The sequence below is a fragment of the Gopherus flavomarginatus genome, chromosome 1, assembly GCF_025201925.1.
Source record: "Gopherus flavomarginatus isolate rGopFla2 chromosome 1, rGopFla2.mat.asm, whole genome shotgun sequence".
Lineage (NCBI taxonomy): Eukaryota > Metazoa > Chordata > Testudines > Testudinidae > Gopherus > Gopherus flavomarginatus.
The window spans coordinates 379,150,945-379,222,865 of record NC_066617.1 but is presented as its reverse complement, the minus strand read 5'-3'; the positions used below and the strand labels follow the sequence as shown (position 1 = coordinate 379,222,865).

Below are 71,921 nucleotides of genomic sequence, written 5' to 3'. Positions count from 1 at the left end.
GTAAGTGGGGAACAAGACCTGGGAGATGGGTTGGAAACAGGAGGGAGCATGGGCTATAATGGCAGAGAGGAAGGAGGGTCAGGGCAAAGCTGGGAGGCAAGATCAAACCAGTATCTTAGATGCCTATATACAAATGCAAGAAGTATGGGTAATAAGCAGGAAGAACTGGAAGTGCTAATAAATAAATACAACTATGATATTATTGGCATTACTGAAACTTGGTGGGATAATACACACGACTGGAATGTTGGTGTGGATGGGTATAGTTTGCTCAGGAAGGATAGACAGGGGAAAAAGGGAGGAGGTGTTGCCTTATATGTTAAAAATGTACACACTTGGACTGAGGTGGAGATGGACATAGAAGACGGAAGTGTTGAGAGTCTCTGGGTTAGGCTAAAAGGGGTAAAAAACACGGGTGATGTCGTGCTGGGAGTCTACTACAGGCCACCTAATCAGGCGGAAGAGGTGGATGAGGCTTTTTTCAAACAACTAACAAAATCATCCAAAGCCCAAGATTTGGTGGTGATGGGGGACTTCAACTATCCAGATATATGTTGGGAAAATAACACCGCGGGGCACAGACTATCCAATAAGGTCCTGGACTGCATTGCAGACAACTTTTTATTTCAGAAAGTTGAAAAAGCTACTAAGGGGGAAGCTGTTCTAGACTTGATTTTAACAAATAGGGAGGAACTTGTTGAGAATTTGAAAGTAGAAGGAAGCTTGGGTGAAAGTGATCATGATATCATAGAGTTTGCAATTCTAAGGAAGGGTAGAAGGGAGTACAGCAGAATAGAGACAATGGATTTCAGGAAGGCGGATTTTGGTAAGCTCAGAGAGCTGATAGGCAAGGTCCCATGGGAATTAAGACTGAGGGGAAAAACAACTGAGGAGAGTTGGCAGTTTTTCAAAGGGTCGCTATTAAGGGCCCAAAAGCAAGTTATTCCGATGGTTAGGAAAGATAGAAAATGTGGCAAAAGACCACCTTGGCTTACCCTTGAGATCTTGCATGACCTACAAAATAAAAAGGCGTCATATAAAAAATGGAAACTAGGTCAGATCACGAAGGATGAATATAGGCAAATAACACAGGAATGCAGAGGCAAGATTAGAAAAGCAAAGGCACAAAATGAACTCAAACTAGCTATGGGAATAAAGGGAAACAAGAAGACTTTTTATCAATACATTAGAAGCAAGAGGAAGACTAAGGACAGGGTAGGCCCACTGCTCAATGAGGAGGGGGAAACAGTAACGGGAGACTTGGAAATGGCAGAGATGCTTAATGACTTCTTTGTTTCGGTCTTCACTGAGAAGTCTGAAGGAATGTCTAGTATAGTGAATGCTTACGGGAAGAGGGTAGGTTTAGAAGAGAAAATAAGGAAAGAGCAAGTAAAAAATCACTTAGAAAAGTTAGATGCCTGCAAGTCACCAGGGCCTGATGAAATGCATCCTAGAATACTCAAGGAGTTAATAGAAGAGGTATCTGAGCCTCTAGCTATTATCTTTGGGAAATCATGGGAGACGGGGGAGATTCCAGAAGACTGGAAGGGGGCAAATATAGTGCCCATCTATAAAAAGGGAAATAAAAACAACCCAGGAAACTTCAGACCAGTTAGTTTAACTTCTGTGCCAGGGAAGATAATGGAGCAGGTAATCAAAGAAATCATCTGCAAACACTTGGAAGGTGGTAAGGTGATAGGGAATAGCCAGCATGGATTTGTAAAGAACAAATCGTGTCAAACTAATCTGATAGCGTTCTTTGATAGGATAACGAGCCTTGTGGATAAGGGAGAAGCAGTGGATGTGATATACCTAGACTTTAGTAAGGCATTTGATACAGTCTTGCATGATATTCTTATAGATAAACTAGGAAAGTACAATTTAGATGGGGCTACTATAAGTGGGGTGCATAACTAGCTGGATAACCGTACTCAGAGAGTAGTTGTTAGTGGCTCCCAATCCTGCTGGAAAGGTATAACAAGTGGGATTCCGCAGGGGACTGTTTTGGGACCGGTTCTGTTCAATATCTTCATCAACGATTTAGATGTTGGCATAGAAAGTACGCTTATTAAGTTTGCGGACGATACCAAACTGGGAGGGATTGCAACTGCTTTGGAGGACAGGGTCAAAATTCAAAATGATCTGGACAAATTGGAGAAATGGTCTGAGGTAAACAGGATGAAGGTCAATAAAGATAAATGCAAAGTTCTCCACTTAGGAAGGAACAATCAGTTTCACACATACAGAATGGGAAGAGACTGTCTAGGAAGGAGTATGGCAGAAAGAGATCTAGGGGTCATAGTAGACCACAAGCTTAATGTGAGTCAACAGTGTGATACTGCTGCAAAAAAAGCAAACATGATTCTGGGATGCATTAACAGGTGTGTTGTAAACAAGATACGAGAAATGAGAAGTCATTCTTCCGCTCTACTCTGCGCTGGTTAGGCCTCAACTGGAGTATTGTGTCCAGTTCTGGGCACCGCATTTCAAGAAAGATGTGGAGAAATTGGAGAGGGTCCAGAGAAGAGCAACAAGAATGATTAAAGGTCTTGAGAACATGACCTATGAAGGAAGGCTGAAGGAATTGGGTTTGTTTAGTTTGGAAAAGAGAAGACTGAAAGGGGACATGATAGCAGTTTTCAGGTATCTAAAAGGGTGTCATCAGGAGGAGGGAGAAAACTTGTTCACCTTAGCCTCCAATGATAGAACAAGAAGCAATGGGCTTAAACTGCAGCAAGGGAGATTTAGGTTGGACATTAGGAAAAAGTTCCTAACTGTCAGGGTAGTTAAACACTGGAATAGATTGCCTAGGGAAGTTGTGGAATCTCCATCTCTGGAGATATTTAAGAGTAGGTTAGATAAATGTCTATTAGGGATGGTCTAGACAGTATTTGGTCCTGCCATGAGGGCAGGGGACTGGACTCGATGACCTCTCAAGGTCCCTTCCAGTCCTAGAGTCTATGAGTCTATGAGTCATGGTCACTGCCCCCACCAGCTCCTCCACAACCACTACCACCCCTGTAACTTACCCAAATATCAGCAATCCCATATATTCAGATGGGACTCAATGGCCAAGGCCTTCATACCTTAGTGATTTATTTAAATATTGTTTGGAAAATTTATTTTTTTAAGATTCAGAATATCTCATGCAAGCGAAAGATTGAGTGGAAAACAGATGGGTCAGCAGAGATAGAAGTGTATGAGATCACTACAAACAGCTTCAAGAATCCATCATTGAGATTGGTGGGTTTCATAACTGGGTTGCCATGATGGCCATTCCCAGAGCCTGCAATATATTGGAAGGAAGGGGTCCTCATTGTTATTTGCTTACCCAAGTAGTAAATGATTAAGCTCACACTCCGAAAGTGTGTTCCACTGATGGCAATTTTACCTGCACTGAAGTAATCCCGATAACCAGTAACTTAACCTGCACCCTACTGCAGTATTCCCCTGCCGATGCCCTTAATGGTGAAGCTTCTCGGAGCTATATGAGAATTGTTAACCAAGAAAGGTGGTATGACACTGTACCAAAGAGAGATGTGCTAGGGTATCGATGGACACTAGTTAATGCCACACTAGGGATTGTAACATTCACACTGCCATTATCCAGTTTTCAGGTCACCTCTGTATACCCGAATTGCTCCAAGGGGGCTGCCATTTGGTTAGCAGAGCAAAGGGCATGGATCGTCTCAAGAAGGAAAAGAGATTTGAATGCCAATAGTGCAGCAGCAATTTGGACTCTTTACAAAGGCCAACAGCACGAGGAAAAACTAGGGCAGCTGGAGAGAGACACGGGACTTATTACTGGAGCACACGTACAGGCTGGAATTGCCAAACTGCATGTTATCTCCACCCTCAGCTCCATAACCCAGGATTTGCTAACAAGGATTGTATTTAACATCATTGAGGCAGGGAAGATATTGAAGTGGGATTTGGCCTGCTCAGAGATTCAGGATTTCCTGAATGACCAGCTGATGGCCATTCGGAGTGATCTTGAGCATCAGACTTGGCCCAGTGCCCTTACAAATGCCTCGGGGATGCCATCTGAATTGTGGCCTTGGAGACATACTTGGAGGGTTTCAGGGTAGAAATGCAGACACTCGCAGTGCTGCTTCAAAGCGCACGGGCTGGTTGGAGGGATGTGGGCTCCGAAATACCGAATCCTGCTGGGTCCGTGGGGAGGATGCATGTGGGATTGGGCAATTCACCGCGATGTTTGGGAAATTAAACACCCTGGTGAGCCTAGCCAATTTATACTCGGTGCTCCTGGAATAACACCCGATATTTGGATAGGGATAGGAAGTCAATGGACACTCTGATCACTAGAACCCCCACAGCTTCAGTGTGAACAAAAATTGAAACAAGGAGAGGTTGTCCTGGTTCATGACAATGTTTGTTGGGAAGATATAGGACTAGGAACTACCCTGGCAGGGCAGCCAATCTTTCAGGCTAATGATAGATAGAATTCTAATATATTAGTAAGACACAATTTCCATTTACAGAAACCATGTTGACCTTTGCCGAACAATTTATGTTCTTCTATGTGTCTGACAATGTTATTTTTTACTATTGTTTCAACTAATTTGCCTAGTACTGATGTTAAACTTACACATCTGTAATTGCTGGGATCACCTCTAGAGCCTTTTTTAAATATTGGTGTCACATTACCTATCTTCTTGTCATTGGGTACAGAAGCTGATTTAAAGGATAGGTTACGAACCATAGTTGGTAGTTCTGCAAGTGGCCCCGCCCTGAATGTTTGTTTAAATCACTTAGTGGTGGCAGCAATACCGTCCAAGGTCAAGGAGAGGAATTTGCACTTTGGGGAAGTTTTTAACCTAATATGGTGGAATATAAGCTCAGGGGGTCTTTCATGTGGGTCCCAACATCTGTACCCCAGAGTTCAGAGTGAGGAGGGAACCCTGACAATACCCTACATCACAAAGGAAGGAGAGCACCTTGCAACATGGAGAACCACCCTAGAGCCTCTGGGGTTCAATGTTGAAAGATGGTTGGCTTCATTCTGAGGGCTGAGGAGCATCCTCATGGGCAGGAGAATCCCCAGCCGGCCTTGAAACAATCGCTGACCAACCTGAAAAGTTTGTTACAGAAGTTGCGGGCCCACCGGTAGACCAGGACGTCCAGCTTCCGGTTCCCCTCCACTCCTCCAAAACAGACCTTGTGGCCGAGAAGAGGAGATAGAAGTCTCCTCAGTGCTGTAGAAGGAATTTCACCTTACTCGTGAAATCACACGTGTCCACCAGACACTGTCATGCTCATCCCACAGCAAGTGGGAGACAGTGTTGTGGACTTCTGATGATTTTCTGGCTGGGTCCCTGTTATGACCCTGCAGCCCATGGAGATGGGCAAAGAGAGATTTGACCACCGGTTTGGCGACGATACCCATGGTGCTGCAGAAAGGGAAAGGGAGCTGGAGGGAAGAGAGCAGCCCCTAAAGGGTCAGGGAGGGGACACAAAAAAAACCTCCCCCTGAGGTTCGTCCAAAGATAGGGAAAAAGGAATCAACCCCTGGACGGCACGAGTATGGAAGATGGAGAAGACAAAAATGAGTAGCGCTTGTCTCCTCATTCCCCCAACAGCTCCTGCCTCCACTCTGTGACTGTGTCTAGGGCTTGGGGCAGCCTGAACTGGGGCCTCTTCTGCTGCTGCAGCCAGGGCCCTTCCCTTCCCCCTGATGACTTCTGCTATGGTTGGAGGCTTGAACCCTGCTAGATGAAGCTGAGGCAGTCTCTGCTCAGGGCTTCTGCCTGCTTCTGCCAAGCTGCTCCACATGAATCACAGGCTGATTCCCGTGTTCTGTTCATTTGCTCTGAAGCACCTGGCACTGGGCACTGTTAGGAAACAGGCTACTGGGCTACATGGACGATTGGTTTTATCCAGTATGGCAATTCTGATCTTCTTCTTTAGAGCTCAGACGTATCTGCCTCCTGTTGGAACCCACAATACCTCACCCCCCTCCCAGATCTCAGATAGATCCCAGGAGTCTACCTCTGCATAGAGTTAGTAACAAAGTAATAATAAACATTGAAATGTTAAAACTAACCAGTCCCTCTTAAGTGACTTGCCACAAGATGTGAGAATATATTGGTTTTAGAGATGACTGGGTCGCAGCTGAGAAGGGGAGGGGAAGACAGGAGCAAGTGACAGGGATAGGACCTTGGGGAGAAGACACACAGGAGGGTCGAGGCTTGACAGAAGAGATGGGGCAAGATAGTAATTCCAGAGATCCATCTGCCAGTAATTAGAAAGGTGGCAACTCAGTGTAGTGTGCATAGACCGACGCCGCAGTTCATCACATTAACATGGCACAGTAAGGACAGGACAGGGCTTAACGTCTCTCTGTCTGTCCAGGAAGTGATTCAGGGAAGAAGACCCAGCATTATACACCAGCCAGCTCTACACGGAGCTCAATCTGAAAGCCAGAGCACAAGGAGGAAAAATTTAGGTCTCTTTATGAGTAAAGAGCTGGAGCACCCTGCCCCGGATATGCTTGGTCCTCACTCCATAAATGATGGGGTGTATAATGGGGGGCACCAGCTGGTACACACTGGTAATAAGAATGAGGAAATGTAGTGACACATTGTGACCAAACCGCTGAATAAGAGAAGAGAATAAATCTGGGATGTATAAAGCTGAGATGGCACAAAGATGAGAGATGCAGGTCCCAAAAGTTTTGAGCTGAGCATCCTTTGTGGGGAGGCGGAAGATGGCCCGGAGGATCTGAGTATAGGACACGGTGATAAAAAACACATCCATTCCGATCACAGAGAGAAGATGAAACAGCCCATAGTAACTACTGATGCGGATGTCAGCGCAGGCCAGCTTCACCACAGCTATATGCCCACAATAATAGTGGGGGATTATGTTGGTTCTGCAATTTGGCCACCACCTGACCAATAAGGGATAGGGCAATGCGAGTATGCCACTACGCAGCACCACAGCCAGGACTATCTTAGCCACAACAGAGTTTGTCAGGATGGTGGAATGTCTCAGGGGATGGCAGATGGCCACATAGCGATCAAAAGCCATGGCCACGAGGACTCCAGACTCCATTGATGAGAAGCAGTGAACGAAGTACATCTGAGTGAGGCAGGCACTGAAACTGATCTCCCTGGAATTGAACCAGAAAATGCTCAGCATTTTCGGTAGGGTGGATGTGGACATGACCAGGTCAGTGATGGCCAGCATGGAGAGGAAATAGAACATGGGCCCATGGAGGCTCGGCTCCTTCTTCACGATGAACAGGATAGTGAAGTTCCCCAACACAGCTATGGTGTACATAGCAAAAAAGGGAATGGAGATCCAGATATGGGCTGCCTCTAGGCCAGGAATGCCAAGTAGGATGAAGGTGGAGGGGTTGGTGAAGTCGGTTGTGTTCGAATCTGACATGGTGTAGGGGAGAAAGTGTCCAACTCTGAGGAACAAGGATGTCTCCTGCATTTACCATATGGTCTCCTGAATTTCTGTATGTTCCCAGAACCTTGGATGATGGTTGCAGTAGAAATGCCTGAATGGAGAGATAACGTTAATATGAGACACTACATGCACTAGTGGAGGCTGTTGTCATGGGAGAAGAAGATTGAACTCTCTTCCCACACTGAAAAATGACATTTTCATTATTTAGAGAAAATAACTATGAACAATGACCCTACTAAATCCAATTCCATATTTTCTTGTGTTCCCTGAATTAATAATTCCTAAACTTTGTGGTGGGGGAACCTTAAGAGGCACCAGCAGGAAACACAAGTCTGGATAGTGGTTATCTATCATTGTGTCTTAATGCAATGACAGCCGGGACAGGGAGTCCATACTGAAGGGAGATCTCCATTCATCCAGTTGCTCGAAATCTGAGAGGGGGAAAAAATAAACTTTTACAAGGGCATGTGCTGAAAGAAACATCCAAATTAGAACATACCTCAAGGGAAAGACCTGGATGCCATTGACAGCAGCTCAAGAGAAACACCTGCTCATTCGCAGCAGTGGACAAGACAAAACAATGTTCAGATCCGCAAGATACGGGATGAAGCATAACGTGTTTGGGAATGTGCTCAGTTTTGGTCACCCAGTCTCTATTAAGGATAGAAAAGTCTGGGACTCTTTAGTTTATATAAGGGACAAAGATTAGCGCACATGATATAGGAGAGGGAAATAAAAAAGGAAACTGATTTATATTCAGATAGACAGTGCCCAACTGATACTATGAGACAAAGATGAGGACATATTTTATAGGAGAGGAAAATAAAAAAAATGAAACTGATTTACATTCAAATGGACAGTTCTCAACCAGTACTGTCGACAGACACTTAGTGCTCCAAGAAGACTAATTCCCTAAAGATGAGGGAAATTGTCAGCAAAATTAATTAGGAGAAAAAATTTAGACAGAAAAATATGAATGAATATTGGTATTTCTTTGATTACAGCTCATTAAATAGTGGAAAACTCATGATTCCACAGTCAACAAAGTGAAAAACTTTGGGTAAAAACTCAGTTTAGTGGTAAAGTGAATTCAGTAACTAGGGGGAGGGAAGCAATATGTAACAAAGAGGAAAAAGGGAAAATAGCTGGCCAAGAATAGAAATCGGAAGTTAAGAAAATTGATAAAGAATGTTAACATGTCTGGGAAAACTCCATGTGTGGCAGTGCTATGAATCACAAAAAGGAAGTTATTAATTATATTAAGAACAAATGAAATCCTAGAAAAGATTTATGTCAATTCCTGTGTTATATATAAAGTATTAAAAAGGGTTTTTTTTATAAAAGAGTTGACCAGGTTAAGAAACAATGGAAAAGCTAGTATGAGATTAGTTCAAAAAAAAAGTCTAGAAATGTAAGTATTGCCAGTCACCAGCTTAAACAGAGTTTGTCAAATAAAGCTGATTTCAATCTTCTATGAGCGTACACATGCTTGATGAAGGGAACAAGGCTGGTGCAACGAACCTTGGTTTCTCAGAGGCCTTTGATTTAGTAGTGGATAATACTGAGTTGGTGAGTTGGAGAAGGGGAAGGATTTAACCTCTGCACATGGGATTGGAGAAATAAACTGCATCCAGTTCTGGGGCCCACATTTGAAAAAAGATGTTGAAAACTTGGAGACAGTGCAGAAAAGAGCCACAAAAATGATTGGAGGATAGAGAAAAGGCCGGATCGTTAGACTTGAACGTGTATATCTCTTTAACTTATCAAAAAGATGATCAAGCAGAGACTTTAATTTGGAGAAAATCATGGGCAATAATGTGCTCTGTAATCTGCCAGAGAAAGGCTGAGTAGGGCTGGAAGCTGAAGCCAGGCAAATTCCAGCTCAAAATTAGGGCCAAATATTTAGCAGTGAGGGTGATTAACCATTGTTTGTTTTGGTTTTCACCAGGATGGTGGGTGGTGTTTGGACACCTGGAATAGAGAAGGCCAGTGAAAACGGGGTAGATTCATCTGCTAAAATAGGGAAAGAACAAGTTAAAAGTCACTTGGACAAGTTAGATGTTTTCAAGTCACCAGGGCCTGACAAAATGCACCCTAGAATACTGTGAGGGAACTGACTGAGGAGATATCTGAGCCACTAGTTACTGTCTTTGAAAAGTCTTGGGAGACAGTGGTGATTCTGGAAGACGGGAAAAGAGCATCTATAGTGCCTGTCTATAAAGAGAGAAACAAGGGAAACCCAGGCTATTACAGACCAGTCAGCTTAACTTCTGTACTAGGTAATATAATGGAACAAATAATCATGGAATCAATTTGCAAACAAATAGAAGATAATGAACTGATGAGTGACAGTCAGCATGGATTCATTAAGAACAAATCATGTCAAACCAACCTGATAGCTTTCTCTGACAGGGTAACAGGCCCCGTGGATGTAGGGAAGCAGTAGCTGTGGTATATCCAGACATTAGTACAGCTTTCGATACAGTTTCTCATGAACTTCTCATTAACAAACTAGGGGAATACAACCTAGATGGACCTACAATAAGGTGTGTGCATACCTGGTTGAAAAGGAATGCTCCAAGTCAGGCTCATTAATGATTTAGATCATGGCATAGAGTGTAAACTTGTTAAATTTGCAGATGATTCTAAGTTGGGAGGGGTTGCAAGTCTTTGGAGAATCAGATAAACATTCAAATGGATCTGGAAAAAGTGGAGAAAAGGATGATTAGGAGTCTTGAAAATACCACCTATGAGGGACGACTGGAAGATCTAGGTTTGTTTAGTCTGAATAAGAGAAGAGTGCCAGGGGAAAGGATAACGGTTTTCAAATACCTAAAAGGTTGTTACAAGGAGAGAGAAAAAATGTTCTCCTTAGCCTCTGAAGAGAAGACAAGAAACAATGGACTTAAATTGCAGCAAGTGTGGTTTAGGTTTGACATTAGGAAAAATGTTTCAAAAAATGCAAATACTATGTTTTGTTATATTAGCAGAATTATAACATGCAACATGATAGTATGTCTCTACTAGGTGTGGGCTAGGTGTGAAGAGCCATCAGTCTTAGATGACTAAGACAAAAGAATCCTGTATCTTGTCAGAGGATAGATTAGCTGTCCTTCGTGATTCCTTATAACTCTATGGCTCTATCATTCTATGATGTAAAATCCTAGTGTAGACCCGGCCTTAGTCATACACACGTCTTTTGGCCCAATCCAGAGGTAACTGCTTGAAATTTAATGGGCTTGTGTTTTACAGGAGGTCAGACTGGATGATCAAAAGGTCCCTTCTGACCTTAAACCCTATGGATCTATTGATAAAGAAAGTATCAGAGGGGTAGCCGTGTTAGTCTGGATCTGTAAAAGCAGCAAAGAATCCTGTGGCACCTTATAGACTAACAGACGTTTTGGAGCATGAGCTTTCGTGGGTGAATATCCACTTCGTCAGATGCATGTAGTCTACATGCATCTGACGAAGTGGATATTCACCCAAGAAAGCTCATGCTCCAAAACGTCTGTTAGTCTATAAGGTGCCACAGGATTCTTTGCTGCTTTTGATAAAGAAAGTAGATCAGGCATTTATATTTAATGTGTCTCATAATATGAACAAGGGAACATTTAGTTAAATTGAAAGTCTGAACATATAACATTGAGAAAAGGTAAGTGCTGCCATAATTCCTATTTGGCCTATAGAACTCCTTGCTACCAACATTATTGGAGCGAAGAGCATAGAAGAATGGCATTCACAAATGGATTGGCCATTGCAGGTGGTGCTGGTGGCATAACCTGTAGTTAAGGCTGTCTGACACCTTCCATTAGAAGACCTCATTTCCAGTTGCTTATAAATTTGCCAAATTGTTGATGTTTGGACTGAATTTTCTTATGCTGAGTGTCTGCATGAAGCAGAGTTGTTATATTTGAAAGTTTCAGGCCTAACAATTGAGCTGAGTTCTCAAATTAAGCTAGAAGAAAGTATATGTTACCCATGTTGAAAAATTCTCATTATTGTTCTAGTGAGGACCCCTAGCACCACCAAGATTTGCAGCAGATAAAAGTCAGATAACAGTCCCTGTCCCTCTGCCCCATTAATAAACAGAACCATGAAATGCAAGAGGAGGGAGTGACAGTGTCTGTGCATTAATACACAGTTGGCTCTGACATCTATACTCAGTTCTTGCTTCAAGGGGAGTTTTTCCTCACTGGGGCCTGAGAAAAGCATGGGCCGTAGTCTCAGAATTTGGCCTTTTACTACACATCTACTAACATTTTTCATTCTGAAGGACTCACTGTGCCACTGAAATGCACCAGGCTCGGGCTGGAGTCTAGAAGGTGGAATGAGCAGGGATGTACAGAAAAGAGAGACATTTTGGCCAGTGATTCTTTAGCAAACTTATTACTTATGGCAAGGGCCTTGGCATGCGTCATGATTGTGCAGAGTGGATAAGACCACAGACATCCTCTTTATCCCACCACACCCATGTTTCAGAGGATTTGCCAATCAGGTGAGCTTCTCAGCAAGAGATGGGTACCTGTGAATCCTGAGACGGAAGTGTCCTCCCTAGGAATCCCACTCAGGTATCCATGTCCCACAGCTCTCTGAACCCAGCATCTGCAGCAGCATCCCAGGCCGAGAGCCAACAAATGGTGTGCACAGTTTCTAATATAGCTCTGTGTAATCCTAGTGGAGTTGGCTCAGCCTCTAGAGGAGAAGGGAGGATCTGAGTGTAAACAGGCTGTAGACAAGCAACTCTGCACTTCCATGCTAATTATCCAGCTTTAGGAGTAAACAGCAATTAAGGAACCTTCCCAAGGGGGGACGGGATCTCGTGGGTTCTGCACTGAGTCATAGAGGAGTTGGCTACTCTGTACGTTTGTGTGTATGTATTTAAAAATTATAGTTGATGAGAAAGAAAATTAGGGATAATGCCTAATTCTCAGGAAAGATGGGTAGATAGTAGACAGAGAGATCCAGAGTAAGATGAATAAGAGGAGACACAAGCACTTACAGCAAACACATGGGGCAGTCGCTAAGGGATCGGAGATCAGTACTTCTCATCAGTAACTATCATTATATTGTGTAGCGGCTTTCATTGATGTATCTTCAAAACACCTAGCAAAGAAAAGTCACTATGAACCATCCCCATTTCACCGATCTGTAAACTGAGGCACGGGGGGAGTGTTGGTTCTGTTCACCCCAGCATGGCCAGTGGGATGATCATGGGCTAAGCTTAAAAGCTTCCCCCGGTACTTAGTTGGAACCACCAACTGTTTTTGCGGCTGCCATTCTTCCCGGTGTCCACCAGAAAGAGTCTCCTTGTATAAAAGTCCTTGGTCTATAACAAACCGGGATCGATTAGAAGAGCTGAGAGGCGGTGGGGTGCTCCATGCCGCCACCCAAGCTTTCTGAAGGCTGTCATCTGCTTCCTGCTCAGTCTGGAACTGTTCCCTTGAGGCTGGGGTCACCAGTTCTTCCTCAGACTGGGGACTTGGGCTTGGCCCCTCTGGAAGCGATGTAGATGATGGGGTTGTTTTAGTTGCTGGTGAACCGCTCTCCGCTGGTGCACCTGAGGGTATTTCAGGCTCTGGCTGAGCCTTTTGGGTATGGCTGTCTTTGGCTTCTGCCAGTTCTGGCTCGCTGGCGCCCTCTGGCGTTGAGTTTGAAGATGTGGTTATAATTGCTGGTGCTGGTTGCTGTTCCAGTTCCGGGCCTGGGACTGGAGGTGCTGTGGCTGTTTCAGTGGTTGGCATGGAATCCGGGTCCACTACCTCTGTCTGGGTCTCTGGTAACACAGACGGGGCATCTGTGGACGGCTCAGGAACAGGAATGGGTTGGGTCTGGAAGCTTGCCTGGTTTGGCTACGTGTAACCATTCCCACTCTCTTGTCCCGCTTCACCTGGTTGGCCAAGTCTTCCCCCAGTAGCATGGGGATAGGATAATTGTCATAGACTGCAAAAGTCCACATTCCTGACCAGCCTTTGTACTGGACAGGCAGTTCAGCTGTAGGCAAGTCTACAGCTTGTGACATGAAGGGGTAAATTGTCACTTGGGCCTTTGGGTTGATGAATTTGGGGTCTATGAAGGATTGGTGGATAGCTGACACTTGTGGCCCCGTGTGTCTCCACGCAGTAACCTTCTTTCCGCCCACTCTCAAATTTTCCCTTCGCTCCAAGGGTATTTGAGAGGCATCTGGGCCTGGGGATCTTTAGTGTGATGGTGGTGTAATGAATTGCACTCGGTTGGTGGTCTTTGGGCAGTTGGCCTTGATATGTCCCAGTTCATTACACTTAAAGCATCTTGCATCTGATGGGTCACTGGGTCGAGGTGAGTTACTGGAGACTGGTGAGGTGGAAGAATAGTGTGCCTGTGGCTTTACTTGGGTTGTAGGTGGGGTCTTTGGCTGTCCTCGGTTGTAGGGTTTATGGTCGGTGTGCCCCCTGGGGTATTCGTTCCCCTTGACAGTAGCTTTCTTGCTTTCTGCCACTTCCATCCATCTGGCTCCAATCTCCCCCACCTCAGTGAGATTTTTGGGTTTTCCATCTTGTATGTACCGTGTTATGTCCTCAGGAACACCATCCAATAACTGCTCCATTTGTATGAGGAGGTGCAGTTCTTCCAAGGGTTTAACATTGTGTCCTGATATCCAGGCCTCATAATTTTTCCCAACGTAGTAGGCGTGTTTGGGAAATGATACATCTGGTTTCCACTTTTCGGTTGTGAAATGCTGACGGGCATGATCCGGGGTTATCCCCATTCTGTATCTGGCCTTGGTTTGAAAAAGTTTATAGTAATTCATGTTCTTCTTAGGCATTTCAGCTGCCACCTCTGCTAAAGGTCCACTGAGCTGTGGCCTCAATTCTACCATGTACTGGTCTTCAGGGATGCTGTACCCAAGACAGGCTCTTTCAAAATTTTCCAAGAAGGTCTCGGTGTCATCACCTGCCTTGTAGGTGGGAAATTTCCTGTGATGTGGAACCATAATTGGCGAAGGATTGTTAGGATTGGCTGGTGCATGCTGCCCAGCCTGCGCTAAGTCCAGTTCATGTTTTCTCTGTTTTTCCTTCTCTTCACTTTCTTTTTGTTGTTTTTCCATGTCTCGGCGGTGGGCCACCTCTTCTTCTTCTAGTTTTCTCTGGTGAGCTGCATTTTTGGCTTCTTGTTCTCTTTTATGGGTTGCCTGTTTGATCTGTTCTTCTCTTTCTTTCATCTCCATCTCTTTTTGTTTTATTTCTAGCTCCTGTATTTTTTTTCCATCTATCGCCTGTGCTCGGCGTCTTTGATTTGTCCTTCAGCCTTCATTTTTGTCTTGGTAGGCATGGTTCCTGTTTTCTTGTGTCGGGGTGCCCTCCGGTGTTTATCTTCTGAACTGCAGGTTCTCTGTTGCCTCCTGTGGTCTGCCTAGCAACAGTGCCTTTTTCCCTTTCTTCCTCTAGCTAATCTTTTCAGTGTAAAGTAAACCAGAAAAACCACTTTATTTGCATGTGTATTGCTGGATACTGACTCTCAATGGGAGTGCTATTGTCACAAAAGACCCTTAACAGCTCCTTAATGGTTCCTTGCTTAATATGCAAGCCACAACTGCCAGAGAGCAGAAAAAAAATTGTCTCTGCTTAAAAGCCCTAGCAGAGAAAAAGAAAATAATATTTCTACTGGCTTCTGGTTTCTATCTTTCCCACAACGCTGCACACTATGTCAATAACCTAATCCCAGATTTGGACCTTAGCGTCCAAAATATGGGGGTTAGCATGAAAACCTCCAAGCTTAGTTACCAGCGTGGACCTGGTAAAGCTGCCACCACCCAAAAAATTAGAGTGTTTTGGGGCACTCTGGTCCCTCCAAAAACCTTCCCTGGGGACCCCAAGACCCAAATTCCTTGAGTCTCACAACAAAGGGGAATAAACCATTTCCCTTCCCCCCTCCAGGTGTTTCCTCCCTGGGTTCCTGGAGAGATACACGGAAGCAAGCTCTGTGAATCTAAACAGAGGGACTCCACCCTCCCTATTTCCAGTCCTGGAAACACAAGGAGAGAGAGCCAATCTCTCCCCTACCCCGCTCCTTCACCCAGAGGGAATGCAAAGTCAGGCTAGTAAATCTAACACACAGATTTCCCCCTGACTCCTTCCTCCCACCAATTCCCTGGTGAGCACAGACTCAATTCCCTGGAGTTTCCCACTAAAGAAAAACTCCAACAGGTCTTAAAAAGAAAGCTTTATATAAAAAGAAAGAAAAATACATAAAAATGGTCTCTCTGTATTAAGGTGACAAATACAGGGTCATTTGCTTAAAAGAAATATGAATAAACAGCCTTATCCAAAAAGAATACAATTTAACACATTCCAGCAACTATACGCATGTAAATACAAAAGAAAACAATACAAACCTATGGTCTTCCTATCTTTGTACTTACAACTTGGAAACAGAAGATTAGAAAGCCAGGAGATAGAAAAATCACTCTCAGAGCCGAGAGGGAGTACAGGCAGAAGAAAAAAACAAAGGACTCACACACAAACTTCCCTCCACCCAGATTTGAAAAAGTCTTGTTTCCTGATTGGTCCTCTGGTCAGGTGTTTCAGGTTACTCCTTTCCAAGTAAAAGAACATTAACCCTTAGCTATCTGTTTATGACAGGGAGACATGACTTTTCCAAGGTCACACAGACACTGACTGATAGAACTCAAGTGTCCTGACTTCCCTTCCATAACCAGGGTGTCTCTGTCAGTAAGTGACCACATGACAACAGGAAAATGGACTCCCAGTTTTGCAGGGCCTGTTCACTGTGGGGGAGGAAGGAATTCCTTCGGGACAGCCGAGCCCTCTGGCATGTCAGTCTGGGCCCCCTCTCACACTGCAAGGCTGTGACAAGCTGCAATCCTCTCCAGTCTTGCACTTACACAGCTATACACAGACAGGGACACACCCAGCTGCAGTTACATGAATGCTTTCACTAGCCAGTCATGAACCAACAATAGAGACACTCCAGCCAACTCCCCTCAGCTCTCCAAGAGCTGTACTGTCTTGCCCTGGCCAAAAGCCTGACCGGTATAAATTTATTTCCCAGTCTGCTCCTCCCTTAGCGTGGAGAGGACAATACATCAGCCTGAGCAGATTTCCTTTTTTGCGTTTCAAACAACATCCTGTACTAAGGAAAACAATATAAACCAGATTTATTAATTACAGGAAGATCGATTGTTTAAGTGATTATAAGTAAAAGTCTAAAGAACAAAGTTGAAATCTGGGAAATAAACAACATCACAATCTAAGTTCCATACACTAGACAGGCCTTGAATCAAACAGTGTGTGACCCTGATGGTACAAACAATCCACCAATCTTCCATACACAGGCTAGAAATCCCTTCAGCCTGGGACCACAGCCCCAGTTCAGTCCCAGATTCTAACATCTTTCATGTTTTTTTGTTTGGGGAGTGAGGCCAAGTGATGATGTCACTTCCACATTTTATAGCTTCTGCCGTGTAGAGGGAGCTTCATTTTTCCAAGCAAAAGCCCCCAGCACAGTTAGTAGAAAAGTACAGGCACCAGATGGAGTCCAGAGTACAGGAGCTGTCACATGTATCTTTCAACACTTTGTAGATGAGCCTAGTGATATCAGAAGTTGGCCAGGGTACTTTCTGTGTAGCGTTGTTAATCATTGTGATTTTCCAACTAGTTGTAAGTCAGTACATGGATTCATCAATACCATCAGGTGCTGTGTCTCAGTTTCCCGCTCCAGACAGCAGATCAGGTATATTATCATTTCTCTCCTATGAGAAGCTTCGAGCCTGTGAACAGGAGTTAGCTGACAAGCAATAGTCGTGTACAGCGTCTTGTTGATTACTCCTAGTATGTCCAAAAGCTTTCCCCAAAAATCATGCCTGCTTCACCTTTTCATAGGTTTACCATCCGTAGGGGACCATGGAAGACTTTGTCACGGCTTAGTTAGGGCTTTGCGCTTTCTCAAGGATAGGTTATTACCGGACACAGTATGCTAGCAGATGCTGCTTTTAACCGGTTTGAACTGCCCTGTGGGGGAAGCCCCGGTGTTTATGAGGAACTGCAGAAAGCCCCTGGCCATAGGCCAAGGGGGGCGGCCATTGCTGATGGAAAGCCCCAAATTGCATATGTATGTGCTGCTTTGCATGGCATTAGCATGATGTTATAATTGCTGGGGGCCATTGGTTGCGCAGTTGGACTCCGTACCAGGCCGAGCTTTTCCGTGCGCTGGGTTCCCCATCCCAGTGACAGCAATGCTTGGAGTCCCCATTGCGGGTGTGTCGCTTTACCTTCATTAAAGCCAATTAAATCACTGTGTGTGTGGGCCTCGTCCTTGTAGAGCATCCAGGCACGCAGCACCATCAGTACTAAATTTTTTTGTCATAAGATTTATCCTTAGCAACTAACTTTCCATCATGATATTTAGCAATAACATCAAATCTTTTATTACAGCTAGGTGTTTCCAGGTATATTTATTACACCACAGTGTGGTTTGTTGAAATTACGTTTTGGCTTTCAACTACTTCCTGAACCTTAACATCCGGTTAGTTACGGGCTTTCCTTACTCTTCAGTGTCCCCTTCAGTAGGGATCTCAGTTCAAGGTCATCACTGAGTACTTGGTATTCAAGGGTCTGATCATTTCACGATGTAAGAGCACTTTGCATGTTGTCCAGCCCTCAGTGAACCTACCTTCCAGCCCAGGGTTATGCCCTGGTCACCCCCCTGGTGGGGTTTTCCTGTGATCCCCACTGCAAACACTTTTCCTAGAGGGTTGTGATGGTGATCTGTGCTCTCTGGGCAAAGTATTGTGTCTTCTCCCAGCAGCTCTTTCACGGCCCCTTCCTGTGTCTTACCTGCCCAGAGAATTTCCTCCTCCCCTCTGTCAGAAGGATGATTAGCATTTTCACAGACAACTGTTTATTTAGCCAGATCTACATCTTCTCTTAAAGCTCGGGCGAGAGGTAGCTATGCTGGGGGGTAGGGATATGATCCAGAGTGACCTAGAGAAATTGGAGGATTGGACCAGAAGAAATCTGATGAGGTTCAACAAGGACAAATGCAGAGTCCTGCCATTAGAATGGAAGATTCTCATGCACTGCCAGGGCAGGCTCTAGGTTTTTTGCTGCCACAAGCAAAAAAAATATTTGTCTGTCCCCCATCCCAGCCCTGGGCTCACTCTGCACCCACCTGCTGCCCCAGCCCTCGGCTCTTCCCCCCTCACTCATACCCCATGCCTCCCCAATGCTGGGCTTCCCCCTTTCCTCCCCACCAGTGCCCTCTCCCCACTTCTCTGCTGCCCCAGCTCTGGGCTCTCCCCTTCCCCCCCTCCAGTGCCCCCCCACACCTCCTGCCGCCCCAGCTCTGGGCTCTGTCCCCACCCCCACCTGCACTCTCCTTCCGCCACAGCCCTGGGTCACTGGTAACTCGCTCCCAGGGCGGGTCGTTCAGCAGGAATTTTGGATGTGCACAGAACACAGACAGGATTGGTTCCCATATGGTTACAGAGCTGCAGTAAAGTGGAACAATTTTCAGCTTGTGTGACTGGAGGATCTCTGGATACGTATTATAAGACTGTCCTCCAGAAATGAGGAAAAGCTGAGGTGCCTTTATTATTCTTTTGTTCCACTCTTTCTTTGTACGGGGAATTTGCCAGTGCAGCATCACTGTCTTCCTTTTGAACAAAGAAACTAACAAAAGGCAATGGCTGGTGAAAATAGCAATTCCAGTCCTAATAACCACTGGGAAGCATTTCTTGCTCAATTTTATCCTACTTTTCCTACAGCAGGTCGCAGTGGATCAGTATATTTGATTGGGGAGAAATGAAGAACCAGCTGCCCAAACGGAGCTTGAGCGCTCCTGAATGTTGAGGTGTTCAAATCTGGAAGGCAGGTGCTGGGAGTGGGGGGAGGAGGGGGTTGTGGGCTCCGTGGGGGAACACGGCAGCATGTATGCAGCAGCGTGTCTGGAGCTGTGCAGAGCCAGACACGCTGGTCTGAGTGGCACAGTAAGGGGGCTGGGGATTGGAGAAGGGGTAGAGGGTTCGGGGGGAGCAGTCAAGGGACAGGGAGCAGGGGGGGTTGGATGGATCTGGGGTTCAGGGGGGCAGTCAGGGGCAGGGAGAAGGGGGGGTTGGATGGATCAGGGGTTCAGGGGGGAAGTCAAGGGACAGGCAGCAGTTGGATAGACATGGGAGCCCCAGGGGGTTGTCAGGGGACAGGTAGGTAGTAGGATCCTAGGGGGGAAGTTTGGGGGGGTTCTCAGGAGGGGGCAGCTGGGGACAAGGAGAAGGGAGGCTTATATAGGGGATGGGGTCCTGGGGGGCAGTTAGGGGCAGGGGTCCCGGAAGGGGGCAATCAGAGCAGTGATGCTTAGATGGGGGTGGGGTCCTGGGGTGCAGTTAGGGGCAGGGGTTCCGGGAGGGATGATCAGGGGACAGGGAGCGGGGGGGGAGGGGTTGGATGGCTGAGCAGCAAAGAAATAGTTATTATCCCCAAGTCCTCAGACAGGGTGGACAGCAAAAAATCTATGGCTCAGGCCTGTACTCTGGGCAGAGCAGAAAGAGGGTTGGCCATTCTATCTCTGTTGGAGGGTCAACAATTGCAGGCTCATTAGCCTAGAGAGGGGGGACACCACTCCAGCGGTGCAGTGGCAGGGGTAGGGGGATGCGGGTTTTCCTGACTCCATTGCGTCCCAGCCTTAATGGTGGTGTAGAATTCCACCACTGGGTCAGCTGGGACCCAGATGCAGTCCCAATGGCAGCCAGTAAGTATACCGCAAGAGGTACTTTTCAATGGTGCTGCAAGCACCGGTGGATCACAAGGGACGTTTCACCAACATCAACGTGGGATGGCCAGGAAAGGTGCATGACGCTTGCATCTTCGGGAACTCTGGTCTGTTTTAACAGCTGCAGGAAGGAACTAACTTCCCAGACCAGAAAATTAATGTTGGGATGTTGAAATGCCTATCCCTGGGGACTCAGCCTACCCCTTAATGCCCTGGCTCATGAAGCCGTACACAGGCACCCTGGACAGTTGTAAGGAGCAGTTCAGCTATAGGATGAGCAAGTGAAGAATGATGGTAGAATGTGCATTTGGAGGTTTAAAATCTCGCTGGCACAGTTTACTGACTAGTTTAAACCTCAGCGAAACCAATATTCCTATCTGACGAAGTGGGTATTCACCCACGAAAGCTCATGCTCCAAAACGTCTGTTAGTCTATAAGGTGCCACAGGACTCTTTGCTCCTTTAATATTCCCATTAATTGATTAGAAGAGCACAGCAGAGCATGTTGCGCATCAGAGAAGCTTTGAAAACGAGTTTCATGACTGGCCAGGCTACGGTGTGACAGTTCTCTTTGTTTCTCCTTGATGGAGGTTAAGGATAATCTAGGCATAGCCCAATATCTAAACAAATACTTTGCCTCAGTCTTTAATGAGGCTAATGAGGAGCTTAAGGATAATGGTAGGATGACAAATGGGAATAAGGATATGGAGGTAGATATTACCACATCCGAGGTAGAAGCCAAACTCTAACAACTTAATGGGGCGGAATCGGACTGCCCAGATAATCTTCATCCAAGAATATTAAAGGAACTGGCATGTGAAATTGCAAGCCCATTAGCAAGAATTTTTAATGAATCAGTAAACTCAGGGGTTGTACTGTACGACTGAAGAATTGCTAACATAGCTCCTAGTTTTAAGAAAGGGAAAAAATGTGATCCGAGTAATTATAAGCCTGTTAGTTTGACACCTGTAGTATGTAAGGTCTTGAAAAAAAAATTTGAAAGAGAAAGTAGTTAAGAACATTGAGGTCAATGGTAATTGGGACAAAATACAACATGGTTTTACAAAAGGTAGATAGTGCCAAACCAACCTGATCTCTTTCTTTGAGAAGATAACAGATTTTTTAGACAAAGGAAACACAGTGAATCTAATTGACCTCGATTTCAATAAGGCATTTGACACAGTTCCACATAGGGAATTATTAGTTAAATTGGAAAAGATGGGGATCAGTATGAAAACTGAAAGGTGGATAAGGAACTGGTTAAATGGGAGACTACAATGGGTCATACTGAAAGGTGAACTGTCAGGCTGGAAGGAGGTTACTAGTGGAGTTCCTCAGGGATCGATTTTTGGACCAATCTTATTTAATCTTTTTATTACTGACCTTGGCACAAAAAGTGGGAATGTTTGCAAATGACACAAAGCTGGGAGGTATTGCTAACACAGAGAAGGACTGGGATATCATATAGGAAGATCTGGATGATCTTGTAAACTGGAGTAATAGTTATAGGATGAAATTTAATAGTGAAAAGTGCACGGTTATGCGTTTAGGGATTAATAACAAGAATTTTGGTTATAAATTGGGGACACATCAGTTGGAAGTAACAGAGGAGGAGAAGGACTTCAGAGTATTGGTTGATCACAAGATGACTGTGAGCCACCAATGTGATATGGCTGTGAAAAAAGCTAATGCTGTTTTAAGATGCATCAGGCGAGGTATTTCCAGCAAAGATAAGGAGGTGTTAGTACTGTTATACAAGGAACTGGGGAGAGCTCATCTGGAATACTGTGTGCAGTTCTGGTCTCCCATGTTTAAGAAGGATGAATTCAAACTGGAACAGGTACAGAGAAGGGCTACTAGGATGATCCGAGGAATGGAAAACCTGCCTTATGAAAGGAGACTCAAAGAGCTTGGCTTGTTTAGCCTAACCAAAAGAAGGTTGAGGGGGGATATGATTGCTCTTTATAAATATATCAGAGGGATAAATACCAGGGAGGGAGAGGAATTATTTAAGCTCTGTACCAATATGGACACAAGAACAAATGGATATAAACTGGACGCTATGAAGTTTAGACTTGAAATTAGACAAAGGTTTCTAACGATTAGAGGAGTGAAGTTCTGGAACAGACTTCCAAGGGGATTAGTGGGGGAAAAAGACATATCTGGCTTTAAGACTAAGCTTGATAAGTTTATGGAAGGGATGGTATGATTGGCAACTAATCTTTGATTATTAGCAGGTAAGTATGCCCAGTGGTCTGTGATGGGATGTTAGATGGGGTGGGATCTGAGTTACTACAGGTAATTCTTTCCTGGGTGCTGACTGGTGAGTCTTGCCCACATGCTCAGGGTTTAACTGATTGCCATATTTGGGGTTGGGAAGGAATTTTCCTCCAGGGAAGACTGGAGGAAGCCCTGGAAGTTTTTCGCCTTCCTCTGCAGCGCGGGGCACGGGTCACTTGCTGGAGGATTCTCTGCAGCTTGAGGTCTTCAAACCACAATTTGAGGACTTCAATAACTCAGACATAGGTTAGGGGTTTGTTACAGGAGTGGATGGGTGAGATTCTGTGGCCTGCTTTGTGCAGGAGGTCAGACTAGATGATCATAATGATCCCTTCTGACCTTAAAGTCTATGAGTCTATGGAAACTTGCCCTCTTGGTTGACTCTACTTCTGTGTAAGCCAACTGACCTCCCACCTTCGATCACTACTTTCAGAGGCAATAAAGTCATTGTTGTTTCCAAATTATGCATTTTTTATTAATTCATCACACAAATTGGGGGAAAACTCACAAGGTTGCCAGGGACGGGTGGGTGAGCAGGGAAGCACTGAGTGGGGTGGTGGATGAGGGGCGGAGAGAAGGACAAGGCCACACTACAGTTTAAAACTTACTGAATGCCAGCTCTCTGTTGCTTGGGAGTCCTCTGGGGTAGAGTGTCTAAGTGCCTGTAGCCGTCCTCCCCCAGCCCTGTCCCTGTTCTTGGGCATCTGGGTGAGGAGGCTATGGAACTTGGGGAGGAGGTCAGATGGTTACACAGGGGGTGCAGTGGCAGTCTGTGCTCCTGCTGCCTTTCCTGCAGCTCCACCAGATGCCTAAACATGTCAGTTTTCTCCCCCATTAGCCTCAGCGCTGCATCCTGCCTCCTCTCAGCGTGCTCCTCCCTCCTCTCATCATGTTCATTTAACGCTTTCCTGGAGTCGGCCATTGTGTGCCTCCCCGCATTCTGCAGAGCTCGTTCCGTGTGGGAGCACTTCGTGAGCACTGAGAACACCTTGTTACAAGTGCATTTTTTTTGCCTTCTAATCTGCACTAGCCTCCGGGACGGAGATGATAGGGGGAGCGTAGAAACATTTGCAGCTGCGGGAGGAAGAAAAGGAAGAGTAGTATTTAAAAAGATACATTTTAGAGAACAAAGGGAAGACTAATTTCACACTGAATCAAGTGATTCACGTTACATAGCACATGTGCTTTTGCTACAAGGTCGCATTTTGACTCATATTGGGTGCCTGCTGGTTTGGTGTGAGACATCACATACGTTCAGCTGGGCAACAGAATTCGTCTTAGCTATGGTACGGGAAAGGGTTTGGGCTTCTTCAACCTTCATAACATTGAGGGCTGAGGAAGATCCTCGTGAACATGGAATCCCCAGCCGGCCTTGCAACAATCACTGACCAACCTGAAAGGCTTGTCACAGAAGTAGCGAGACCACTGGTAGACCAGGATGTCCTACCTCCTGGTTCCTCTCCACTCCTCCAAAACAGCCCTCATGACCAAGAGGACAAGGTAGAAGTCTCCCCAATGCAGGAGAGAGAACTTCACTTTACCCTTGAAATCGCAGGTGTCCACCAGAAAACGGTGAAGCTCATCCCGCAGCACAGTGGGGGGCGGTGTCCTGTACCTATGATGATCCTCTGGGCAAAGAGGGAGAAGACCAGCATTGCAGTGACTATACTAGTGAAGCTGAGCAACACATCTCTATCTCTAGAAACGGAAAGGGAGATGGAAGGAAGAGATCAGCCCCTAAATGGTGAAGGAGGGGAGGCAAAACCCCCACCACATAAAGTTCATCTAAGGACAGGGGAAAGGAGACAACCCCTGGGTGGGAGCAGTATGGAAGGTGGAGCGGACACAAATGAGAAGGACTTCTTCCCTCCACAGCACCTGTCTCTGCTCTGTGGCTGCGGCAAGGGCTCGGGGCAGCCTGAACCGAGGGCTTCTCCTGCCGTTCCACCCAGGCAGCCTGGGCTCTTCCCCTCCCCCAGCAGTGCCTACTGGGGCTGGAGGCTTGAACTCCTGTCAGATAAATCTGAGATAGCCCAGACTCAGGGCTTCTGCCCCTTCTGCTGAGCTGCTCCACACGAATCACAGGCTGATTCCCACATTCTGTTCATTCCCTCTGAAGCACCTGGCACTGAGCACTGTCAGAAGACAGGCTACTGGGCTACTTGGACCATTGGTTTTACCCAGTGTGGCCATTCTGATCTTCTTAATTATACCCCAGATGTATTTGCCTCCTGCTGCAATCCACTATACCCCACCCCCCTCCCAGAGCTGAGATAGATCCCAGGAGACCTGATGGGGTCTTTCTCTCTATACAGAGTTAATGACAAGAGCAGGGCATTGGGGAGAAGACACACAGCAGGGTCGAGGCTTGAAAGAAGAGATGGGGCAAGAATGTAATTTCAGGCATTCAGCTAACAGCAATTAGAAACCCAGTGTAGTGTACATAATCTGACTCCCCAGTTCATCACATTGACACAGGACAGTTAGGACAGGACAGGATTTAATCTCTCTGTCTGTCCAGTAAGTGATTCAGGGAAGAGGCCCCAACATCATGCACCAGCCAACTCTGCATGGAGCTCAATCTGAGAGCCAGAGCACAAGGAGGAAACATTTAGGTCTCTTTATAAGTAAAGAGCTTAAGCAGCCTGCCCTGGATCTGTTTGGTCCTCACCCCATAGATGATGGGGTGTAGCATGGGGGGCACCAGCAGGTACGCACTGGCAATGAGAACGAGGAAGTGCCGGGGCACATTGTGGCCAAACCGGTGGGTGAGAGAGGAGAGGAAATCTGGTATGTACAAAGCTAAGATGGCACAAAAATGAGAGATGCAAGTCCCAAAAGTCTTGAGCTGGGCATCTTTTGTGAGGAGGCAGAAGATGACCTGGAGGATCAGAGTATAAGACACAGTGATAAAAAACACATCCATTCTGATCACAGAGAGAAGATCAAACAGGCCATAGTAACTACTGATGCTGAAGTCAGCACAGGCCAGCTTCATCACAGCTATGTGCCCACAACAAAAGTGGGGGATGATATTGGTTCTGCAATATGGCCACCACGTCGTCAGGAAGGGATAGGGAATGTGATTATGCCACTGCGCAGCACCATGGCCAGGCCGATCTTGGCCACCACAGAGTTTGTCAGGATGGTGGAATGTCTCAGGGGATGGCAGATGGCCATTTGGCGATCAAAAGCCATGGCCACGAGGATTCCAGACCCCATCCCTGAGAAGGAGTGAACGAAGTACATCTGGGTGAGGCAGGCACTGAAATCGATCTCCCTGGAATTGAACCAGAAGATGCTCAGCGTTTTGGACAGGGTGGATGTGGACATGACCAGATCGGTGACAGCCAGCATGCAGAGGAAATAGTACATAGGGCCATGGAGGCTCGGCTCCATCTTCACAATGAACAGGATGGTGAAGTTCCCCAACACGGCTATGGCGTACATAGCACAGAAGGGAATGGAGATCCAGACATGGGCATCCTCCCGGCCAGGAATGCCAAGTAGAATGAAAGTGGAGGGGTTGGTGAAGTTGGTTGTGTTGGAATCTGACATGGAGTAGGGGAGAAAGTGTCCAACTTTGAGGCATAAGGGTGCCTTCTGCATTTAGCGTATGCTCCCCTGACTTTCTGTGTGTTCCCAGGATCTCAGGTGATGGTCACAGTAGAAATGCCTGCATGGAGAGACAACGTTAATATGAGACACTGCATGCAGTAGTGGAGGCTGTTCTCATGGAAGAAGCAGAGTCACATTAGCTATCCTCCAGACATAGAATCATAGAAATATAGACTATTAGGGTTGGAAGAAACCTTAGGAGGTCATCTAGTTCAACCCCCTGCTCAAAGCAGGACCAATCCCCAACTAAATCATCCCAGCCAGGGTTTTGTCAAGCCTGACCTTAAAAACCTCTAAGGATGGAGATTCTACCACCTCCCTATGTAACCCATTCCAGTGCTTCACCACCCTACTACTGAAATAGCATTTTCTAACATCCAACCTAAACCTCCCCACTGCAACCTGAGACCATTGCTCCTTGTTCTGTCATCTGCCAGCACTCGGAACAGCCTAGCTCCATCGTCTTGGGAATCCTCTTCAGGTAGCTGAAGGCTTCTATCAGATCCAAACTCACTCTTCTCTTCTGCAGACTAAATAATCCCAGTTCCCTCAGCCTCTCCTCATAAGTCATGTGCCCCAGCCCCCTGGTCATTTTCATTACCCTCTGCTGGACTCCCTCCAATTTGTCCACATCCCCTCTGTAGTCGGGGGACCAAAACTGGATGCAATACTCCAGGTATGCTCTCACTAGTGTCTAATAGAGGGGAATAATCACTTCCCTCAATCTGCTGGCAATGCTCCTACTAACACAGCTAAATATGCCATTGGCCTTCTTGGCAACAAGGGCACACTGCTGATTCATATCTAGCTTCTCGTCCATTGTAATCCCCAGGTCCTTTTTTGCAGAACTGCTGTTTAGTCATTTGGTCTCTAGCCTGTAGCAGTGCATGTGATTCTTCTGTCCAAAGTGCAGGACTCTGCACTTGTCCTTGTTGAACCTCATCAGATTTCTTTTGGCCCAGTCCTCCAATTTGTCTATGTCACTCTGGACCCTATCCCTACCCTCCAGCATACCGACCTATCCCCCCATCTTAGTGTCATCTGCAAACTTGCTGAGGGTGCAATTAATCCCATCCTCCAGATCATTAATGAAGAGATTGAATAAAGCTAGCTCCAGGAACGACCCCTGGGGCACTCCACTAGATACTGGATGCCAACTAGCCATCTAACCATTGATGACTAGCCATGGAGCCTGACAATCTAGCCACCTTACCGTCCATTCCTCCAACCCAAACCTTTTAACTTGCTGGCAAGAAAACAAAGAAGACAAACCCTGAGTTGAATGACAGTAAAGACGTCCATTCCCTCAAGCCCTGCACTGCTCTGCTGGTCTCCTTTCTCAGCAAACCCAGCGTCTTCAATAGATACATCTCAAAACTCTGCCTCAACCTCTTCCCGGAGTCTGCTGCATTGCCCGAGAGTTTCAACTCCCTGGGGGCTTCCAGTTCTTCCATCTCCAGGGTGACTCCTTCCCCACAGCCCTGTTACCTCTGCCCTCTCCTCTGCTCTCCCCTCTGGCACCAGGGGTTGTCCTGGGAATTCATGAGAAGGAGGCTCAGTCTGCACTCAACAGAGGGAGGTGTGATTGGAACTTAAGTAGGTTAAAAAGCTAACGGAGAGTCACGCGCTCCCTGCTGTGTGTCTGCTGCAGCTGCCACTCAATGGCCTGTTCTCGATCGCCCCAGTCTAGTTCCCCGAACACGTGATCTGCTCTTAACGGCCCAGGACACACTTCCAGCAGCCAGGGCAGGGCTGTGCATTTCCGCTGTCTCACACCCACCCAGCAGCCTATGTAACCACCCGTTCTTAGTGCTGCTCCTCCCCCATCTCCCACCTGCCCCCTCTCTGGTGTGTTACACACAGTAGCTGGGTCTTGTCTGAATGTGATTTCTAAGCTCATTGGGGCACAGACGGTTTCTGCTTCCGGGTTTGTGAAGGGCCCAGCACAAGGGGCCCTGAACTGGAGCTGGGCCTCTGCAGACTTCCACAAGTCAGACAATAATACTAAATGATAGATACAGTGATCCAGCCAAATCAAGGCCTAGCCCCTTCCCCCACTTTGCCTGATTGGTTTGCAAAGTCTTATTCTGCATGGAACATTCGATTTCAATTTCCCCTGGGAGAGACTGGGAGGAAATGAACCGAGAGGGAGAGAACAAACCCAGTGCAAACACTGATCCAGTCTCTATCCTTCCCATAGAGCCACCTTTTGTTCCACAGCAGCATTTTTGGGGGTGGAGAGGGAGGCATCTGTGCCCAGGACAGGCCCCCGGCTGCCCTCCGTCCATGGGAACATTCTGTTGGTGTTGGTTTTATAAGTCTGTTCCCCTGAAGTGACCCCATTGACTATGATGCGCTGGCAGGTTTCTGAGGGGCAGCGGAAGTGCAGTCCCAGAATTCACACCTCACAGGAGCAGGGAACTTACAAATTCCAGCTAGCTCTGAAAACTTCAGATTCACCTTCAGAGGATGGCGAAGGCTCAGGATCCCCCTGTCAGACTTTCGTCTGTGTCCCACGCAATGAACAGCCCCTGCCAGAGCAGGAAGCCGTTTCCCTCTTGGTGTAACAGAGAGACCGTGGTTATGGCAGGGAAGTCAGGACTCCTGGGTTCTGTCTGTCATCCTGCCACTCAATCTCTCTGATACCTTGGCCAAGTCACCTCTTGCTGTGCCTCACTTTCATATCTGTATAATGGAGATATGTTCATAGTGACTTTCCTGTGTTAGTTATTTTGAAGATCCTTCAGAGAATGGTGCTGCACAGTTTGATGATCATTACTGATGAGAATTATTGATCTCTGATCTCTTAGCAACAGTCCAGTATGGAGAAAGTGTATCTTCCCTAAGTCATCTGTCTCCAGATCTGTCTGTCTACTACCTACCCATCCCTCCTGGGCATTTACAGGGTTTCAGACCCTATGGAAACTGAGACGCTATCCCTAATTTTCTTCCTAATTGACTAGAATTTTTAAATATACACAAATACACAGAGCAGCCAATTCCTCTTGGCCTCAGCACAGAGCCCCAGAGTTCTCATCTCCCTTAGGGAAGGTCTCTTAATTGCTATTTACTCCTAAAGCTGGATAAAGAGCACAGCACAGAACTATATTATATATGCTGCACACCTCTGTGTCAGCTCTCGGAGTGGGATGCTGCTGCAGATGCTGCGGTGAGAGAGGAGTGGGACACGGACACCTGAGAGGGATTCTCAGGGAAGACACTTCCATCTCAGGATTCACAGGTACCCATCTCTTGCTCAGGAGCTCTCCTGGTCTACAAACCCTGTACAACGTGGGTGTGATGGGACAGAGAATAAGTCTGGGGTCCTTTCAGATCTGCACAGCAGTTAAACAACCCAGGGCCCTTGCCAGAGGTGATGCATTTTGTTTTCCTGGGTCCAGCTCATCAAATGCTCAAGACCAATCGATATGCCTGCCCTGACTTCTGCATTGTAACCATTTTGCCAGTCTTTGGGCCATCCACAAATTTGATCTGCACTGATTTTATATTTCCTTCCATATCTGGATGACTGGAAAAAGGCTACTGCAGTGCTCATATTTTAAAAAGGGAAGGAGGAGAATCCGGGGAACTACAGGCCAGTCAGCCTCACCTCAGTCCCTGGAAAAATCATGGAGCAGATCCTCAAGGAATCAATTATGAGCCACTTGGAGGACAGGAAAGTGGTCAGGAACAGTCAGCATGGATTCACCAAGGGCAAGTCATGCCTGACTAACCTAATTGCCTTCTATGAGGAGATAACTGGCTCTGTGGATGAGGGGAAAGCAGTGGATGTGTTCCTTGACTTTAGCAAAGCTTTTGATACGGTCTCCCACAGTGTTTTTACCAGCAAGTTAAAGAAGTATGGGCTGGATGAATGGACTATAAGGTGGATAGAAAGCTGTCTAGATTGTCAGGCTCAATGGGTAGTGATCAACGGCTCCATGCCTAGTTGGCAGCCAGTTTCAAGTGGAGTGCTCCAAGGGTTGGTCCTGGGGCCGGTTTTGTTCAATATCTTCATTAATGATCTTGAGGATGAGTGGACTGCACTCTCAGCAAGTTTGCAGAGGACACTAAATTGGGAGGAGTGGTAGATATGCTGGCAGGTAGGGATAGGTTACAGAGGGACCTAGACAAATTAGAGGATTGGGACAAAAGAAACCTGATGAGGTTCAACAAAGACAAGTGCAGAGTCCTGCACTTAGAATGGAAGAATTCCATGCACTGTTACAGACTGGAGACCGAATGGTTAGGAAGCAGTTTTGCAGAAAGGACCTAGGGGTTACAGTGGACAAGAAGCTAGATATGAGTCAACAGTGTGTGCTTGTTGCAAAGAATGCTAATAGCATTTTGGGCTGTATAAGTAGGGGCATTGCCAGCAGATCAAGAGATGTTATCATTCCCCATTATTTGACATTGGTGAGGCCTCATCTGGAGTACTCTGTCCAGTTTTGGGCCCCACATTACAAGAAGGATGTGGAAAAACTGGAGAGAGTCCAGCGGAGGGCAACAAAAATGATTAGGGGGCTGGAGCACATGACTTATTAGGAGAGGCTGAGGGAACTGGGATTGTTTAGTCTGCAGAAGAGAAGAAGGAGGGTGGGATTTGATAGCTGCTTTCAACTACCTGAATGGGGGTTCCAAAGAGGATAGATCTAGACTGTTTTCAGTGGTACCAGATGACAGAACAAGGAGTAATGGTCTCAAGTTGCAGTTGGGGAGGTTTAGGTTGGCTATTAGGAAAAGCTTTTCCAGTAGGAGGGTGGTGAAGCACTGGAATGGGTTCCCTAGGGAGGTTGTGGAATCTCCTTCCTTAGAGGTTTTTAAAGTCAGGCTTGACAAAGCCCTGGCTAGGATGATTTACTTGGGGACTGGTCCTGCTTTGAGCAGGAGGTTGGACTAGATGACCTCCTGAGGTCCCTTCCAACCCTGTTACTCTATGATTCTATGATCACTGATGAAAATATTGAATAGCATCAAACCTAGAACTGATCCCTGCAGATCCCAACTAGGAACAGCCCCATTCACTGACAATGGCCCATTGACAACTGCTTTCTTAGATATAGCAGCTAAGAGTCCTGTGGCACCTTATAGACTAACAGACGTATTGGAGCATGAGATTTTGTGGGAGAATACCCACTTCATCAGACGACATGCATCCGACGAAGTGAGTGATCATCTCCAAAAGCTCATGCTCCAATACGTCTGTTAGTCTATAAGGTGCCATAGGACTCTTTGCTGCTTTTACAGATCCAGACTAACACGGCTAGCACCCTGATACTTGTTTCTTAGATATGTCAGTTAGTCAGTTTTTAGTCCATTTTACGTGTGCTATACTGATATTGTAGAGTGTTTATATTTTTATCTGAATGTTTTCTCCTACTAAATCAAATGCCTCCAAGAAATCAAAAACTATTGCATCTCCATGGTTCCCTTGTTCAGACAAACGTTTATTCTCATTAAAGGCTGAAATCAATTTTATTTGACAAGATCTGTTTTCCCTAAACCATATTATTGACTGCCATTAATTATATTCCTAGATTTTCTTTAAATTAATCCCATTCCAGCTTTTCCATTGTTTCCTAATGTGTAAAATCTATTTTTAAATTTTCCCTTTTTTATAAATACTTTTTTTTTTGGTTCGGCTACAGTCTGATTGAGTACTTCTGGTCAGGGGCAGCTCTAGGCATTTTGCCACCCCAAGCACGGAGGGTCCACTGGTCCCATGGCTTTGGGACCAGCGGACCCTCTGCAGGCATGCCGCCGAAGGCACCCTGCCTGCTGCCCTAGCAGCGACCGGCAGAGCGCCCCCCTTGGCTTGCCGCCCCAGGCATGCACTTGGAGCGCTGCTGCCTGGAGCCGCCCCTGCTTCTGGTTCCAGTGAGATGTGGTCAGTTTGTCATTGGTGTTCGTAACTCTAAGGTTCTCCTGTTGGTGCTGTTTAACGTCCTCCTTGACTGCTAATGGGCTAGAAAATATTTCATCATCACATGTGATATGAGTACCTATTATTGCTTCTTTCGGAATGCAGAACAAAACTATTTTGTGAACCTTTTCTTTCCAAATGCAGTAAAAAAATGTTTCTAGAACATATCTACCTTTTCTGTGACATTAGCAGTTTCCTTTCTCCCTCTAGGAATTGGCCTACACTTTTTCTACGATTTTCTTCTTAATATATGTCTTTAACATCCCTTATCAATTTTCATAACTTCTAACTTGTATGCTGGGTATAAACTTTATCTTTTCCCCATTTGTTATATATTGCCTCCTCGTCCCCCAATCCCCCAATTGCTGTCTTTCCTTTGCCACTGAATCATGTTTTAAGCAAAAACTGTCCACTTTCTTGACTGTGGAACGATGGCTTTTTGGCCATCTAATGCATTCTTCTTAAAGAACTCCCAGTTTTTCATCTCATTTTTCTCTCCAAATTTTTCCTCCCAATCACTTTTTCTGGTAGTTTGCCTCAGCTTTGGGGAATTAGTTCGTCTGAAGCACTAAGGAATTACAGATGCCTCTGGTTGGGTATTGTTCTCTGTTGATTTAATTTGATTGGAATCACTTCCAGTCTTTAGTTTGATCTCCTCTTTTATATGCCACCCTATTTTTCTTTTCTCTAAACGAAACAGTCCCAGACTTTCCAGTCTGTCCACATAAGGTAGCCTCCTCCATTTTCACAGACTGCTTCAGAAACTCCCTTTCTATTGGTGATATCATTGATAAAGACTGGGTGGCCAAAGCTGAGTGCATGTCCAGAGCAGGTTCTTCTCCATCCCATTCCTAAGGTATTCTAACATTCTCATTGTTTTTCGACTGCTGTGAAAGAGCGAATGTTTCCATGGAGTTGCTAACAATGACACCCAGGTCTTTTCCCTGGGGCCTGTTCTACTTGAGATGTTTCTCACTGGCACATGTCTGGGAAAGGTTTAGATTTTTTCCAGTCAGAAGTTGAACAACTGGGTTAATGGGGAGCGCCCTAAAGCATGAATTCTCTAACCTGGGTAACAATGAGGGATAACCAGTATCCACACTTGTGTTTCCTGTTGGTGCCTGTTAAGGTTTCCCAAACAAGACATGTAGGAATTATTGTTATGGGGAACAGCATGCAATACGGAATTGGCATTAGTAGGGTCAGTTGTTCATAATTAATTTATCTGAATAATGAAAATGGCATTTTTTTGGTGCGTGAAGAGCAACCAATCTGCTTCACCCATGAGAACAGCCTTCGGTTGTGCATGTAGTGTCTCATATTAACATTGTCTCTCCATCCAGGTATTTGTACTGCAACCATCACCCTAGAGCCTGGGCACATACAGGAAGTCAGCAGAACATACAGTCCATGCACTAGACACCGTTCTGCCTCAGAGATGGACATCTTCTCCCCTACTCCATGTCAGATTCCAACACAACTGACTTCACCAACCTCTCCACCTTCGTCCTGCTGGGTATTCCTGGCCTGGAGGTGGCCTATGTCTGGATCTTCATTCCCTTCTGTGCCATATACATCATAGACATCTTGGGGAACTTTACTATCCTGTTCATTGTGAAGATAGAGCCAAACCTCCATGTGCCCATGTACTATTTCCTTTGCAGCTGGCTGTCACTGACCTGGCCCTGTCTACATCCACTCTACCCAAAACGCTGAGCATCTTCTGGTTCAATTCCAGGGAGATCAGTTTCAGTGCCTGCCTCACCCAGGTTTACTTTGTTCACTCCCTTTCAGCGATGGAGTCTGGGATCTTAGTGGCCATGGCTTTTGATCGCTATGTGGCCATCTGTGACCCCCTGAGATATTCCACTACCCTGACTAACCCTTTGGTGGCCAAGATCAGCCTTGCCATGGTGCTGCGCAGTGGCATGTTCTTACTGCCCTATCCCTTCCTGGCGAGGCATTGGCCATACTGAGGAACAAACATCATCTCCCACTCATACTGTGAGCACATAACTGGGTTGAAGATGGCCTGTGCTGACATCTGTGTCAGTAGCTACTGCGGCCTCTTTCTGGCCTTCTTGGTCACTGGTCTGGATGTGCTTTTTATCGCCTTGTCCTATATCCAGATCCTCAGGGCCATCTTCAGACTCCCCACAAAGGACGCCAGGCTCAAGACCTTTGGGACCTGCGTCTCCCACCTCTGTGTTATCTTAGCCTTTTATATCCCAGCTCTCTTCTACTTCCTCACACACTGGTTTGGCCACAATGTGCCCCTGCATTTCCACATTCTCATAGCCAACATGTACCTTCTGGTGCTCCCCATGCTGAAGCCCATCATCTATGGTGTGAGGACCAGACAGATCCAGAACAGGCTGCTCCGGCTATTTACTCAGAAAGGAATGAAATTTTTCTCCTGGTGCCCTGGCTCTCAGACTGAGTTCCATGCAGAGCTGGTTGGTGACATTGGGCTGATCCCTCTTCCCTGAATCACTGTCTGGAGAGTGAAAGTGACATTAAGCCCTTTCCTGACCTTATTGTGCTGTGTCTGTGTGCCAAACTGGGAAATCGATCTATGTACAATTCATTAACTCAAAGGGATGCCACTTTTCCAATTTCTGTTAACTGGACCCCTGAGATGCCGCCTGACTCCTTCCTCCAGTCCCCACCCTTGCTGCACATCTCACCTTGAGACTCCACCCACTTCTGCTCCCTTTCCCCCAAGGTCACACTCCTGTTGATCACTCCTCTCCTGCCTTCCCCCGTCACTTTCTAGATCATCTCCAGCTTCCTCTCCACCCCAGCTGTGCCACCTCTGCTTCGGGGCTGGCAAAAGAGCTGCTGCACCCTGACAAACAGTCTGGCTGCTGGTAGGAAGCAGCCCCCGATGAGTAGAGGTGGCACAAGTTAATGATCTGCCACTTCCCCCCTCCCTGCAGTAACTGGACACTACAAGTTTCCATTTTTGACCTGACTTTCTGGTTGAAAACTGGTTACCTGGGAACCCTAAATAACACATAGACACATAAGCCAAAAACTGAACAGTCTGGGTAAGACCCAGATGAGTGGAAACCCTATAAACTCATGTTTGCTTGTACAAAACATCTCTATCCTTATGTCTTTGGGATTTTCCAGTACTCTTCACTCACATGCCACAGAGGCAGGGAATGGTGTGCAGGTGTCATATTGTGTTTACCTGGATCTGGGTATCTCTTGTGCTGTCTAAAGTAGATGAATTGTTTTAGCAACCCCTTTGCAAGGCCTGGGTCTGTTTGCTTTAACAATCTTGTGACCCAATAGTGAGAAATTGGAAAGAGAGTGCACTCAAAGGGGAGTTCTGGGAAGGGTGGCTGAAGCAATGGGAGAATCTGGGGAGCCAGGCCAAAACTAGTCTCTGGGCCTTGGCACACAGCTCTCCTTTCCCAGAGGGAGGTGCTAGAACAGAAGCTACACCCTGAGAGTGGGCCTAGAAACCCAACTTCAAAGGCAGAGCCTGAATGGTGCTGAGACTTAAAAGAACATGGGACCTGTGTGTGAAACCCAAACACAGCTGCCCAGTGAGTGTCCAACTGTGACAGAAAACCTGGAGTTGCTACATGGATGCTGCACGGTAGCTAGGGGACTATGAGTGGAAGGCAAGTGCAGCTGGGCAGGGAGGTGTCCACAAGATGTTCTCTTCACCCAAATCTGGCTTTTCTGCCCTCTGTGTTTCCCTGAGTGCACTTGTTCCAGGAGTGACCCAGTCAGGCTTCCCTGAAGGAAATGTTTCCTGAACAAGCATCTCTGGTTTGGGGTCAGGGAGAAGGTTTGACTTTCTCTTGGAAAGTGCTCTCCCTAACAGAAGAGGCAGTGAGTCACTGTATTGCGAGACATCCCTGATGCTTTATGAAAATATGCTTTTAAATATGAATAAGACATAACTGGAATATGCTTTGTGCAAAATACCTCTTGTAAGATATCATTGGAAAAGTTCTAATCTACTGAATGTGTTCATCCTATTTATGTGCATGTATCATGAATATGAAGCATATGAGGACCATTCATGGTAATTCAGGAACTTGATGACTCTTAATCAAGAAACAATTGGCTGTGAATGGATTTGTTTTCCCGTAGGTCTGTGGGATGCCTGTGCAAGAGGAGGGGTGCTGTGAAGGCCTGTGTCTGTGTCACCTGATACTGGAATCCATCTTGGAGTTGATATAGTCAAACCTCGCAATAACACACCCCGCCATAACACAAAATCGCTTATAACGTGATCATAAGTTGGTTCCCCAATGCCATGGCATGCACCGGGACATTGATGTGCCCCTTCCTAGTGCCCAGCGGGGGAGAGAAGCTCCAGTCCTGTGTCTGATGGGGACAGAGAGCACCGGTGCCCACAGCCCTGGAGTTCTCTGTCCCCAGCAGGCGCAGGGCAGCGACTCCTCTCCCCTGCTGAGCACGAAGCACTAGAGGTGTAGGCACTACATGGCGCACGTCAATGCACCGCATTGGGGACCACTGACTTAAACTGACCGGCTTGAAACCCTGCTATACCGCAACCCCTCATTTATTGCAATGGAATTTTTTGGACCCCAAACATTACATTAGAGAGCGGTTTCACTGTATTTGTTCACAAAGCGGGGGGCGGGGGGAAGTTTGAACAAAGAGACACATGACTCCAGGCTTTTGTCAAATCTATATAAGTGTGTGAAGCAAGACAAGAAGGGAGGATACCCCATCTTACCACCCAAGATGTCTGCTGGATCTAACAGACACTGAGCAGGAGGAAGGATTTGGCTTGGACTAGAAATGAGTCTAATCTGTAAAAGAAGTGTATTGGAACATCTTTGAGAGTGAGATATAACACTCAATAAGTTTCATAGTGTATTAAGCTTAGCTTTGCATGCTTGTTTTATTTTGCTTAGTAACTTCCTTTGTTCTGTCTGTTACCTCTTCTGATCATTTAAATCCGACCATTTGTACTTCATAAAATCACTTTTGTTTATTAATAAACTCAGTGTAAGTAATTGTTATCTAGAGGTGGAGGGCAAATTGTATCCCTCTCTCTCTTTACTTCAAGGAAGAGGGCGAACAATATGAACTTATACTGTGTAAAATTTTAGGGTGTAAGGCTGATTTGTCTGGGGTTCAGGTCCCACTGGGGCTGTGCAGTTGGGAGCCTTTCCAGAGCTGAGCTAAGCTCAGTGTCTGTGCTCTGCAAAGGGGTGCGGCCCAGTCTGTGTGTCTGGCCTGGAGTTTCTGGCTCAGTAAGACAGAAGCAAGGGGTGCCCAGGCTGGCAGAAGGATCAGGCTCAGTGGTATCTCAGCGCATTAAATGACTGTCCCACAGGGGTCCCAATGAGGGAACCAGTCACACCTTGTTCTAGTGGGTTTCATCCCATCTCTCTCTTTCTCTCCCCCGGGTCATGCAAAACTGTTCATCTCTCCCTTTCCTTTGTAATTCACTATGTGATTTATACATAGAATAAGTTTTGCTGAAATCATAGAATATCAGGGTTAAAAGGGACTTCAGGAGAGCTTCTAGTCCAACCCCCTGCTCAAAGCAGGACCAACCCCAACTAAATCATCCCAGCCAGGGCTTTGCCAAGCCGGATCTTAAAAACCTCTAAGGAAGGAGATTCCACCACCTCCCTAGGGAACCCATTCCAGTGCTTCACCCTCCTAGTGAAATAGTGTTTCCTAATATCCACCCTAGCCCTCCCCCACTGCAACTTGAGACCATTACTCCTTGTTCTGTCATCTGCCACCACTGAGAACAGCCGAGCTCCATCCTCTTTGGAACTCCCTTTCGGGTAGTTGAAAGCAGCTGTCAAATACTCCCTCATTCTTCTCTTCTGCAGACTAAACAATCCTAGTTCCCTCAGCCTCTCCTCATAAGTCATGTGCTCCAGCCCCCTAATCATTTTTGTTGCCCTCCGCTGGACTTTCTCCAATTTTTCCACATCCTTCTTGTAGCGTGGGGCCCAAAACTGGGCATAGTACTCCAGATGAAGCCTCACCAATGTCTAATATAGGGGAATTATCATGTTCCTTGATCTGCTGGCAATGCCCCTACTTATGCAGCCCAAAATGCCATTAGGCTTCTTGGCAACAAGAGCACACTGTTGACTCATATCCAGCTTCTTGTCCACTGTAACCCCTAGGTCCTTTTCTGCAGAACTGCTGCCTAGCTATTCAGTACCTAGTCTGTAGCAGTGCATGGGATTCTTCCGTCCTAAATGCAGGAGTCTGCACTTGTCGAACCTCATCAGGTTTCTTTTGTCCCAATCCTCTAATTTGTCTAGGTCCCTCTGTATCCTATCCCTACCCACCAGCATATCTACCACTCCTCCCACTTCAATGTCATATGCAAACTTGCTGAGGGTGCAGTCCACCTGAAATCGGCTGTCAACTAGACATGGAGCCATTGATCACTACCTGCGGAGCCTGACGATCAAGCCAGCTTTCTATCATAGAATCACAGAGCTGGAAGGGACCTCAGGAGGTCATCTAGTCCAACCTACTTCTCAGAGCAGGACTAATCCCCTGACAGATTTTTTGCTCCAGATCCCTAAATGGCCTTCTCAAGGATTGAACTCACAACTCTGGCCTTAGCAGGCCAATGATCAAACCACTGAGCTATCCCTCCCCCCGAATGAAGTGATTGCATTCTATCCACCTTATAGTTCATTCATCCAGCCCATACTTATTTAACTTGCTGGCAAGAATACTGTGGGAGACCGTATCAAAAACTTTGCTAAAGTCAAGGAATAACACATCCACTGCTTTCCCCTCATCCACACACCCAGTGATCTCCTCATAGAAGGCAATTAGGTTAGTCAGGCATGACTTGCCCTTGGTGAATCCATGCTGACTGTTCCTGGTCACTTTCCTCTCCTCTAAGTGCTTCAGAATTGATTCCTTGAGGACCTGCTCCATGATTTTTCCAGGGACTGAGGTGAGGCTGACTGGCCTGTAGTTCCGCGGATCCTCCTTCTTCCCTTTTTTAAAGATGGGCACTACAGTAGCCTATTTCCAGTCATTCGGGATCTCCCCCGATCACCATGAGTTTTCAAAGATAAATTGAAGGTCTTGGTCCTCATCTTCATGGTGCTCAATGGCCTGGGGACTCACAGACCCTAAAGTTCCAGCAGCAGCACTTGTCTGGCACAATGGGGCTCTCGACAGCAGGGGTAAAGCTTGTCTGTGCAGGAGACAGAACTTTCTCTGGGGGCCAGTGCAAGGCTGCCCTAGGAACTCAATGAGCTCAGTCTCTTAATGAGGAGAAGATTATGCAGTGAACTGATTGCATTCTATCAGCACTAATAATTGGGAACAGAAATTTGATAATAGGAGGCTTTAAAGCTAGCAATCAACAGTCAAACAAGAGTCAGTGCTTGGTGGTTGAAGAAACTGAGACTAGTGACAAAGTGGAAATTTTTAACACTGAAAGTAATTGAGCATTGGAATAGCTGAGCAAGGATCATGGAGTGTCTCCATGACTGGCCATGTTTCATTTGAGATGGAATGTTTTTCGCAAAGATCTGCTCTAGTTCAAAGAGGAATTCATCCAAGGCAGTCCTATGGTCTGTGCAATGCAGGAGGACAGAACAGGGTCCTTCCTGGCCACATAATCTACAAATCTCTCTAGAGTCCCCTGCAAGGACAATATTTGCGTGAGGGGACTCAGTCTGGGTCCTTGTCACACCCTGGGTGCCACACTTCGAGTCTGGGCAGGGTGAAAGGAACACAGGAAATTCAAAGCTCAATGGTGCTTGCTGCTCAATGCTGCTGATAGGAAATGAACCGACTCCTTGTGATTCTTTTTGCGCCCCTACGTCTCTCTACAGAACACTCCCAGTGTCCTTCAGTGCACGAACCAAACCGTTGTGTGTCTGGTGCTTTGTATCTATCATTCCAGGGGCACTGAATTTGGGCTGAACTCTGGCGTGTGACTGAAGAATGGGATGGGCGCCATCTCCTGCTCCGACCCCACCAGCCTGAGCACCGAAGGCTTCAGTGCTCTGTAGACAGCTGCAGGTTGGGCTCATTAGCTGGGAAGCCAGGACCCTGGGACTGACAGGCCCGGGACTCTGAGGAGAGGCCAAAGCTCCCACTAAGCCTGATTGAGAGGGCAGGCAGGCCAATGAAGGAGTGACGATGCCGGGGGTCCCATCCTCCGTGTGAACAGCGGACGCCTGGTCCAGAGGGACTGAGCTAAGGAGGGAGCAGGGGCCCAAGGCTGAGCTGGGAGCAGAGCTGCAGCCAGAGCCAGAAGGGGCAGAGAACCATCCCAGGGAGCAGGTTGGTGCTGGGAGCAGAGCCAGAGAAGCATCCCAGGGAGCTGGTGCTGGAGCTGGGCCTTGATCTGGGAGCTGGGGGTGGGGCTGGGAACTAGGGCTGGGGCAGGGCTTTTGGAGCTGGGATATGGGGCAGGGGGCTGGGAGCTGGGGGTGGGGCTGGGAACTAGGGCTGGAGCTGGGGTTGGAACTGGGAGCTGGGGCTGTGGGACAGAGTTGGGGGCTGGGCCTGGATCTGGGAGCTGGGGGTGGGGCTGGGAGCTGGGCCTGGATCTGGGAGCTGGAGTTGGAGCTGGGATCTGGGGCCGGAGCAGTCTGCAGCCGTGTGCAGTGAGCAGCTGGTGCGAGTGAGGGGCACCTGGGCAGAGGCAGGCAAAAGGCCTTGCAGGCCGCACTGGGAGGGGGATCGTAACCCCAATGTGAGGCTGACATTGCGAAGAAGGGTCCTGCCCTATAGAGCCCGAGGGCGTGTGGCCACTGCCAGAGGGAGTGTCCGACCTTGGCACAGCCCGGACCTGGGCAGGGCCTGGGCCATGTGATGAACAGACTGTGAACTGCCCTGACATCCAGCCACAGCTGTTTGGGATCTCCTGTGCCATTGGGTGGGCTTCCGGGTTTTCCTTTAACTTTTCCCATTTTATCTTTATTTTTTTTAATCGGTTGCTGTTTAATAAACTGTGTTTCTTAGAACTATGTGCGATGATCTGTGGGTCAGGTAAGCGCCCGGAGCAGAGAGAGCACCCCGGAGTGGGAACACCCCGGTCCCTGTCCTAAGTGACCATGACAAGGTTGAGGGTTGAGACCCAGGAATCCTGTGCCCAGCCTGGTCGGAGTTACAAGGACTCTGCCACCCAGGGGAGTGGAAGGGGAGCCCCTGAGTCAGGCAGGTCACTGGGTAAAGGGAGTGCGAATGAGGAGTCAGATCCTTTCGCTAGCCCATTGCACCGGAGTGGTGTATCAGCCAGGGAAGTTCCCCACAAGAGCGGGGCCGTTCCCCCACTTATGACTGTTGGGAATTCTTCACAGAGCTCCCTCAGTTTTGTCTTCTAAGGGGAAACTTTCACCCATGGAACATTTTGCTCTTTTGCACCACGCAAGGCTCTTCAACTCTCTATAAACCGTACAATAACTTGCTCCCTCTGCCCGACTGAGGCCATGTCTACATCACACACCTTACAGTGGCACAGCTGTATTGCTGCCCCTGCGCCGCTCTCTTGTGTAGCCACTCTATGCCCATGAGGAGTGCTCTTCTGCCGGCAGAATTAATGCCACACCCCAGCCAATGGCTCCCGCTGACAGTGCTGTCCTCACCGGTGCTTTTGTCGATCTTTCTGCTGGTCTCTCTCACCAAACTCAGCTGTTTGAATAGAAATATCTCAAAACTCTGCCAGAATCTCTTCCCGGACTCTGCTGCATTGCCCGAGAGTTTTAAGCCCTTGGGGCTTCCAGTTCTTCCATCTCCAGGGTGGCTCCTTCGTTCTTTCCCCACAGCCCTGTTACCTCTGCCCTCTCCTCTGGTCTCCCCTCCGGTACCGGGGGTTGTCCTGAGAATTCATGAGAAGGAGGCTCAGACTGCACTGGACGGAGGGAGACGTGAATAGAACTAAAGCAGGTTACAGAAGCTAACGGAGAGTCACGCGCTCCCAGCTGTGTGTCTGCTACAGCTGCCATTCAACAGCCGGTTCTCACTCGCCCCAGTCTCATTCCCCAAACACGTGATCCGCTCTTAACGGCCCAGGACACACTTCCAGCAGCCAGGGCAGGGCTGTGCATTTCCGCTGTCACACACCCACCCAGCAGCCTATGGAACCACCCGTTCCTAGTGCTGCTCCTCCCCCATCTCCCGCCTGCCCCCTCTCTGGTGTGTTACACACAGTAGCTGGGTCTTGTCTGAATGTGATTTCTAAGCTCCTTGGGGCAGGGGCTGTTTCTGCTTCTGGGTTGCGAAGGGCCCAGCACAAGGGGCCCTGAACTGGAGCGGGGCCTCTGCAGGCTTCCACAAGTCAGACAATAATACTAAATGATAGACACAGTGATACAGCCAAATCAGGGCCTAGCCCTTCCCCCCTTTGCCTTTAGCTACAGACGAGGGTCAGATACAGAGTGTCAGTAACCGGAGTACAGATGGACACGGCGCCCCGGTTCAGCCTGGACAAACACCTCTGGAGAAATACCCCGATTGGCCAGAGGAGCAGGCAGCGAGTTCAGCTGTGGGAATCCAAGCGCCCTCCAGCCGGGGCAGTGCTGGAAAGTCTGACTCAGCCTGGAACATTCAATTTCAAATCCCCCTGGGAGAGACTGAGAGGAAATGACCCAAGAGGGAGAGAACTAATCCAATGCAAACACTGATCCAGTCTCTATCTTGCCTATAGGCCCCCCCTTCTTCCAAGGCAGCTTTGGCGGCGGGCGAGGCCTCTGTTATCAGGACAGGCCCCGGCTGCCCTCTGTCCACAGGAACAACCTGTGATGTTGGTTTTACTGAATCTGTTCCCCCAAAGCGACCCCAGTGACTGTGATGTGTTGGCAGGTGTGACAAAGTGGGACTGGTTTTAATGTTCCCTCTGAATACTGTGGGGGGGCCTCAGCTCTGGCCGACCCTCTGTCACCTGGCAACTAATGGCCAGGCCCTGCCCCCCTGCAAGGGGATGCTAAAGGTGTGGGGGAACAAAGAGCTCAGGTGACCTCCTGGCCCGGGAAAGAGACACAGCCCAGAGAGGAGGGGCTGGAGGAGGTTGGGGAGTTTTTGGAAGCTGGCTGGGAAATGGAAGGGAGCCCTGAGGAGGCTCGGGCCTCCCAGTGGGGCTGTGGCCTCCCTGGGGCCCCAGATGGACCTAACTAAGGGGGGTCTTGTTGTCTGTACTGGCAAGACCTGTTTTGGACCATGTTTCTATTGTCTAAATAAACCTCTATTTTACTGCCTGGCTGAGAGTCACATCTGACTGCAAAGTGGGGGTGCAGGGCCCTCTGGCTTCCCCAGAACCCCGACTGGGCAGACTCTCTGTGGGAAGTGCACAGAGGGGCACCTGCTAAATGCTACGTGTGAGCTTCCTGCCCTAAAGGTAGTCTGCTCCAAGGGAGAGGAGGCTCCCCAAAGTCCTGACTGGTTTTGTGGGGAGCAGTTCCAGAGCATCACCCGGGGACTCCGTGACAGCAGGTTTCTGAGTGGGAGCAGAAGTGGGGTCTCAGAGTTCACACCAGGTTTTGTCTGTCATCCTGACACTCAGTCTCTGTGACACTCTTGGCCAAAGCAAATCTCCTTGTGCCTCACCTTCCTATCTATATAATGGGGATGCGTTCATGGTGACTTTCCTTTGCTTGGTGTTTTGAATGTAAGGTGCTGCACAGTCTGATGTTCGTTACTGATGAGAATTACTGATCTCTGATCCCTTAGCAACAGGCCAGTAGGGCTGCAAAAAGTGTTTGTATCGCCTCAAAGTCATCTATCCCCAGATCTGTCTGTCTGCTACCTACCCATCGCTCCTGGGCATTTACAGTGTTTCAGACCCTATGGAGACTTAGACATTATCTCTAGTTTTCTTCCTAATCGACTATAATTTTTAAATGAGCACAAATGCACAGATCAGCCAACTCCTTTCTGACTCAGCACAGAGCCCAAGGGTTCTCATCTCCCTTTGCGAAGGTCTTTTAATTGCTGTTTACTCATAAAGGTGGATAAATAGCACAGAAGGGCAGACAAGTTTGTCTCCAGCATGTTTACATCCAGATGCCCCTTCTTCCCTAGAGGCTGAATGAACCCCATTGGGATTGCACAGAGCTATATTATAAATGGTGCACACCCCTGTGTCGCTCTCAGCGTGGGATACTGCTGCAGATGCTGGGATGAGAGAGGTGTGGGACACGGCTACCTGAGGGGGATTCCCAGGGAAGATGCTTCCATCTCAGGATTCACAGGTACCATCTTTTGCTGCGGAGCTCACCTGCTCGATAAACCCAGGGCAACGTGGGCGTGCTGGGATAGAGAATAGGTCTGGGGTCCTTTCTGATCTGTACAGTCGGTAAACATCCCAGGGCCCTTGCCAGAGGTGATGAATGTCTGTTTTCTGTACACCCTCGCCCGCCCCGGTTGATGACTTCATGGCACAGGGGATCCTTCAGGATGAAAGCTGTTAGTAGACGGACAGTACAAGGCCAAATTTTGATGCCCTGGCCCATAGTTTGCTCAGGCCCCACTGATGCAAAACTCCCTTTGCAGTAAAAACTGATTAAAGACCTCAGGAGCCAGCTGTGTGTTAATGCACAGACACTGTCACCTCCTGCTCTTGCATTTCAGGCTGTTAACTCAGAGGGAGGGGGCTGTTACCTGACTTTTGTCTGCTGGAAAACATGGAGCTGCTAGGGCTCCTGTGATGGTGCCGCCCGTGGGAGCCAGCTGAGGTCACTCAATTAGGATGAACTGCAAACAAAACGGGGCAGACAAACCCCAGAAGCTGGTGGTTATTCCAATACTTAGATTTACCAAACCAGCACAGAACAGCTTCTGTAGGTCCTCACTGGTTACTTAGGCCTGGTCTACACTACGCTTTTAAATCGATGTTAGTAGTGTTAAACTGATTTAACACTGCACCCGTCCACACAACGAGGCCCTTTATATCGGTATAAAGGGCTCTTTAAACCAGTTTCTGTACTCCTCCCCAACGAGAGGAATAGCTCTGAAATTGGTATTACCATATCAGATTAGGGTTAGTGTGGCCGCAAATCAACAGTATTGGCCTCTGGGCAGTATCCCACAGTGCACCACTGTGACCGCTCTGGACAGCAATCTGAATTCGGATACAGTGGCCAGGTAGACAGGAAAAGCCCCCAGAACTTTTGAATTTAATTTCCTGTTTGCCCAGCGTGGAGCTCTGATCAGTACGGGTGGCGATGCAGTCCCAAATCCAAAAAAAGCTCCAGCATGGACCATACGGGAGATACTGGATCTGATCGCTGTATGGGGAGACAAATCTGTTCTATCAGAGCTCGGTTACAGAAGATGAAATGCCAAAGCATTTGAAAAAAATCTCCAGGCTATGATACAGAGTTCACAGCACAGTGCTGTGTGGCAAGCGTAATGGAAAGCCAAAAAATCAAATGGACGCTCATGGAGGGAGGGAAGAGGTACCGAGGACTCCAGCTATCCCACAGTCCCCGCAGTCTCCGAAAATCATTTGCATTCATGGCTGAGCTCCCAATGCCTGTAGGGTCAAACACATTGTCTGGGGTGGTTCAGGGTATATCTCGTCAATTTACGCCCCCCACCTGTGAAAGAAAAGGGGAAAAAATCATTTCTTGACTTTTTTATATGTCACCCTATGCCTACTGCATGCTGCTGGTAGACATGGTGCTGCGGCAGTGAACAGCAGCATCTTCTCTCCTCCCCTTGTCATCATCCCGTGAGTGCTCCTGGCTGGCCTCAGGTGAGGTTGGCCGAGGGCGCCTGGGTAAAAATAGGAATGACTCCCAGTCATTTCCAGCAGATGGTACAGAATGGCTGTTAACCGTCTTCATCATAACAACTGGGGGCTGAGCTCCATCAGCCCCACCCCCCTTTTCATGTCTAAAGAAAAGATTCTGTACTGTCTGAACTATCATAGCAGCGGGATGCTGGGCTTCTCTCCCCCGACTGTTTAATGTCCTGCCTGGGCTATCATAGCAGCTGGAGGCTGCCTTCCCCTCATTTTATCTCACTAACAAGTCAGTGTTTCTTATTCCTGCATTCTTTATTACTTCATCACACAAATGGAGGGACCCTGCAAAGTAGCCCAGGAGGATTGGGGGAGCAGGGAAGCAACGGGTGGGGTTGTTGCAGGGGCACCCCCTAGAATAGCATGTAGCTCATCATTTCTGCGGGATCTGACACAGAGCGGCTGTGCTCTCTGGTACACTGATTCTCTAGCACGCTTGCCCCATATTCTAGACAGGACTAACTCTATTTTTAGATACAACATAAAGGAGGGAATGACCCATAGAGTCATTCCCATTTTTGTCTTTGCACCCCAAGCTGACCTCAGCCAGGGGCACCCATGACAGCAGCAGACGGTACAGAATGACTGATAACCGTCATCTCATCACCAATTTACAATGGCACAGCAGATGGTATAGAACGACTGGCAACCATCTCTACTACCTTGCAATGGCAAATGAATGCTGCTGTGTAGTGCTGCAGTACCGCGTCTGTCAGCAGCATCCAGTACACATACGGTGACAGTGACAAAAGCCATAACAGGCTCCATGGTTGCCATGCTATAGTGTCTGCCAGGGCAATCCAGGGAAAAAGGGCGCGAAATGATTGTCTGCCATTGCTTTCACGGAGGAAGGAATGAGTGAAGACATTTACCCAGAATCACCCGTGACACTGTTTTTGTACCATCATGCATTGGGGTCTCAACCCAGACTTCCAATGGGCAGGAGAGACTGCGGGAACTATGGGATAGCTACGGGATAGCTACCCACAGTGCAACGCTCCAGAAATCGACGCTAGTCTCGGACCATGGACGCATACCACTGAATTAAGGTGCTTAGTGTGGTCGCGTGCACTCGACTTTATACAATCTATTTTACAAAACCAGTTTATGTAAAATCGGAATAATCCCGTAGTATAGACATACCCTTAGAGTCCGAACAACGCAGTTCCCTTAAAGTGCCCAGCCTCAGGCCTCATCATATAAAAGAAAAGGTTCTTCCAATCCCAAAGGATCAGCCACACACCCAGGTCCAACCATAACTTAGATCTTACCCAAAATACACGCTATAGCCAATTTTTGTTAACTAAACTAAAATTTATTTGAAAACAAAACAGAGAGGGAGAGTTGGTTAAAAGATCAATATACAGACAGACTTGAACACAATTCTTGAGGTTCCGATACAGATTAGAGATGAGTTTGTAGTTGCCAAACGTCCTTTTAGAAATAGTCCAGAGGTTATAGTCCAATGTCCATACTCAGGGTGACTCCAGTCAGTGACTGGGGATCTCAATCCTTATGGCTTAAGGTTTCCCCCTTTTGAAACCCAGAGCAGATCTGAGATAAAACAGGCTGGTGTCCCAGGATCTTTATACGTTTTTCCAGCAGCTTTTTGTCCTGAGAGAATAAGCTTCATCTTCTGTCTCCCAAACATCCTGGCAATTAGCATAGTGCAATTTATCCATTAAGCAGTTTATATAGAGTTTATCACAACCTTCAAAGAGACAGATAGACAATAATACTATTTCACTCAAGTGTTATCATAAATATTAATACTCCTTTTTTGATCTTTGAATTAAATCTATAGCAATAGAAAAGACTTGTTTACCTCCATCACAAGACTTGAGCAAACATCTACTCTTCTATCTCTAACTGTGCGGCTGCATTTCAAACCTCTGTTCATTTACAGATCTTCCTAACGAATCTCTAAAGTTCGGCCCTGGGTCAGGTCAGTCTGTGAGTTAATTAACTCTTTCTGGTCCCATCACCTTTCAATGAGATGTTATATCACACTCATACTGTGACAGATCCTCACTGGAACAATTATAAAGATTTTTCAACATGGGTAAGACATATTCTCTCCTTGCTTCATTCAAGAAGTCGGCTAAACTGTTATGCCTGAAACTTTCAAAAAACAGTTTAGCCAGAAGCAGACATTCAGCATGGGAAATTTCAGTCCAAACACTTAAAATTTGGCAAACTTATAAGCAATTGAAAATCAGGTCTCCTAACTGAAGGTGTCAGACAGACTCAAAAAGCAGCAAAGAGTCCTGTGGTACCTTATAGACTAACAGATGTTTTTGAGTATGAGCTTTCGTGGGTGAATACCCACTTCGTCAGATGCATGTAGTGGAAATTTCCAGGGGCAGGTATATATATGCAGGCAAGCTAGAGATAATGAGGTAGTTCAATCAGGGAGGATGAGGCCCTGTTCTAGCAGTTGAGGTGTGAAAACCAAGGGAGGAGAAACTGGTTTTGTAATTGGCAAGCCATTCACAGTCTTTGTTTAATCCTGAGCTGATGGTGTCAAATTTGCAGATGAACTGAAGCTCAGCAGTTTCTCTTTGAAGTCTGGTCCTGAAGTTTTTTTGCTGCAGGATGGCCACCTTAAGGTCTGCTATAGTGTGGCCAGGGATGTTGAAGTGTTCTCCTACAGGTTTTTGTATATTGACATTCCTAATTTCTGATTTGTGTCCGTTTATCCTTTTCCGTAGCGACTGTCCAGTTTGGCCGATGTACATAGCAGAGGGGCATTGCTGGCATATGATGGCGTATATTACATTGGTGGACGTGCAGGTGAATGAACCGGTGATGGTGTGGCTGATCTGGTTAAGTCCTGTGATGGTGTCGTTGGTGTAGATATGTGGGCAGAGTTGGCATCGAGGTTTGTTGCATGGATTGGTTCCTGAGCTAGAGTTACTATGGTGCGGTGTGCAGTTACTGGAGAGAATGTGTTTCAGGTTGGCAGGTTGCCTGTGGGTGAGGACTGGCCTGCCACCCAAGGCCTGTGAAAGTGTGGGATCATTGTCCAGGATGGGTTGTAGGTCTCTGATGATGCATTGGAGAGGTTTTAGCTGGGGACTGTATGTGATGGCCAGTGGAGTCCTGTTGGTTTCTTTCTTGGGTTTGTCTTGCAGTAGGAGGCTTCTGGGTACACGTCTGGCTCTGTTGATCTGTTTCCTTATTTCCTCATGTGGGTATTGTAGTTTTGAGAATGCTTGGTGGAGATTTTGTAGGTGTTGGTCTCTGTCTGAGGGGTTAGAGCAGATGCGATTGTACCTCAGTGCTTGGCTGTAGACAATGGATCGTGTGATGTGGCCGGGATGGATGCTGGAGGCATGAAGGTAGGCATAGCAGTTGGTAGGTTTTCGGTATAGGGTGGTGGTAATGTGACCATCACTTATTTGCACCGTGGTGTCAAGAAAGTGGACCTCCTGTGTAGATTGGTCCAGGCTGAGGTTGAGGGTGGGGTGGAAGCTGTTGAAATCGTGGTGGATTTTTCCAGAGACTCCTTCCCATGGGTGCAGATGATGAAGATGTCATCAATGCAGCATAGGTAGAGAAGGAGTGTGAGTGGACGAGAGCTGAGGAAGCGTTGTTTCAGGTCGGCCATAAAAATATTGGCATACTGTGGGGCTATGCAGGTGCCCATAGCTGTTGCACTGATCTGGAGATATATATTGTCATCAAATTTGAAATAGTTGTGTGTGAGGATAAAGGCACAGAGCTCAGCAGCCAGTTGTGCTGTAGCATCATCAGGAATACTGTTCCTGACAGCTTGTATTCCATCAATTGGTATGCCTGCCATGGCCTCCTCAGTGTAACCACTCTGCAAATCTTTGGGTCATCTGCAAATTTTATCTGCAGTGTTTTTCTATTTCCTTCCAGATCATTGATGAAATTATTCAATAGCATCGAGCCTAGAACCGATCCCTGCAAAACCCTGCTAGTAACACCTCCATTCACTGACAATGGCTCTTGACAACAGCTTTCTGAGATCTGTCAGTTAGCCAGTTTTTAATCCACTTCACATGTGCTCTACTAGTATTGTAGACTGTTTATTTATTATCTGAATGTTTTCCACTACTAAATTAAATGTCTCAGAGAAACTGACGTTTATTGCATCTGCACAGTACCCTTGATCAACCAAATGTTCACTCGCATTAAAGGATTAAATCAGTTTTATTTTATTTGACAAGACCCGTTTTCCATAAACCATGCTGTTTACTGGCATTAATTATATTCCTAGACTTTTTTTTTTAACTAATCCCATACCAGCTTTTCCATTGTTTTGCAACTCTGTCAAATCTTTTTTTTAATTTTCCTTTTATTTTTAAATACTTTTCACTTAACACAGAGTTGTCCTGTATTTACCCTGCTTTTTTCTTTTGGCTCCTCTGCTGACAGGATATGTACTTCTACTTTTGAATGAGATGCATGGTTGATAGGTCAGTTTGCAACTCTGGTATTTGTAACTCTAAGGTTCTACTGTAGATTCATAGACTCTAGGACTGGAAGGGACCTCGAGAGGTCATTGAGTCCAGTCCCCTGCCCTCACGGCAGGACCAAATACTGTCTAGACCATCCCTAATAGACATTTATCTAACCTACCCTTAAATATCTCCAGAGATGGAGATTCCACAACCTCCATAGGCAATTTATTCCAATGTTTAACCATCCTGAGAGTTAGGAACTTTTTCCTAATGTCTAACCTAAATCTCCCTTGCTGCAGTTTAAGCCCATTGCTTCTTGTTCTATCCTTAGAGGCTAAGATGAATAAGTTTTGTCCTTCCTCTTTATGACACCCTTTTAGATACCTGAAAACTGCTATCATGTCCCCTCTCAGTCTTCTCTTTTCCAAACTAAACAAACCCAATTCTTTCAGCCTTTCTTCATAGGTCATGTTCTCAAGATTTTAATCATTCTTGTTGCTCTTCTCTGGATCTTTTCCAATTTCTCCACATCTTTCTTGAAATGTGGTGCTCAGAACTGGACACAATACTCCAGTTGAGGCCAAATCAGTGCAGAGTAGAGCGGAAGAATGACTTCTCGTGTCTTGCTCACAACACCCCTGTTAATGCATCCCAGAATCACGTTTGCTTTTTTTGCAACAGCATCACACTGTTGACTCATATTTAGCTTGTGGTCCATTGTAACCCCTAGATCCCTTTCTGTGTACTCCTTCCCAAACAGTCTCTTCCCATTCTGCATGTAAGAATGAAACTGATTGTTCCTTCCTAAGTGGAGCACTTTGCATTTATCTTTATTAAACTTCATCCAGTTTACCTGAGACCATTTCTCCAATTTGTCCAGATCATTTTGAATTATGACCCTATCCTCCAAAGCAGTTGCAATCCCTCCCAGTTTGGTATCATCTGCAAACTTAATAAGCGTACTTTCTATGCCAACATCTAAGTCGTTGATGAAGATATTGAAGAGATCCGGTCCCAAAACAGATCCCTGTGGAACCCCACTTGTTATACCTTTCCAGCAGGATTGGGAACCATTAATAACTACTCTCTGAGTACGGTTATCCAGCCAGTTATGCACCCACGTTATAGTAGTCCCATCTAAATTGTATTTGCCTAGTTTATCGATAAGAATGTCATGTGAGACCATATCAAATTCCTTACTAAAGTCTAGGTATACCACATCCACCGCTTCTCCCTTATCCTCAAGACTCGTTATCCTATCAAAGAAAGCTATCAGATTGGTCTGACATGATTTATTCTTTACAAATCCATGCTGGCTATTCCCTATCACCTTACCATCTTCCAAGTGTTTGCAGATGATTTCCTAAATTACTTGCACCGTTATCTTCCCTGGCACAGAAGTTAAACTAACTGGTCTGTAGTTTCCAGGGTTGTTTTTATTTCCCTTTTTATAGATGGGCACTATATTTGCCCCCTTCCAGCCTTCTGGAATCTCCCCCGTCTCCCATGATTTTCCAAAGATAATAGCTAGAGGCTCAGATACCTCCTCTATTAGCTCCTTGAGTATTCTAGGATGCATTTCATCTGGCCTTGGTGACTTGCAGGCATCTAACTTTTCTAAGTGATTTTTTACTTGTTCTTTTTTTATTTTATCTTCTAAACCTACCCCTTTCCCATTAGCTTTCACTATGTTAGACATTCCTTCAGACTTCTCAGTGAAGACCAAAACAAAGAAGTCATTAAGCATCTCTGCCATTTCCAAGTTTCCTGTTACTGTTTCTCCCTCCTCACTGAGCAGTGGGCCTACACTCTCCTTGGTTTTCCTCTTACTTCTAATGTATTGATAAAAAGTCTTCTTGTTTCCCTTTATTCTCATAGCTAGTCTGAGCTCATTTTGTGTCTTTACCTTTGTAATCTTGCCCCTGCATTCCTGTGTTGTTTGCCTATATTCATCCTTTGTAATCTGACATAGTTTCCATTTTTTATACGACTCCTTTTTATTTTTGAGATCATGCAAGATCTCGTGGTTAAGCCAAGTTGGTCTTTTGCCACAGTTTCTATCTTTCCTACCCAGCGGAATAGCTTGCTTTTGGGCCCTTAATAGTGTCCCTTTGAAAAACTGCCAACTCTCCTCAGTTGTTTTTCCCCTCAGTCTTGATTCCCATGGGACCTTACCTATCAGCTCTCTGAGCTTACCAAAATCCGCATTCCTGAAATGCATTGTCTCTATTTTGCTGTACTATCTTCTACTCTTCCTTAGAATTGCAAACTCTATGATTTCATGATCACTTTCACCCAAGCTGCCTTCCACTTGGAAATTCTCAAACTGTAGATGCTGTTTAACATTCTCCTTGGCAGCTAATGGACTGGAGACTATTCCATCACCTCATGTGATAGGAGCACCTCATACTGCTTCCTTCCAAATGCAGAAGAAAACTATTTTGTCAATACATCTATATTTTCTGCAAACTTAGCAATTTTCCTTTCTTCCTCTAGGAATTGGCCTAAAGCTTTTTTTAGGATTTCTTTTGTTCTTAATATATTTAATAACCTTCTTTTTGTTATCCTTTGCCCAGTAAAGCATGGAGTTTTCCCAGATGTCTTTAACATCCTTTATCAATTTTCATAACTTCCAATTCTATTGTTTGCTATGTATTTTCCCTGTTTTCCAATTTGTATATATCACTTTTCCCCGCATAATTGCTGCCTTGACTGTGGAATTGTGAATTATTTTAGCTAGCCAATAAACCAGTGATTCTCAAACTTTTTTACTGCTGACCCCTTTCAGATAACAAGCATCTGAGTGAGACCCCCCCCATCCAATCAATTAAAAATGCTTTTAAATCTAAACACCATTATAAATGCTGGAGGCAAAGCGAGGTCTGAGATGGAGGCTGATAAATTGCAACCCCCCATGTAAGAACCTTGCATCCCCCAGACGGGTCCCAACCCCCAGTTTGAGAACCCCTGAAATAAACTATTCTTAAATAAACTTCCAATTTTCATTCCCATTTTCCTGTCGTATCAAGAAAACTGATTGGGAGGAAAATATTTTCTTCAGCTTTGGAGAATAAGCCCTTTTGAAGCACGAAGTATCTATAGGTATTACTGGTTGGGAACTGTTCTCTGTTTATCCAACTGAATGTAGTCAGTTCTATTCTTTATAGAGTCATAGAATCATAGAATATCTGGTTTGGAAGGGACCTCAGGAGGTCATCTAGTACAACCCCCTGCTGAAAGCAGGACCAATCCCAACTAAATCATCCCAGCCAGGGCTTTGTCAAGCCTGGCCTTAAAAACCTCTAAGGAAGGAGATTCCACCACCTCCCTAGATAACCCATTCCAGTGCTTTACCAGCCTCCTAGTGAAATAGTGTTTCCTAATATCCAACCTAAACCTCCCCCACTGCAACTTGAGACCATTACTCCCTGTTCTGTCATCTGGTACCCCTGAAAACAGTCTAGATCCATCCTCTTTGGAACCCCCTTTCAGGTAGTTGAAAGCAGCTATCAAATTCCCCCTCACTCTTCTCTTCTGCAGACTAAACAACCCCACTTCCCTCAGCCTCTCCTCATAAGTCATGTGCTCCAGCCCCCTAATCATTTTTGTTGCCCTTCGCTGGACTCTTTATAACTTTTCCACATCCTCCTTGTACTGTGGGGCGCAAAACTGGACACAGTACTCCAGATGAGGCCTCACTAATGTCGAATAGAGGAGAATGATCACATCCATCAATCTGCTAGCAATGCCCCTGCTTGTACAGCCCAAAATGCCATTAGCCTTCTTGGCAACAAGGGCACACTGTTGACTCATATCCAGCTTCTCGTCCACTGTAACCCCTAGGTTCTTTTCTGCAGAACTGCTGCCTAGCCATTCGATCCTTAGTCTGTAACAGTGAATGGGATTCTTTCGTCCTAAATGCAGGACTCTTCAACTTGCCCTGGTTGAACCTCATCAGGTTTCTCTTGGCACAATTCTCTAATTTGTCTAGGTCCTTCTTTATCCTATCCCTACCCTCCAGCGTATCTACCACTCCTCCCAGTTTAGTGTCATCTGCAAATTTGCCGAGAGTGCAGTCCACGCCATCCTCCAGATCATTAATGAAGATATTGAACAAAACCGGCCCCAGGACCGACCCTTGGGACACTCTTCTTGAAACCAGCTGCCAACTAGACAGGGAGCCATTGATCACTACCCATTAAGCCCGATGATCTAGCCAGCTTTCTATCCACCTTATAGTTCATTCATCCAGCCCATATTACTTTAACTTGCTGGCAAGAATACTGTGGGAGACCTTATCAAAAGCTTTGCTAAAGTCAAGGAATAACACATCCACTGCTTTCCCCTCATCCACACACCCAGTGATCTCCTCGTAGAAGGGAATTAGGTTAGTCAGGCATGACTTGCCCTTGGTGAATCCATGCTAACTGTTCCTGATCACTTTCCTCTCCTCTAAGTGCTTCAAAATTGATTACTGGAGCACCTGCTCCATGATTTTTCCAGGGACTGAGGTGAGGCTGACTGGCCTGTAGTTCCGCGGATCCTCCTTCTTCCCTTTTTTAAAGATGGGCAATACAGTAGCCTTTTTCCAGTCATCTGGGACCTCCCCCGAGTGCCATGAGTTTTCAAAGATAACGGCCAATGGCTCTGCAATCACATCCGCCAATTCCTTTAGCACCCTCGGAAGCAGCACATCCGGCCCCATGGACCTGTGCTCATCCAGCTTTTTTAAATAGTCCTGAACCACTTCTTTCTCCATAGAGGACTGGTCACCTCCTCCCCAGACTGTGCTGCCCAGTGCAGCAGTCTGGTTGCTGACCTTGTTCGTGAAGACGGAGGCAAAAAAGCATTGAGTACGTGAACTTTTTCAACATCCTCTGTCACTAGGTTGCCTCCTTCATTCAGTAAGGGGCTCACACTTTCCTTGACTTTCTTCTTGTTGCTAACATCTCTGAAGAAACCCTTCTTGTTACTCTTAACATCTCTTGCTAGCTGCAACTCCAAGTGGGATTTGGCCTTCCTGATTCCTTTCCTCTATCATCTGGCTCCTTCTTTGTCTCTCCTCTAAATGAAAGAGTCCCAGACTTTTCAGTTTTTCCGCATATGGCAGCCTTCCCGATTCACAGATCCTGGCTCAGAAATCCCTTTTATAATGCTATACCCGTTTTAGAGACTGGATGTTCAAAACTGAGCACATACCCATTTCTTAGGCATCCAAACATTGTCTTTGATTTGGCCAGTATTGCAAATGAGCAGGTGTTTTGTTGACCTGCTATCAATGACTCCCAGGTCTTTTTCCTGAGGTGTGTTCTAGTTGGGATGTTTATCCCTGGTACAAGTCTTGGCAAAGTTTTGTTTGTTTGTTTGTTTCTTTGTTTTAAATCTCAGATTTTGAGCAATCGGGTGAAGGGGAACTCCCTTCAGCATGGCCTCTCTAGCCTGGATTTCATTGCATTGAGAAACAATGATGAATAACCAGTATTCACACTCATGTTTCCTTCTGGTGCCTAGTAAGGTTTCCCACACCACGACATGTAGAATTATTGACTCATGGAGCTCCATCAAATATGGAATTGGCATTAGTAGGGCCAGCTGTTCATAATTCATTTATCTGAATAACGAAAATTTTTCAGCGTGTGAAGAGCAACCGATCTGCTTCACCCCTGAGAACAGCGTCCAGTAGAGCATGTAGTGTCTCATGTTAACATTGTCTCTCCATCCAGGCATTTGTATTGTGACCATCACCCTAGACCCTGGGCACATACAGGAAGTCAGGGGAACATACGGTGCATACAGGAGACACCATTCTGCCTCAGGGTTGGAAACCTTCTCCCCTATCCCATGTCAGATTCCAACAAAACCGACTTCACCAATCCCTCCACCTTCATCCTGCTGGGCATTCCTGGCCTGGAGGCGGCCCATGTCTGGATCTCCATCCCCTTCTGCACCATGTACGCCATAGCCATCTTGGGGAACCTCACCATCCTTTTCATCGTGAAGAAGGAGCCGAGCCTCCATGGGCCCATGTATTATTTTCTCTGCATGCTGGCCGGCAGTGACCTAGTCGTATCTACGTCCATTGTGCCGAAAATGCTGAGCATATTCTGGTTCAGTTCTAGGGAGATCAATGTCAGTGCCTGCCTCACCCAGATGTATTTCATTCACTGCATCTCTTCGATAGAGTCTGGGACCTTGGCGGCCATGGCTTTGGATCGCTATGTGGCCATCTGCGACCCCCTGAGACATTCCACCATCCTGACAAACCCTGTGGTGGCCAAGATTGGCCTGGCCATGGTGCTGCGTAGCACCATGGTCATATTGCCCTTTCCCTTGCTGGCGAGGCGGTGGCCATATTGCAGAACCAACATCATCCCCAAGCCGCACTGCGTGCATATAGCTGTGCTGAAGCTGGCTTGCACCGACACCAGCATCAGTAGTTACTACGGCCTCTTTGTGCTATTCTGTGTGACTGGTGTGGATGTGATTTTTATCACCGTGTCCTATACCCAGATCCTCAGGGCCATCTTCAGCCTCCCCACAAAGGATACCCGGCTCAAGACTTTGGGGACCTGCAGCTCCCACCTCTGTGTCATCTTAGCCTTTTACATCCCACATCTCTCCTCCTCTGTCATGTACCGGTTTGGGCAGAATGTGGCCGTACATTTCCATGTTCTCATTGCCAACATGTTCCTCTTGCTGCCCCACATGCTGAACCCCATCATCTATGGGGTGATGACCAGGCAGATCCGGGACAGGCTGCTCCTGCTCTTTACTCATAAAGGGACCTAAAGTTTTCTCCTGGTGCTCTGACTCTCAGACTGAGCTCTGTGCAGAGCTGGCTGGTGACATGGTGCTGGGCCCTCTTCCCTGAATCACTCACTGGGCAGTCAGAGAGACATTAGACCCTTCCCTGACATTTCTGTGCTGTGTCAGTGTGAGAAACTGGAGAATCAGTCTGTGTAGAACTCATTAACTCGTTGAGTTGCCACCTTTCTAACTGCTGGTAACTGGACCCCGTGACTTCACCCTCTGACCCCCATTCCCTGAAGACCCTGACCTCTGCCCCACAGATTTCCCCTAGGACCCTTCCCATGCCCTACTTAGTCCATTGAGACCCAGACCCATTCTCCATTTCTTCCACCATTGCCCTACCCTTGTCCCTGGCTTCTCTACTCCTCTCCTCCCATCACTCTCTGGATCTTCTCCACCTCTATCTCTGCCACAGCTGGGCTCCCTCTTCTCTGGGACTGGTTGGAGCTGCTGAAGCCTGACAAGGACCCTGCCTGTTGGTATGATGTGGCCCCGGCTGAGCAGGGGCAGGCGTGGGTTGATGACCCAATGCATCCACCCCTGCCCTGCAGGAACCAGACACAGCCAGATCTCTTTCTTGGCTGGACTTTCTAATTCAAAACCAGGCATCTGAGAACCCTGCATAGCACCCAGACAGAGAAGCCAAAAAATGAAGTGTCTGGGTAAAACCTAGATGGGTGGAAACCCCATTGACTCACCCTTTGTTATAGAAACCGTCTGTATCCCCTATGTCTTTGGGCTTTTCCTGTACTCTGCTCCCACCCACCTTGTATGAAGGGGCAGAAGGCTGAGGCAGAGGCATCTCTCTATAAAATTAAAGACTCTTAGCCTTGGTCTACAGTGGGGGGGAATCGATCTAAGTTATGCAAATTCAGCTACATGAATAACGTAGCTGAAGTTGACTTACATTGACCTACTCACTGCGGTGTTTTCACTGTGGTGAGTCGACTGTTGCTGCTTCCCCGTTGACTCTGCCTGCACCTCTTGTGCCAGTGGAATATAGGAGTCGAGGGCAGAGCGCTTGGGGGACTATTTTTCATGTCTAGACTAAACGCGATAAATTGACTCCCTGCTGGACAATCGCTGCCCGCCGATCCGGCAGGTAGTATAGACATACCCTTAGCTCCAGTGAGAGCTCGCACAGTAGAAGGAGTATCAGAGGGGTAGCTGTGTTAGTCTGGATCTGTGAAAGCAGCAAAGAATCCTGTGGCACCTTATAGACTAACAGACATCTATTAGTCTATAAGGTGCTACAGGATTCTTTGCTGCTTTTACAGTAGAAGGAGGGAGTAATTGAATTCTAGATAAAACAGTTTTCTCCAGCTTCTCTGCAGAGGGGCGGGCGTGGAAGGAATGGAACCTCCCCAGAAGAGGAAACAGAGAGAGGAAGTGTTGGTCCAACCCTTCAAAAACACAGAGACTGGATGAGCCAGAAGAAGCTAGGGCAGGAGAGAGGCACCAGGGCATCAGAGGAGACTCTTTGGTTCCAAGGCTTTGGCTGCAGCAGAGACAGGTTCCAGCTGGATGAGAAGCCAGGAGTTCCAGGCCCCTGAACACACTAGCAGGCTCTGACCAATCCCAAAGATGATCCAAGATAACGTGGACAAAGTAATACATATTGGAAAACATCATCCCAACCAGACATATAAAATGATGGGGTCTAAACTGTAGCCAATAATTTTAGTTCATTATTCATTTATTTTGTGATGTTATCATTAATCAATATGTTATACTATATTTTCACTGTATGTTAATAAGGGTTAATTTATAGAATTATAGAAATGTGGGACTGATCAGAATTTAGAGGAACCAAGTATGTTCTCCAAATTGGAGAAATGGTCTGAGGTAAACAGGATGAAGTTCAATAAAGACAAATGCAAAGTGCTCCACTTAGGAAGGAACAATCCGTTTCACACATACAGAACGGGAAGAGACTGTCTAGGAAGGAGTATGGCAGAAAGAGATCTAGGGGTCATAGTGGACCGCAAGCTTAATATGAGTCAACAGTGTGATACTGTTGCAAAAAAAGCAAACGTGATTCTGGGATGGATTAACAGGTGTGTTGTAAACAAGACACGAGAAGTCATTCTTCCGCTTTACTCTGCGCTGGTAAGGCCTCAACTGGAGTATTGTGTCCAGTTCTGGGCACCGCATTTCAAGAAAGATGTGGAGAAATTGGAGAGGGTCCAGAGAAGAGCAACAAGAATGATTAAAGGTCTTGAGAACATGACCTATGAAGGAAGGCTGAAGGAATTGGGTTTGTTTAGTTTGGAAAAGAGAAGACTGAGAGAGGACATGATAGCAGTTTTCAGGTATCTAAAAGGGTGTCATCAGGAGGAGGGAGAAAACTTGTTCACCTTAGCCTCCAATGATAGAACAAGAAACAAAGGGCTTAACTTGCAGCAAGGGAGATTTAGGTTGGACATTAGGAAAAAGTTCCCAACTGTCAGGGTATTTATACACTGGAATAGATTACCTAGGGAAGTTGTGGAATCTCCATCTCTGGAGATATTTAAGAGTAGGTTAGATAAATGTCTATTAGGGATTGTCTAGACAGTATTTGGTCCTGCCATGAGGGCAGGGGACTGGACTCGATGACCTCTCGAGGTCCCTTCTAGTCCTAGAGTCTATGAGTCTATGTTATTGTCATGGAGTTTGGGGAAGACTTGGCCCTGCACCCTCAGCTTCCTGCGATTCACCAGGACTCTTAGCCAGCCAGTAAAACAGAAGGTTTATTAGATGAAAGGAACACAGTCCAAGACAGGTCTTGCAGGTACAGACAACAGGACCTCTCAGTCAGGTCCATCTTTGGGGGGCCCAGGGAGGCCAGAGCCCCATCTGGGCTCCCCTCCATTTTCCCAGCCAGCTCCAAACTGAAACACTATAGCCCCACTTCTCCCTTTGTCTCTTTCCCGGGCCAGGAGGTCACCTGATCCCTTTGTTCTCCTACACCTTCAGCTGGCACCTTTGCAGGGGAGGGGCTCTGGCCATCAGTTGCCAGTAGACAGGGTGTCGACCATTCTCTGTGCAGACACCATCACACTGGCCCCCTAGGGCTCTGCAACAATCACACACTCCTAGACACTCAAGAAATGCATAGGGGAAACTGATGCACCCACACAGCGCTTAGAGAAAACATTAAGAACATTCCTACTTCGTCACAGTTTTAATATATTTTCACTATATATTAATTAGGGTTAAGTTGTGGAATTATAGAAGTGTGAGACTGATCAGTATTTAGAGGAACCAAGTACTAGACATGAATAAGACAACCTGGAATGCAAGAGCCTATAGGCTGAGGCCTGGGAGACTTTAGTTTAGCTATTGTAGGCTTTGGGGACAAGAAATGATGAGGTAAGTGACTGGAAAATAACCCGATGCCCTAAGATTATGGCAAAAGAGGCACTAAGTGATAATATTGCACAAAATTACCCAGAAATTTAATATAAGATCATAAAAACACTGAAAAAGCATGCCTGTCTCAGACGTGTCTTAATCACAGGCTACAGGTTGTGCTTCAATTGTAATGAGAATAAGGGGAACTTATCCAAACTGTAGAAGATTGGGGGTCCCTTAAGTTTCCAGGGGGCACAGACCAATAAGAGAAAAGAGGGTGGACACTTTTATGGACATGCGCAGAATGTAGGTATAGACAGAATCCCATTATAAAAAGGGGATGCCCAGAGTGGGAAATTCAGCCCCTATGGGAGACTCCAGCAGGAATCACCCATCTACTGATGATTGAGCTCTGAGTGACCCATCAGACCCTAACACTATTGTTAAGGATGGGACTAGAACTAGATTTGTAACTGGTGCAGAGGTGTGTATAGAATTTCTATAGGCTTGGGTAATTGTAACTTTAATAAAACTTACCAAGTAGCCTAGGCTTTGTACGGATGAATGTAGTGTGGTCATTACCTTTGGTCTTTACGTGTTCCTAGAGACTCTAAATTTGAAGCAAGCAGCAGAGGTGACTTTCACTCTGTTAAGACTGAAACTGTAGCTAACAGAGCTGAAGCCACGATGCTGTAACACCACATTACAAAATTTACTTTAAATAAACCAAAAGACTACAAAATCAATGTTTCATCTTATTTTTTTCCTATCCATTTGCAGAATGAATTTTGTTATTTGCACCAATATCAAGGAAATGTGCAGATGTGTGCCACCAGTAGAAACAAAAAACTAATATTTATATATCTATATCTATATATATTACCATCAGGCTAATTATTCCAGCCAGGACAGGTTAGGTATTTTAAACTTACTCACTACTCAAAGAATTAAATTTAAGTGTAAAAGAGAAAAGTTGGAAATGCACAGACCAGTCAAACCTATAAAATAACAGCACTTGGGAATAATAGAAATACAGAGCGTAGATGTGCACTGCAGGGAGTGTGAAGTAAGAATAACAACACATGTATGTATTGGGAAATGACTGTGAAAGGGAGAGATTGTGTGTGCATGTGAGACTGAGACAGTGTGTATGTGTGTGTGAGAGAGAAAGAGAGAGACACACACACACTGTCTGTGTGTGTGAGACTGACGCAGTGGGTGCATGCTGGCGGTGGGGAGGGTATGAGGACCATGCTCTGTCCCTTTAAGCACTGCGGCACCCACCTGTCTGGCGGCTCCTCCAGACCACAGCAGCTGCCAGCACCTCCATCCCCCTCCTGAGCTCTGCCCCTCACCCCCACTCTGTGGAGATGGGGTACATGGATGGGGGAAGGTGGGAGACCTCCTGACATCAGCACCCCCTCCGTCCCTCTGCACAGCAAGCAGGAGGGTCCCAGGAGCAGCTGGCCAGGGGTTTTAAGGCACAGGGCTGGAGCAGGGTGGCTCAGCGGGGGAAGGGGCATCTAAACACAAGTTTCCAGAAGTTCGCGGCTGTACTAATGAAATGCCCGGCACTTGATTGACTCTTGGGCGGCCACATAGCATAGAGGGATCCCTGGGACACTGAATGAGCTGTTACCATTCCAGAAAGAGATCTTGGATCATTATGGAGAGTTCTGCAGCACAGTCAAAGAAGCAAACAGAATGTCGGGCATCGTTCAGAAAGGGACACAGCAGAACTCAGCGTTACAAACATCAGAGCTATGAACTCACCAGCCAACCACACGCCTCATTAGGAACAGGAAGTACACAATCACGCAGTAGCAGAGACCAAAAAAGAACACAAACAAAAAGCAAAACAGGAGCGAGCTCTGTTCAATGCAAACTACAACAAAAATAAATCAAGGGGAAGCCAGAGGCTAAGAAACCAGGGAATTGCAAACAGACTCCCCTGCTGAATGAACAAGGTGTCTGGACTAACCTTGGGGTGAGTGTGTTGGTTTGACTGTGGGTCTGGGTTTTTCTTTCTCTTTCAGGTTATTTCAGTCACTGGAGCAGCTGGATTTGTGTGTCTAGAACTGTTTGACCCTTTGTTTCCTTGATCATTTTTCATCAGCTGCCATCAGATTTGTGATCACCCTCCCCCTGCGTGATTAATAAGGGGTGTGACGTTGCACTCCATGTGCTTTATGGAAATATGCTCATGAAAATGACATGACTGGAGTGTGCTTTATGCAATAGGTCTCTTGTAACATGTCATTAGAAAGCTTGTAATCTACTCTGTGTAGGTTTGCAGGTATTACTTCAATGTCTGCAGTTAGGAGAATAAGATATAAACTTGTATTCCTGATGTAAACATATTAAGTGGAAGCCATTAAGAGTGCTTCAAAATCAATGACCTGTGAATGGGTTTATTTACCTGTACTTCCTGTGTACCTGTGGGCCAGCCTGTGGGCAATGAAGAATGGGGTCTCACAGGGACATGTGACCATGTCACCTGACACTGAAATCCATCGAAAAACTTGTACTTTCCATTTAGAAAGAGGGATTTGGGCCAAGCACAGACAAAATATCCCCACCTTGTGCCAAAGCTATAAAAGGGGGTGGAGCAGGATAAAGGGGATGGCAGTCATGAGGAAACCCCTGCTTACTGCCTGAGATGTCTGCTGGAACTAACAAGGGCTGTACCAGGGGAAAGTATTGGGCCCAGACTAGGAAGGAGACTAGCCTGTGAAAGAGGCTTATTGGAACATTTTTGAGGGTGAGATATTACCTATAATCAGTTTCTTTGTGCATTGTGACTTACTTTGTTCTGTCTGTTATTACCTGAAACCACTTAAATCCTACTTTTTACACTTAATAAAATCACTTTTGTTTATTAATAAAACCAGAGTAAGTGATTAATGCCTTTGGGGGGCAGGGGCAAACAGCCATGCATATCTCTCTATCAGTGATATAGAGGGCAGACATTATATGAATTTAACCTGTAGAAGGTGGTATCCCAGCACATCAAGTGACAGTCTCAACGGGGTCCCTGGGACCGAATCCATCACAAGGGGGCAGGGCTGACTGAGGAGAGAAGGCCTTAAAGCCAGAGGCTAAGCAACCAAGGAGAGCTAGTGAACAGGGGACTGCAAACAGCAGAGTTTATAAGAGGGAGTCCTGCAACAGTCACTATGGTTAGGAAGGAACATGGACGCCTCTATCCAGATCCTGGTGTGGCTTGCCAGAGACTGTGGGCTGCATTTCCCCCTCTCAGAAAAGCAGGCTGGGGGTGGAAGGCCTCCAGTGTGAGAGGTGCCTGCTGGTGGAATCTCTCAGGAAGCAGGTGGCAGAGCTCCAGGAGGTGTCGAGTCTGAGGAGCATCCGTGCCAATGAGGAATTCCTTGAGAGTATTGATGTGGAGATGTCCAAGGCAGGGGAAGCTATCCAGCTACAGAGAACTGCTGGAACATCACTGAGGGAGGAGGATATGGCTCTGTCAGAGGGAGAACTCTGGCAGCTGGTTACTCCAGGCAGCAACAGTGATGCACCCCTACACCCAACCCATCCACTGTGGTGATGGAGAACCATTAAGCTGCCCTGGCAAAAAGAAATGAAGAATCACCCCCTAAGGTACAGGAGGAGAAGCCATGTATCCCCAAGGCTGGGAGGTCTTCAGCCACCATTTCCCAGGAGGAAACATAGGGTAGTGGTGGTTGGACATACTCTTCTGAGGGGGACAAAGGCACCCATCTGTGGCCCTGACATGGCATCCTGGGATGTATGCTCCCTGCCAGGGGCCTGTATTAGAGATGTTATGGAGGGATTGTCAAGGATCATCCGGTCCTCTGACTACTACCCTCTGCTACTCATCCATGTGGGCACTACTACGAGGAATGACTCTCAGCAGATCAGAAGTGACTCCCAAGGCTCTGGGAATAAGGGTGAAGGAGTTCAGAGTGCACATGGTGTTCTCCTCAGTCCTTCCAGTCAAAGGCAGCGGCCCAGGCAGAGACAGATGCATGTTGGGGGTGAATGCCTGGCTTCTAAGATGATGTCACCAAGAGTTTTGGCTTTCTTGATCCTGTTCCAGGAAGAAGCACTCCTAAGCAGAGATGGGGTCCACCTATTGAGGAAGGGTAAGAGCATATTTGGACATGGACTGACTAACAAAGTGAGGAGGGCTTTAAACTAGGTTTGAAGGGGGCAGGTGATCAAAGCCCACAGGTAAGTCAAACACATGGAGACCTGGGAGAAAGGTCAGAAATTGAAGGGAGCATGGGCTGTAATAGCAGGGATCAATGAGAGAGAAGACAGAACTTGGGGGAATCAAATCAGTATCTTAGATGGCTGCAGGCTACCAGGAGAAGTATGAGGAATAAGCAGGAAGAATTCGCAGTGCTAGTAAATGAACACAACTATGACAAAATTGCCATGACAGAGACTTGGTGGGATAATAGGCATGACTGGAATATTACTCTAGAAGGGGGAGGGATAGCTCAGTGGTTTAAGCATTGGCCTGCTAAACCCAGAGTTATGAGTGCAATCCTTGAGGGGGCTGCTTAGGGATCTGGGGCAAAATCAGTTCTTGGTCCTACTAGTGAAAGCAGGGGGCTGGACTCAATGACTTTTCAGGGTCCCTTCCAGTTCTGGGAGACAGGATACCTCCATTATTTTCCTTAAAAGGACACAGTTTTCTCAGAAAGGACAGGCAGGGGGAAAAGGGAGAAAGTGTTGCCTTATATATTAAAAATATATACACTTGGGCTGAGGTTTAGATGGAAATAGGAGACAGATTTGTTGAAAGTCTCTGGGTAAGGATGACAGGGGTTAAAAAGCCAAGAGTGATGTCATGGTAGGGGTCTACTACAGGAAGGAGAGGTGGATGAGGCTTTTTTTAAATAACTAATAAAATCATCCAAAGCACAGGATTTGATGGTGATGGGGGACTTCAAGTACCCAGACACCTGTCAGGAAAATAACACACCAGGGCACAGAGTATCCAACAAGTTCTTGGAATGTATTGGAGATAATTTTTTATTCCAAAAGGTGGAGGAAGCTACTAGAGGAGAGGCTGTTCTACACTTGATTTTGACAAATAAGGAGGAACTGGTTGAGAATTTGAAAGCAGAAGGCAGCTTCAGGGAAAGTGATCATGAAATGGTACAGTTCACGATTCTAGAGAATAGTAGGAGGGAAAACAGCAAAATAAAGATAATGGATTTCCAAGAAGCAGACTTTAGCAAACTCAGGGAGTTGGTAGATAAGATCCCATGGGAAGCAAGTCCAGGAATAAAAACAATTGAAGACAGTTGGCATTTTTCAAAAAGACACTATTAAGGGAAGAAGACCCAGCTAGTGCACTGTGTAGGAAAGATAGGGCGTATGGCAAGAGACCACCCTGGCTGAACCAGGAGATGTTGAATGATCTAAAAAAATAAATAAAAAAGAGTCCTTGAAAAGTGGAAACTAGGTCAAATGACAACAGTTGTACATAAGCAAATCAAACAAGTCTATAGGGGCAAAATTAGAAAGACCAAGGCAGCAAACGAGCTCAAATTAGCTAGAGACATAGAGGGTAACAAGGAAACATTCCACAAATACATTAGAAGCAAGAGGAAGACCAAGGACAGGGTAGGCCTTGTCATAGGTTTCACCCTACTCTGAACTTTAGGGTACAGATGTGGAGATCTGCATGAGAAGCCCTAAGCTTAATTACCAGCTTAGATCAATATGCTGCCACCATCCACATATTTGAGTCATTTGGAAAACTCTGTCTTCTCCCTCAAAACCTTCCCCTCCCTGGGTAGCCTTGAGAGACTCCTCCACCAAGTCCCTGGTGAACACCGATCCAAACTCCTTGTATCTTAACACAAGAAAGAATTACTCCTTCCCTCCCCTCCTTTCCCCCCCACCTATCCCTGGTGAGTCCAGATCCAATCCTCTTGGATCTAAAAACTAGGAAAAAATCAATCAGGTTCTTAAAAAAGAAGGCTTTTAATTAAAGAAAAGAAAGGTAAAAGAAAAAGAAAAACCTCTGGGAGAGATTAGCATACCAGCTGATCTCACAGACAACAGATTCAAAACACAGAGGATGTTCCCAATTTGATTATTCCCTAATGCCAAGACAAGTTACAAAAAGAAAATAAACATAAACCAATTTATTTCCTTCCTTCTTACTCACTACTCTGATAAGAGGCTGGTTTCTTGATCATTTCCACTCCAGCCAAAACGGAAACTGACTCTAAACGAAGGAAACCTCCCTCCTTCCTTTTGAAACATCTTGTTCCCCCATTAGTTCCTCTGGTCAGGTGTCAGCTAGGCTAGGTGAACTTCTTAACCCTTTACAGGTAAAGAGGCATTAACCCTTAACTATCTGTTTATGACAGGCCCATTACTAAATGAAGAGGGAAAAACAATAACAGAAAATGTGAAAATAGCAGAAGTTCTTAATGACTTCTTTGTTTTGGTTTTCACCAAGAAGGTTGATCGCTATTGGACACCTAACATAGTGAATGCCAATGAAAATGAAGTAGGATCAGAGACTAAAATAGCGAAAGAACAAGTTAAAAATTACTTGGACAAGTTGGATGTCTTCAAGTCAGAAGGGCCTGATGAAATGCATCCTAGAATACTCAAGGAGCTGCCTGAGGAGATATCTGAGCCAATAGCTATTATCTTTGAAAAGCATTGGAAACCAGGAGAGATTCAAAAGAACTGGAAAAAGGCACATGTAGTGCCTATCTATAGAAAGGGAAATAAGGACAAAGATAATGGAGCAAATAATTAAGGAATCAATTTGCGAACATCTAGAAGATAATAAGGTGGTAAGGAAAAATCTGCACGGATTTGTCAAGAACAAATCGTGTCAAACCAACCTGACAGCTTTCTTTGACAGGGTATCAAGCCTTGTGGATGGGGGGAAGTGGTAGATATGGTCAATCTAGACTTTCCTCAAGCTGGGGTAATACAGCATTGAGGCGCATCCTCAGGGTGGCAGATTGAAGAGGCCCTTTGTGGAGTGATCCCGAGGGGTTGTGCCGAATAATACAGAATGAGGCACTGCGGATTGACAGTACAGGAGAAGGAAAACTCTGATTTCAAACCACTGGTCCCCCAGTTTGAGTTCCAGCCACACACTTTCAGTCCTAACCTCCTGACTGCAAAGCTTAGACTGAAGCATGGACAGTGCCATGTACTAGTTTGTGCATACGCACCCATACTGCCTTCTGTAGACAGTGAAAAGGAGGCTTTCTACGAGAGCCTGAATTCAGTGATCTCTTCGGTACCTTTTAATTCCAGGCTATATATACTGGGCAATTGTAATGCAAGAGTTGGTCAAGACTTCACCACATGGCACAAGGGGCTTGGGCATCATGGTACTGGAAGTGAGAACTCAAATGCATCCTTTCTTCAAATCGCAAGCACATTCTTCCAACAAGCAAACAAATACAAAGCGACTTGGCTGCACTCTCACTCTAAGCATTGGCACATGATTGATTATTTCATTACAAAACAAAGAGACGTCTCGGATGTTAAGTTAACTTATGCAATGTGTGACACAGGCTCCAGGTCTGATCATTGCTTCTTGTTCTGTCGTCTACCATCACTTAGAACAGCCGAGCTCCATCCTCTTTGGAACCCCCCTTTCAGGTAGTTGAAGGCTGCTATCAAATCTCCCCTCATTCTTCTCTTCTGCAGGCTAAACAATCCCACTTCCCGCAGCCTCTCCTCATAAGTCATGTGCTCCAGCCCCCTAATCATTTTTGTTGCCCTCTGCTGGACTCTTTCCAATTTTTCCAAATCCTTCTTGTAGTGTGGGACCCAAAACTGGACACAGTACTCCAGGTGAGGCCTCACTAGTGCCGGATAGAAGGGAATGATCACTTCCATCGATCTGCTGGCAATGCTTCTACTAATACAGCCCAATATGCCATGGGCCTTCTTGGCAACAAGCTCACACTGCTGACTCATAGGTCCTTTCTGCAGAACTGCTGTTTAGCCAGTCGATCCCCAGCCTGTGTCAGTGCATGGGATTCTTCCGTCCTAAGTGCAGGACTCTGCACTTGTCCTTGTTGAACCTCATCAGATTTCTTTTGGCCCAATCGTCCAATTTGTCTAGGTCCCTCTGTATCCTATCCCTACTCTCTAGCGTATCTACTCCTCCTCCCAGTTTAGTGTCCTCTGGAAACTTGCTGAGGGTGCAATCCATCTCATCATTCAGATCATGAATAAAGATGTTGAACAAAACCAACCCCAGGACCGACCCCTTGTGCACGCCACTTGATACCAGCTGCCCTCTAGACATCGAGCCTTTGATCACTACCCATTGATCCCGACTATCTAGCCAGCTTTCTATGCACTTTATTCTCCCATGCAGGAAGAGAGGAAAGGCAATGAAGACAGTCACCAGCCACCATCTTAAGGGGGAAGGGTGTTTGACAGGATGTTTGACAGGGTGTATCAACCTTTTAGAGGTGCAGCAGGAGTTACTCCTTCTTTCTTGGCCAAAGAGGCCATACCCCCTTGGCTTTGCTGGGCATTCTCCTACTGGAGATGAGTTATAGAGGGAAGCAGAGCATCTCAGTTTGGGCTGACTACCTATGAGGAAGGATGCAAGCCACTGACTCCTGGAGAGGACTGCCTGCACCCCAGGACCCGGAGACCAGCCAGCCAGAGACAAAGCTCTATATAGATGCCTGAGATGCCATAGAGCACAGAAACTCAAAGCTGGCAAACTGCGGAGAGTCAGGTAGGAGTGACCCAGGGAAACTTGGCAGGAAAGTGGCTGTAGAACCAGCTTGCAATGGTCTAAATTTGTTACTGCCTGAAAAAGCATGAATTGTAGTCCCACCCTTTAATTCCAATAGTTATTAAAATGTACTTCAGTGGGACACAGATCTCCTCAAACAACTCCTTTAGAACTCCTTGGACGCGAGATATTGGGGAATGCTGATTTAAAAATATTGATCCCTTGTAGGTGCTTCATAGGTACCAGTATGTTACCAGATGTGCGTTACATTGGGGTACACTCATTTATTAGGGTTACTCTTCTGGGGGGTCTGTAATTCTATCAGTGTGCTGCTTGTGTCAGGTGTGTTTCTATATGGAGCTCTGCTTCTCCCTTTTGCAAGTCCCCTCCAAATGGAGCTACCCTGCAGGACCTCGGTTCCCCAGGGCTGGGTTCCTCCAGCCCCAGAACTGGATGGACACAAACACACACACAAAGTCTGAGTGGCCCGGGTCAATCAGCGCTCTGAAGCTGACCGCGTATATATCCCTGGACTCAACAGGCTGGGCCAAGCAGCACTTCCAAGCTGCCACACTCGTATGTCCCAGGTTCAGCAGGTCCCTAGCCCCACTGTCACGTTCCAGTTGTTCTGGCAGTAACCCAACTGATGAGCAAACCCCACAGGATTTTGGGGTGCTACAAGGATCTTTAGCTTAGGTAAGAGGAGCGTTGCTGCAGAGTAAACAGGGAAGCCAAAATACAAAAGAGTAAAGTTCAGAGTGAGAGAGCGAGAGGGAAGCAACCAGCTTAACCATAAAAGTTATTTATTGAATTATAGTGATACCCACAAAAGGAGCCTAAATAGACATAAGAGCTACATTATTAAAGATTGCAAAAACTGATCAAAGAAGTCAGGGGTAAAAAGCTATAGCTGAGGTACAGAAGAAAACACAGAGAGAGAGATGGGGTCTCACCACTCCATGAAACTTGAACTGGTCCTGTCCTCACACACACACTTGCTTTACCAACATAGACAATAGCAAACCCCTCTTCCTGGGTAACATCGAAGGAAGAGAGAGACTTATCCCCAGGTCGTGGGAAGAAGCATTCATCATGTTCCTCCAATGCTTGGTCTTCACAGATACAGCCCAAGCCGCCTTTTCTCTTACACCCTTTACATTGACTGTGTTCCACACATTATCTTTCTGCCAGCCCCAAATGTTAGGATCTCTGGAGTACATTACTGAGTCTCATTAATCTGTAAACCTAGTGGGACACTCTAATTTCTTTGCCTGCCACAGTTATCAGGAATGACTGCCAGCTTTGCTGGCAGCGTTTGTACAAAGCATTATCTAGTCTCTACCAGGGCTGGAGGACTAACTCTTCCTCCATTACATGGGGTCAAATTAGGTTGACTGCCTCCATGGGAACTTGTTCTGCTATGACTTGCCAAATCATTCCCTTGACTACATTTGGGGTGAGAGGCTGAGTTTGCTCACATAGAATCTCAGGGCTGGAAGGGACCTCAGGAGGTATCTAGTCCAACCCCCTGCTCAAAGCAGGACCAAACCCCAGACAGAATTTTACCCTAGTTCTCTAAATGACCCCCTCAAGGATTGAGCTCACAGCTCTGGGTTTAGCAGGCCAATGCTCAAACCACCGAGCCCTGTCCCCCATGCTGAGGCCAATGAGACATTATTCTGGAGGGATTGTACACCAGACATTATTAACATTTCAGCCTTTTCTATGAGTCTTTTCTGTCTAGGAAATACCTTACTTATTAACTGCTGTTCCTCACCTCCCTGTTTCAGAGATGCTGTTAATGGGGTTCCCATCTTCCCTGTACTTTCAGTGGCATGTGACAGTTTATTAGCCAGAACTTCTATATTTGCGGCATCAACCAAAGAGGTTCCTGTTCCTACAGGTTCAAGCCAATCACCTAATTCCCTTTTTACTCTATTTCCACAGTCAACCGCTGGCCCCTTGTCTTACCTATTCATCCCAACCCTTATGGCCAGTTCCAATGCGGGGAGCACATGCCGGTGCAATGTGAGAGAGATTCATGCCCTCTACATGGATTTGAACCTCCTTCAGAGACGTCTGAAGTTGAAGAACCAAATGCTCTGGTTGATCCAATTTCAACACATCGGGTCCTGAAATTGGGGCTCTTAAACATCAGAGGGGAGCAAGGTTTGTGATCAGAGAGTGGAAATTTAAAACTGTTCTTTGTTGTTAGCCCAATTCCACTCTGTACAAGCCGGGCTCGTGAAATCCCCAGAAATGGCAATATGCTGATAGAATTTAAACCAAACTGTTGGCATAAGCTTGTCACACGTACTGTTTAATGGAACTACCCAGTCTGGGGAACTTTGCTGAGTCAGGTCATGTCCAGCTAAAGTCCAGTCCAGTGGGTTTCCCAGTTCATGAGGAATCGTGTGATATTCTTGCCTGCTGATGTGATCAGAGACAGTTGAAGTTCCTCTCCGGGTAACGGAGGTGTCTGAGTTCCAACGACAATGATGACATGGTTGTTCCCCAACACCAGAGGAAACCGGGGCTCCCCTGCACCTTCCGCCACCCCGGAGGCTGTCACTGGGTGTTTTTGATGGTGTACGTCCCATTCAAGACCACAATGGCTTACAGAAGAATGGGACAGAGTCTGGGGTGGTCTTAGATTCATAACAAAACTTGAGTGACTCTCCGGTGGCGCTCTGCATGCAATTGGCAAGGCTTTCCCAGGGGCAACCTGAGGAATTGCCAACAGCATAGAACTGGTAGCGAGGTGGCAGGGCCAGGCGGTTTCTCCCATTCCCATAGGATCCATACATGTGGCAGAGCAATTTGACTTCCTGGGCTCCAGCTGGCA

General features: G+C 46.5%; 2 protein-coding genes and 2 pseudogenes across 2 annotated transcripts; 2 read left to right on the top strand and 2 right to left on the bottom strand.

Annotated features, from left to right (window-relative positions):
- Nucleotides 1-6,462: 6,462 nt before the first annotated feature.
- Nucleotides 6,463-7,410, bottom strand: LOC127049724 (olfactory receptor 52E4-like). The gene has a single exon (XM_050951006.1). It carries the CDS (start codon nt 7,408-7,410, stop codon nt 6,463-6,465), a length of 948 nt encoding a protein of 315 aa, XP_050806963.1.
- A 17,679-nt stretch (nt 7,411-25,089) lies between these two features.
- Nucleotides 25,090-26,036, bottom strand: LOC127051935 (olfactory receptor 52N1-like; annotated as a pseudogene).
- A 3,174-nt stretch (nt 26,037-29,210) lies between these two features.
- Nucleotides 29,211-34,508, top strand: LOC127044837 (olfactory receptor 52E4-like; annotated as a pseudogene).
- A 21,529-nt stretch (nt 34,509-56,037) lies between these two features.
- Nucleotides 56,038-56,985, top strand: LOC127052479 (olfactory receptor 52R1-like). Its single transcript, XM_050956240.1, has one exon. The coding sequence runs from the start codon at nt 56,038-56,040 to the stop codon at nt 56,983-56,985; it is 948 nt and encodes a 315-aa protein (XP_050812197.1).
- The last annotated feature ends 14,936 nt before the right edge of the window (nt 56,986-71,921 follow it).

Excerpts from the sequence above, each read along its gene's own strand:
- LOC127052479 (XM_050956240.1), top strand. The coding sequence starts at position 56,038 with ATGTCAGATTCCAACAAAACCGACTTCACCAATCCCTCCACCTTCATC.
- LOC127049724 (XM_050951006.1), bottom strand. The coding sequence starts at position 7,410 with ATGTCAGATTCGAACACAACCGACTTCACCAACCCCTCCACCTTCATC.